The sequence below is a fragment of the Cryptomeria japonica genome, chromosome 5 (assembly GCF_030272615.1).
Source record: "Cryptomeria japonica chromosome 5, Sugi_1.0, whole genome shotgun sequence".
In the NCBI taxonomy this organism is placed as follows: Eukaryota; Viridiplantae; Streptophyta; class Pinopsida; order Cupressales; family Cupressaceae; genus Cryptomeria; species Cryptomeria japonica.
In genome coordinates this window covers 678198976-678271064 of record NC_081409.1, presented here as the reverse complement: position 1 = coordinate 678271064, position 72089 = coordinate 678198976, and positions in this window count along the sequence as shown.

The window sequence follows — 72089 nt, the reverse complement described above, 5'->3', positions numbered from 1 at the left end:
AGTCTGAGATTTAGGACAGTGGATCAGTCCTATGTGTATATGTATGGCGGTATGATGAGTCAGCCCCACCCGGGGGAGTTAGAGCGGTGGTAACAAGTATTAGATGATTTTGATGCAGTGATCTGGAGGCCCTATATTGAGTGTGAGCCCTGGGATGATGATGCAAAGGCCTTGCCTTATGTATTTATGACACGATACTTGATTGGTAGGACAACCTACAATGTGGAGAGACAGGTACCTGGCAAAGTGCTGAGGCAGTTCGGACGAAGGCAGGGATTGCCGAGTGGGTCAAGAGAGTATGCATGGGTGGTATGAGAGAGGTTCCAATGGGGGCCAGTGTTACCATATGATTAGGCTTTAGTAGAGTTTCAGACTTTATAGGTGAGACCATGGCAGATGAGGCTGGGGATTGTAGATGTAGGGGTGTCAAATGAGTATACACAATATATTACGACACATCCTATTCCATGCATACCGGATCCAGCAGAGCCAATTCCATCTTTTGACGAGGATAGGAGACAAAGACGGAGGAGGAGAGGGGGTCAAGGATTTGTAGTAGGTGGATGAGGGAGAGGTGACGGAGGAGGAGTGGGGGTCGAGGATTTGTAGTAGGTGGATGAGGGAGAGGTGAAAGAGGAGGAGGGGATGGAGGAGGAGGTGATGGGGGTGGTGAATTTGGAGGTGGTGGTGGATTTGGAGGTGGATGGTTACAGCGGAGAGGAAAAGGCGGGCAACCATTGCGACTGTCACAGGGGCCTTTGATGCAGGGAGGAGTCAAATTAGGTGGCAGGGATATGGGGGAGGGAGAGGCACCTATGGATATGAGAGAGGGAGCCACTGGAGGAGGAGAGGGAGCTACAGGTGGAGGAGGGGATGGAGGAGGAGATCTTCAGGATCAGATGATATTATTTTTGCAAACTCGACTGGAGGATATGGAGGCAGAGGTTGCAGCTAGAGATGTTTAGTTGTTTGCACGGGAGTTAGAGTTGATTGTAGTGCTACGGGAGAGAGATTAGGCAGTTGATAGGGTGATCTAGCTGTAGGAGAGAGTTTGGGCCTTAGAGGGAGAATAGGGACATGGGTCATCGACTGATTCATTGGCGAGGGAGTTATGCAGGGCAGGTGGAGAGGTTGATTATTGGCGGGGTCTATATGAGCAGGCGGTGCCATCCAGTCGGCGGGCACTGAGCTATTCACAGATGCGTTTGAAGAGATCAGAGCACTCTGAGAGGATGTAGAGCAGTGGTGGTGTGATGGGTCGTCTACGACGAGGTAGTGTAGGAGGTAGTGGGGGAGCAGGTGGTGCAACATCTGGTCAGAGTGCCATTTGAGAGAGCTGTATGTATTTTATTACATTGTCATTTTGGACTGTGACTTGGATGGCTCTTGGTAGCCGATATTTTTGACATCATTGTACTCTGATACATGTATGTTATTATGAGATGATATATGATGTGATATATGAGGAGATCCCATATTTTTGTGATGATATGCATGTTGATGATATGTATGGATTTATGCAGGATGATGATCTATGATTTAGCTTGGATGTTTTACTTGCTTAGATGTATATGTTTATGAGATGATTTCTATATACATGTTTATGATGATGATTTTATGATGTCTATAAATATGATTCTAACATGTGGATGTAGGTTAATATATGTATGATACGTTGGTTGTAATGCTTTATGTATGGAATGCCATGATGATGATGTATGCAAAATGAAATGATGCTAACTATGAAATAGATAACACTTGATGTTTATGTTGATGCAATGATGACATGCAACTGTGTTTGATATGTTGAAATGCAATGAATTGAATGGTTTATGTAAATGTGTGTAGATGGTTAAAATGAATGCAAGATGGATAAACAAATGTAAAGTACAAATGTTTATGTGATGATTTCTAAATGAATGCACGTGTAAAATGTATAAACAAATGTCGAGACAATGTTTATTGTTATGATTCTAAATGACTTAAAATATGACTAAGTGAAATGATAATGCAATTAAGGGGGGAATGAATAATTGCACCTTAATGCAATTAAAAGGATAATCAATGCGTTTTAATGAATCCTAAATCAAAGCTTTTTAAGATAAAATGAATGAGTATAAGAATATACTAGATGGATAGATGAATGCACTTAAGTAATGGATAGATAAATAAATGCGTGCAACTAAAGAAATCTATATGAATGTATTGTAGACAAACTTAAATGATGATAAATGATGATAAATGATTTTAATGATGCGAATCTAAGTACATAATAATGAATGCAACTAAATGATATTAAATGCACTTTAATGAATATTGAAAATGAATGTAATGAGCCTATATGTAAGTAAATGATAATGCACTGTATGTAAAATGCAACTAATGTAATGAAATGATGATGCCATGTGTGCATGATAGATGAATGCAAGGTTGGTGAGAATGTGCATGATGCACTGATGATGTATCAGAGAACTCCGTCGTGATTATATCTAAGACCAATTCATTTTAAAATAATTTCTCATATTCAAACTTGTTCATACTTGCATAAAAAACCATAAATATGAATAATGAATGATCAAATGGATGGGTGATATGCAACAGAATGCAATATAAACAGATGAGATGAAATGACAATCCATGGTGCTTTATTTTTCATCATTGAGCAAGGGTAGTATCAATCTTGGATGAGGTAGTAGCAACCAAGTTTGGAGCGTTGTACCTGCAAGCAAGCAACATAAATAAAGAATATGGACCCTCCATAATGATTCATGCTCATATAGTCGAGGTATACGCTATAGTCAGTAAGCCGTAGTGATCCATGATTGTATTTTGCATAAGATCACATAGCTTAGTGAACTTCCCACGTAGACACCATTAGTACATTCCCCAAAACTTCATTGGAATAATTTGCAGAAGATACACAAACAATGCTTAGGAACCATCTTGGCTACTCTAATCACTTGTGGATATCCTGGAGTAGCGTAGGAACCTGATATAAATGAATAAATAACATATCAAACTAATCAAGTACTTGATAGCTTAAACAAAATTTTCTTGTCAAAGAAAATGTTATCATGTCTTTGTTTTGGTAAGGAAGGATGCATCCTTTTTAAGATAATTTTGCGTACCTACGTTGAGTGTTTGATTGATTTGATAAGTGATCATTTGTTGTGAGTAGCTTAAAATGTTTGGTTGACATCTGTGTCGATGTGTAAGTACAATGCGTTTCCATGTTTTTGGTTGATTTTTTGATGTTTTATGATGTTTTTGGATTTTGTGAGTGTTTTTGGATGTTTTTTGGTATTTTGTGAGACAGTTTTCGAATGTTTTTGGATTTTATGAGACAGTTTCAAATGAAGATTTCAATGAATCATAAGTAATATATAATCCACTTCCATCAATAAGTTTATGGAATTGCCCCCGGTTTAGACATGACTATAAAAAGTGGGATGCAAGACGCAGGAAGTACTATCCTTGATTGCAGATCAATAATAAAGCCATGGTTTGAATGATGGATGAGTGGATGCAATGAATGTGATTGCAACAAGTTTGAAAGACAATGGAACCATAACCTTTACAAGTGGCGCTTGTTTTCCAGGTTTTCACCATCGCACTTACCCAAGGTGCCACCGGAGTGGTTGTTCACCGTTTGGATGCATGATTTTTCTTTACTATTTTGATTTATTTGTATTTTCTTTAGGACATTTATTTGAATGTTTTTGGTGTTTTTTTGGTATGTATGGAGCCTGATGCTCTGCACAGCCTATGTATGAAACCATTTGAGGTGCATGTTGTTGATCGGATCTACTAGTGATTCTCCTTCTGAAGTAGCCATTTGATATGCCCTGGACCCAAATACAACAATGATAACAAATGGACCCAGCTAGTTAGATTCAAATTTTCCCTGATGTTCTCTATTTGGTTGGTTACGAGGATTCTCTCGAAGAACAAGATCATCTACCTCAAATGTACGAGGTTTAACATGATGATTATAGCTTCTGCTCATGCGCTGCTGATAGGCCTTGAGGTGGTTGTATGCAGCTTGTCGTCTTTCATCAAGTAGCTCCAAGTCTTGAAGACATGATACTATATATGCTTCATCATCTATGAGATTATGCAAGGAAACCCGCAAAGATGGTATCTCAACCTCAATAGGTAAGATAGCTTCTGCACCATAGACCAGTGATTAGGGAGTTGCGCCTGTAGGGGTTCGAATGCTAGTTCAATATGCCCATCGTGCTGGATTCAATTGAACGTGCCAATCACGACCGACATCATTGACTGTCTTCTTGAGAATTCTCAATATGTTCTTGTTCGATGCTTCGGCCTGACCATTGCCTTGTGGGTAATAAGGAGTGGAAAAGCGATGTTGGATGTGAAACTTCTCACAGTGCTCACAGACATCTTGATTTTTGAAAGGAAGTCCATTATTTGTAATGATGGACATGGGTACACCATACCGATAGATGATGTAACTAAGGATGAATGAGGCGATCTACTTGCCGGTGACTTGGGTAAGTGGAACAACTTCGATCCACTTTGTGAAGTATTCAGTGGCAGTGATGATGAATTTGTGGCCGTTGGATGAAGATGGATGAATTTTACCCACAAGGTCAAGGCCCCATTGACAAAAGGGACATGGTGATGTGATGGATTGCAATTCCTGTGCTGGTGCATGTATCAGGTCTCCATGAACTTGGCATTTCTTGCATTTTCTGACAAAATAGTAAGAGTCTTTTTCCATGGATGACCAATAGTATCCAGCGCGCATGATATTCTTTGCTAAGGAAGGACCACTTGAGTGAGTCCCACAAATTACTTCATCTACCTCTTCCAAGGCCTTTTTTGTCTCATCCTATTCCAAACATCAAAGGAGAGTACCATTAAGACTGCGTTGGTATAGGGTTTTAGCAATGATGGTATATCGAGCGGTTTGGTGAATGAAGGTTTTGCTTTGGTTATTCGATTGGTTAGGAGGAAGTGTGTGATCACGTAGGTAGGTGTAGAACTCACCGTACCATGGGGATTTAGAACTGACAAGGTGACATATCATCTTGGATTTGGGGATATCATAAGAGGGAATCCAAAGCTGTTCTACGAAGAAATCATACCATGTTCAATTCTGTGGAAGATCTAGGAGAGATGCGATGGTAGCCATAGCATCAACAACTCAATTCTGATCTCTAGGTATTTGCTAAAAGGTGATAGTAGTAAATGATGCTTTTAAACTGTCCACCATTTTCTTGTACGACATGAGTTTATCATCCTTGGTCTGATATTCGTCTGTGACTTGTCGGATGACTAGTTGGGAGTCGCCATATACTTGTAGCTCTTTTAACTTCCATTATACAACTAGTCAGAGTCCTGTGATCAAGGCCTCATACTCAGCTATGTTGTTTGTGCATGAAAAATTTAGCCTATAAGACTTTGGGATGCTGTCACCTTGAGGTGTGATAAACAAAATGCCTGCCCCCGAGCCATGTATAGTATAGGAACCGTCAACGTATAGTTTCCATGGTTGTGCTGCTGTGATTAGGAATATCTCTTCATCTGGAAAATTGGAAACAAGAGGATGATCACCTGTGAGGGGTGCATCGACCAACTGATCTGCAATAACATGGCCCTTGATAGCCTTATGGTCCACATACTCGATGTAAAACTCACTCAGAATCATCACCCATTTGGCCAAGCGGCCTGTCAATGCTGCTTTGTTGAGTAAGTACTTTAATGGATTGATATTTGCAATGAGTTGTACTTTATGTGTTAACAGGTAGTGCCTCAGTTTAGTGGCTGCTAAGATTACTGCTAGGCAAGCTCACTCAATAGGTGTGTAATTGAGTTCATAGCCGACCAGTGTGCGAGAGATGTAGTAAACAACACACCCTTTCCCTTCTGCATTATGTTGTTCTAGTAGTACACCCAATGCCGTATTAGTTGTTGAAATATAGAGCAATAGAGGCCTAATTGGATCTAGTGGGATCAGTAACGGTGTATTCATGATATAATCTTTAAGCATATGGAATTCTTGCTGGCATCTGGCATCCCATTGAAAGTAGATGTTTTTTTGTAACAGGTGTGTAAAGGGGTGTAACTTATCTGCCAGTTGTGCAATGAATCTTCGGATGGATTGTAGCTGCCCTTGTAATATCCTTAACTGACTAATGTTCCTTGGTGGTGGCATGTCCATGATTACTTTAACCTTTGCTGGGTCGACCTCAATGCCTTTGCTTGAGACAATGTATCCTAGAAGCTTCCTTGAGGTTACTTCAAAGACACATTTCTTTGGGTTGAGTCGAACATGATATTGTTCTAGTCGATCAAAGATTTTATCTAAGATTTCTAGATGACCTTCTCTTGTTAATGATTTTGCCAATAAGTCATCAACATAATCCTCCATTATGGTATGCATCATATCATGAAATATGGTGGTCATTGCTCTTTGATAGGTTGCCCCTGCATTCTTTAGACCAAAAGGCATTACATTCCAACAGTATGTTCCCCATGGACATGTGAATGCAGTTTTATGTTGATCCTCCAGAGTGATCTTTATCTGGTTATACCCTGAAAAACCATCCATAAGAGAAAGCATGTCATAACCCGCTGTTAGGTCCACGATCATGTCAATGTTTGGTAGGGGGAAGTCATCCGTAGGACATGCCTTGTTTAGATCTCTGAAGTCAGTACAGATATAGATGCCCCCATTTGGTTTGCCAACAGGTACAATATTGGATATCCAATCTGCATAATCAATTGGTCTAATAAAATCAACATCTAGGAGTTTCTTGAGTTCTGCTTTGACTAGTACCGCAATCTGGGGGTGCATCTTGCAAAGATTTTGTTTGAATGGTTTAGCTCCTTCTGCTACGGTGAGGTGATGCATGACTAAATCAGGATCAAGACCAGGCATGTCGGTATATGACCATGCAAAGTTGATCTGACGCTTTTGGAAAAATTCGACAAACTTAGGTTGTTCCTTTGGAGTTAAAAGAGATGCCAGATGTATGTGGTGAGGAGTTTCAGGAGTCCTCATGTTGAATTCCTTTATTTCCTCGATAAGGATCGTTGATCGTTCCTGATTTGTACTAGAGGGGAGAATGTCAAACCTTTCATCCTTAGGCGCCTTAGAGAGGTTTTCACCATTAGATACACTCTTTCTTTTTACATTTTTTGGGATCAAATAGTGCCACAATGTGGTTTTCACTGGAAGATCCATGTTTTATTGTTATATTTTTGTAGCTAAAAGGTTTGGCATCCGTCCCAAAGTATGCTGCGCTATTAAGTTCAATGGCGAATCCAACTTTGTGATCCCCGCTTGGTATGTTATCTTGTAGTTCCAAAAAGTCAATGATCGCCTCATCATTTTGGGATTGGTCAAGGCATGGGGGATTAGGTTGGTTCCATTCGATGAGTTGAGGTTGGATAATGGGAAATACCTCATCGATCAGGTTAAGTTCACAAGATGTGTCAGTGAGGGTCAAGACGTTGTGGTGAAGGTCGTTGATGGTATCTCCTTGTCAGAATTAGGCGTAAGATGTGACGTAGGGTCTATGGAAGGTGTTTCCAGTTCAGGAACCCAAGAGGTTTTAATATGTGCCTCGCCGTAAACAGGGATTTCTTTGCGAGGTGGAGGGGGTGATGCATCTTCCTCATTTGAAGTATTGAGCTGGACGAAATCAAATTCCCACTGATGTGAGTCAGTCTCTGAGTCACTTTCCAATATCTGATTATTGTACCAAACCGGGATATCCTTTGAGTTAAACGCTGCTGGTGTAATTGGCTTATGTACCTTTGGAGATGGATTGGTTGGCCTGTGGGGTTTTTGTGGTGATAGGGTCTTTATAGATCCATTCTGCTAAGTCTTCATCTCTGGTCTCCTCTTCCTGACTCTTTCCAAGGATAAAAGGCATCAAAGTACATGCTAGTTTGGCTAGTGGTGTTTGAAGTAACCTTTGAGGTTTACCATGAGTTCTAGGGGAAGTGGGTAGTTGCCCAACACAAAAGAGTTGGCTTAGATTGTACTCCCCATGACCTTCCTCTGCCATTTTCATTTTTAGCTTCTCTTGCTTGGGTATAGTGGTGTTTGAATTGGAAAGAGAGTCTGCACTTACATATGATGTGGATGGGATAGCTTCTCTGTTGTTGAGAACGGTGATCTCTGGGTGATGGTTGATATTATTACAATATGCAAATGGATTTGCATCACCCAAGATTGTAATTTCTACACCGTTATGCGGGAACTTGATACACTGGTGATAGGTGGATAGAACGGCTTGCATGGAATGTATCCAAGGTCTTCCTAACAACAAATTATACGGTAGAGGAAGGTCCAGAACTTGACATATGATGTGCTTCACCACTGGGCCCACTCGGATTGGTAACACAACTGCTCCTTTTGACGAATGCTCTGCATCATCATAGGCTTTTATTGTTATCTTTTTGTGGGGGTCCACTGATTCAACTGCATATCCCAATGCTGTGACCAATTATAGTGTACATATATTTAGGCCTGCTCCATTGTTGATCAAGACTCGCTTGATCCTATGTTGGTTGATAACTCCTTCAATATGGAGTGAGGCGTTATGAGGCTGCTGGAAGGATGTATTGTCACTTTCAGAGAAAGTGAGACATGGTGATGACCTCAGACTACCAACCATAGCTTGAAATTGATCTGTGTTTAGATTGGCAGGGATTGACGCCTCTTGGAGAGCTTGATCCAAGATTGTTTTATGAGATGAGGATAGGCGCAACAACTCTAAAATGGATATAAGTGTAGGCGTTTATCCTAATTGTTCCACAAGGTTATATTGCTTTGGGATGGAGGTGGTGCCTTAAGGAACTTCTTTAATGGTGATATTGCTATGACGCGTAACAACATTGCAGGTAGAGCTTGGATCTTTGATGGTAATGGTTGCAATTTGTTCATCGACATCATATAGGTGATTCACAGTGTAATTATGAGCGGCTTGCGTATAATCATTGGTATCTATGTTTCATCCTGAAGTGGAAGGACCCCTTTGATCTGGTGATGGAAGTGGATTTTTAAACATAAGATGATCATTATTTGTGGTTTTTGGGTCATGTCCTTCAATTTCAATCTCTCCTCGGTCAATAAGATCCTGAACAAGATCTTTCAATCTATGACAATTACTTGTTTTATGCCCTTTCCCTTGATGGAATTTGCAATGTTCATTATCCCTCCACCATGGAGGTTTGACCTGAGGTTTTTAATTAGATGTTTTGGGTAAGGTTACTAGATTTGATGAGACCAATTGACGTAACACTGTTTCAATAGGTTCCCCTAAGGGAGTGTATGTACGTTTTGGTTTAAAATTATGCTGTCTTTGCCTTGGTTCCTCTTACGGTACATTGCGTCCTTGATTTGGTGGGGGAGGAACCATGTTGTTCTTAGGAGGGGGGTTTTGCCCCCGCAAATCAGACCACAAGTTGTGCACTCTTGATAGTCCTTGCATCTACAACCCCGTCATTGACGATGTTTTTTTTTTTATTCCAAAAGTTAGGTTTATCACTGTTGAAGTGCAGGCGAGGGGCATCTTTTGGTTCATTGTATATTTTGATAAGCCCCCTTTTGATGAGGGCCTGTTCACATTTTAAACCCTGTGTGATCATGTCATTAAAAGACTCTGTGCCTTTCATGTCTAAATGAAATTCCATTTCTTCGTTCAAGTTGGAAATAAGTATTTCCACTAGCTCTCTTTCAGGTAGCTAAAGGGAACGTCTGCTAGACATTTGTCGCCATCGTTGTAGGAAAGCTGAAAATAGCTCCCCTATTTTTTGCTTGGTTTTACATAGGTCTTCCATGGTGACATCACACTCTATGTTATGGGAATAATGTGCAATGAATTTCTGGACCAATTCTTCAAACATCCTAATACCGCCTGTTAGTCGGGAAAACCATTGCGTGGTTGTCCTTGCCAAACTCTAAGGAAAGAGGCACATTAGATACATGTCTTCATATGCCACTTCTAGGCAAGCGGAATGAAATTCCCTGACATGATCTCGAGGGTCTCCTTTTCCCTGATACTTTTCAAACTTAGGTGTTTCAAACCCTCATGGAAAAGGTGGTATATGTAGATTCCTATCAAAGGGATAGGGACAAATATCATTAAGTGAAAAGTGGTTTGTTTTCACACCACTATGGAGTTGTTGGGCGAGATTCTCGACTTGTTGCCTCAACATGTCAATGTCATTTGGAGGAGGAGGTGGTGGATTTCCTTGATGAAGGTTGTATCTGATGTGATTTTGACCTCTTCCATCCTCATTATGACTCTGGTGTTCTGATGCTTGCCGTAATTGTGCTATATCAAAATCAAAGGGTAGTTTGGCTCCCTCTTGGGCAAGTCTTAAAAAGTGAGCATCAACATTGTTCCTGAGGATCTCATCGAAAAGTCGATTGAAGAGGGGGTTGTGTTGTGCCCTTTCGATTGCTTCAGGAGTGGGAGTATGAGGATTTTCATCAATTGCGTTTCCTCCAAGGGCTTCTTGGAATTCATTGAGATTTTCCTCTCTTCCTCTTCGATTTCTTGTTGTCTAGTCCTTGATCTGGTTTGAGCCATCTGGTTTGAAAGTTTTTGTTGAAGTTTGATGAAAATGATGATGAGTGGATGATGAAATGAGAGATAAATGTTTGGTAAAGTGTTTAGCATATGGATCTCTAGCACTAAAGGTTTGATGTTACCGAAGTCCTTCTATGAATTGCTTGTTGTGTTTGTCGACAATGTTTGAGATAATAAGATATAGAGAGGTCTGAGATGTGTTACAGACCAAGCTATCTAGTAATAAGAGGATGCACTCATAGACTAGTTTTAACCTGTGTAGAAATGCCTCTTAGGATGAGTTTATCCTAGATGTAGAGACACTCTAAAAAGTGATGTGTTGTTTTTTATTCAAGCAATTTACTAAAAAGAACTTAGGACAAGATCTCTTTATGTTTTGATATTTTGAAATGGGTTGATGATGTATGAATGTGAGAATGGATGGAATGTTTAAACTTCAATAAAAACTCTGTGTTACAAATGAGACAAATTCTTCCTCTTCTCTTTCGGGGGTTGGTGGTTCTTCTCGAGCTATGTTATATGTGATGCAAATATTTGGAAAGAAGGTAGAATTGATTTTGCCTCCCTTGTTTTTATGATAGCTCAAAGCTCTATATTGAGTAAAAGCTCTGTGGTTTAAAGACTCTTGATCAAACTCGTTAGATTTTCCTTGAAGATATAGACGCATGTGATGTAAGAAGGCTCTATGTGAGACAAAGATTTGCCTATTGAGATAGAAAAATCTCCTTCTTTTGATGAAATCCTTTGAGCTTAATGGTCTTTGCTTCAAATTGATATGCTGATGAAGAGTCCTCTTTCTCAAAACGTGGAGGATGGTCATATAGTTTTGATACCTTTGTTTGTCACTTTGTTTTTGATTTGTTTGCCAAAAGGTTGGTTGTGAAAATTTTGTGTTGGATGAATACTTGGTTTTGAATTAGTTTTGATTTTCTTTGACAAGAAAATAGAGCAAGCACACCAACACAATAATGTTGCCTCAAAAGGCACAAATAAGTGTGGGTCTAAATCAGCCCAATCTTCGAACTTTTTGACCTTTTTACAGAAGTTTTTGAGTATGTTTTTCCAAAAAGCCTGAAGTCGGCTTAGTTTATCACTGGTCTTGACACAAAATGAAGATACTTCAAACACACTTTATCCCTAAGGTCAAATGGCTAGTTGCAATAATTTTAGCCCACATCTTGATATTTCTTCAACTTTGGTACTACATACCTTATGAATCCCATCATGGCAGGTAAGGATGTGATATACTAAGTCTTTCACGAGCATAACAAATAGATGATCCCTATGATGGGGGAGTCACCACTTTTATCAAGCCACAAGTAGCCTTTCAAAAAGCTATGTTTCTACTCAAGGAAACATGTATGGTGAGTATCTTGGGAGCAAAACCATCTGTGCTCTTGCACTAAATTTATCACAAATATCCTCAATCAATAGAATGGGTGGGTTTCTACATAAAAAGGTGTTTAGTAATTTTTGATGTTTTTGGACATAAGTTCATTCTACAGTGACTCACTTAAGAGCCTTGTAATTTGTGGTGGGGCCCATTTGTCCTTTCGGCAAGTTACACTGTAGGAACAACTATACCCAAGGCTACAACTTTCGCTCACACCTGAATTCTATAGCGGCTCGAAGGGTTTACCACACGAGGTCATTCCCAAGAGTGATGTGTCTCTTGGCATGCCTCTCTTAAAAATATAAAATTTGAGTGTTACTAACACTTTTCTCTTGCACCTAGGACCACGAAAGCCAAGGGAGAGGATAGTGTGTGTTAGAAGTAGGACCACTCGACAAACTTTGCACAAGTGTGCCAATCACAAAAAGCACTTGTTTTTTTTAACTGATTTTCATTGCAATGTGATCTAACTATTTGGAGATGTTGCTCCAACAATCATGGTGTTTTTTTTAACTTGAAAGGCAAAATGTTTTGTAAACTAGGAACTTTGAAAATCCTGGTCAATTGAATTAAAAACATGTCTTGCTTGAAGTAAAATCGTTTATGAGCTTGAAGGAAAAATGACTTGTTCTTTTTAGATTGCCCAAAATGAAATGTTGATTGTGAATTTCCTTAAGTTGATGCAAGAAATGAAAGTTGTGTTGTTGATTTTAAGCACCAAAATAAAGATTGTTCCTAACTTGCAAATAAACTTTGATGTGAAGTTTGTGGTTCTTTTTAACTTGCAAGTGGGGTTCTTTTTACAAACCAAAACTAAAGATGTGATTCTTTTTATGATCCAAAATGAAAATGTGAGGTTCAATTTTTAAGCCAAAAGAGACAATGAATTTGTTTTAATCCAACTTTGAAAACAAAGTGAAAGAAATAATTCAATGCTTTCTAATCTAACTCCTCCAATCCTGCATAAACAAATAAATAGTTAGTCAAAAATAAAAAATGAGGTATTGGTGGGCTTCTACAAGCCTAGGTTTTGATTTTCGATTACAATAAAAAAAAATTACAACTCTCTGTTACAATAGCGCCACTCTATGTAAACATAGAAGTGCTATTTAACACGAAAGTGCTACTTAATCGACAAATGCGCTAAAATAATGACAAATGTGCTATATTGGAAGCAAAAGCGCTAAAATACTCTGTCGGACAAAATAAAATTCTGTTAAACAGAGCGCATGAATGCGCTAAATTAATAACAAGAGCGCTACTTTAAATGCAAAAGTGCTAAATGATGGACAATAGAGCTATTTCCCAGATAATAACGCTATTCTGGTGAACAAAAGTGCTAAATCATGAACTTTCGCAGGCGCTAAAACGTGTTCAAAAGCGCTAAAGCGCAACCTGTGTGTCAATTTAAACAAAAAAGTTCGTAGTTTTGTAGACAAATCTTGTGTTGGATTCACAATGGGTTCACCAAATGATGCTTAGCAAAAAGGAAAGGTGGTTAGGATAAACAAACACAAAACAACAAACAGGAAACCAATTGTTAGATGTTAGTGTTAGAAATCACAAATTAAAGACTATCCTAAACATGCATACCAAGAGAAACACTATAAGCAAAATAGAGTATTTAACTAAGACAACAAATGCAACAAGGCATCTCCAAATGCCTTCCACCATGCTTGTAACTCCTCCTCCCTTGTTCCTCTCCTCTCCAAGTTTCCAAATGAGTGTAGCTCTCAACAACTTTTTGCACTATGGATGTCTTATGGAGATTTAAGATTGAAATGCATTAAACTATGCTATGCAAGTGTAAAACAAACTAAACTAAGAGATATTATGAAATGAACTAAGATTAATTTTACTCCAAAATGACAATATGAGTGATTATGCTAGAATGCTCTTTAAAATTGACTATAGATTAAATGCATACAAGATTTCAGGATCTAGATTGTGAAGAAATGAGCTCTATTTATAGGTAAAATGGAACAATGGAGGGTTGAGATTGAATAATCTCAACAAGGGTCAGGATTGAAGGGTTTTAGATCCTTGTGAGGGCTTTTAACTCAATCCCAGGATGACAAATGTCAACAAGAGATGGGTTGAGAGGAGAGGGAATAAACATTAAATGCTTGACATGACTTGAGGGTTAACTTGGGAGGTAAGGTTAATGTTGAGTTTGAAAGAATAAAGCCATTATCCAATAAATAATGTCTTTATCCAATGGATAAACTCTTGTGCAAGAGTTAGTGAGGATAACCATGGTCAAAGCAATAAATGCTTGAAAAGACACATGGGTTACATGAGGGTTGAGTTTAGAGGTAAAGTCTCTAACTATGGGAGCAAGTGGATTTAACCATAAATGGTTATGTAAGGGCCATTAATGGTCATGTAAGAGCCATTAGTGGTTTGGAAGACTTTAGAGGTTAGCTTGTTGAACACATAAATCATTAAATGCTTTTCAAAGACTTTGAAGGCTTTGAGAAGTGACTCCAAGTTGCTTAGGAATGTGACAATATTTAGGGGATGGATTAGGCTAATTAGAAATGATTAGAAAGTGGTTAGAGGGGTCTAGAAGGGGATTTAGGAGTGCAAGTGGATTTGGTGGGTGAGGGAAAATAGGATTTAAATTAAAATAAAATTAATTTATTTCAACTTGTGGTTGCAACTTGCATTTGTAGGAGAATGCAAGTGGGGGGAGGGGGGGTGGGTGGGTGTTAAATGATTTAAATAAATGTTTTTAATTTATTTATTTAAAAGAAGAAAGGGGATTAAATTAAATAAATAGGATTTATTCATTTAATTGATTGTGAATTTGGTTTAATGAATTAATTGAAATAAATTGAATAATTTATTTAATTAATAGGAGAATGTTTGAAGATGAATTAACTAAATGTTAATTTAATTAACTGATGGCTAGTGGGTTTTTAATCAAATAAATAGCAAATATTCATTTAATTAAAATGAACAGATTTATGTGACTACAGTTTCATTCTAGAGACTTCTCAATCCTTTAATGGTTTCCCTCAAGGTCTACAAACCTTTAATGGTTCCTTCTAAAGACTTCTCAAGCCTTTAATGACTTCCTTCAAGTCTTCAAGCATTTAATGCTTTAACCTCCCTTTTCTCATTTAAATAAATTAAGATTTATTTAAATAAAATCCAAAATTCACATTCACATTTAAATAAATCAATATTTATTTAAATACCTATCCAAATGCAAGTTGCACCAATAAACTAAAATAAATAAATTTTATTCCAATTAAAATCCTAAAATCCATCCCACTTGCATTCTCCTACAAAATCCACTTGCACACTAATCCTCCTTCTAGATTCTTCTAAACCCTTCTAATTAAGCCTAACCCCTTTCCTAAACATTTGCACATTCCTAAACAACAAAATTAGGAAGGAGTCACTTCTCAAAGCATTAATGGTTTTATTTTTTCAACAAGTTAACCCTCAAAGTCTTCATAAACTAGTAAAGACTTAAATCTAACTAACCCACCTTTGACCCTTGGTTAGAGACTTTCTCTCTAACTCAACCATCCATTTAACCCACAAGTCTCTTAAAGCATTCAGTGCTTTGACCATGGTTATCCTTTAACTATTGCACATTTTTTTATCCTTTGGATAAAAGGATTATCCACTAACTCAACCCTAACCAAACCCCCTAGGGTAACCATCATGTCCCTTCAGGCATTTAATGCCTCTTCTATCTCCTCTCAAGCCTTCTCATGGTGACACTTGTCAACATGCGATTGGGTTGAAAGTATCGCATGGATTGAGGATCATACAATCCTAGCCTTTGTTAAGATAATTCAATCTTAACCATCCAATTCCCTATTTCTTCTATAAATAGGACTCACTTCTTCATTGTAAGGGATCACCAAGTCTTAGTCTTAGAATTCAGATTTTTCCTCTCTTTGTCTCAATCATAAGCTTAAGCATTTATAAGCATTTTAATTATTAGCATAGCATATATCATGTTAGCATAGCATAATATCGATATCATAACATATTTAGTTTCTTAATCATAACATAATCTTCATCATAGCTAGCTCTGTTATAATCTTATAGATCTAGAATGCATTGCATATAGATCATTTTCATCACATATCACTCATTCTTGGAGTTGTCATTCTAAAGTTCAGTTGCTCAATGATCTGAGAGAAACCATGACTTGAGGAATCCTTGAAGATAGAGGACAATGAGACGTCTTGCAAGGATTGTTTATTTAACTTATGTTATCTGTTAAATCCTTTTCATATAATATTTCATTGGTATGCTTGTTATATTGCTCTTTATTGACTAATACCACATCTCAAGTATACAGTACTAACTACTCTTATGTGGATGGATGACTTACCATATCTTATGTTGAAAAGGTTATCATAGAACACTTGGTTTGGTGTTTAAAATGAAGCTAGTGATAGTTGTAGTTATTCATGTTTTATGTAACGCTAAATCATTAGCTCAATTATTATTTATGTATCTTAGATTTTGTTTAGGAGTGTTGCATAGTAGAAACATATGGGAACCCACAAGAGGAGTAAGTTTCTATGTATGTCTATCTTCCGCTTGTGCATTTGTGATGGTTAATTATATAATGAGTTTATAGATGTAATGTATCTTGTTTCAAAAAAAATTTATTTTTATGTTATTCTGTTAGTTAGTTGTTAGTCCATTGGGGTTCCTTAGAGGGGTGTTACATGAGAAATCAACACCAAACCGATAGTGGACATCCAACCAAGGGCATCATCGACAACATCTCTACACAATTGCATATCTGGTAGAACAATTGTCAACATCATCATCATGTAAGGACAAGTATCAACAACAACTATCTCCACAACACACATCTAACAAAGCAACCCTCAATCATTATCTTTTGACATAGTCCACAATCATTAGCATTAATACAATCAACCATGACTCTATAGTATGTTGGATATCAACACCAAGAGGGTGGACATCAACCATGAAACATCTATATAACACTATTTACATTAATGAAATCATACATCTATCTGATCATCTACACTTTAAATCAGTAACAACACTTAGCACCAACATGACATATTGAGTGAAATACATATTTGATGGAACAACCATCAACCATCTACATTCTATCATATCTTCAATATATCACATCATCCATTGTACATCATACTAAGTATAGACATCCACCATATCAACACCTGGTATATGAATATGCACCATCTAGTAATCATAGCATATTAGCAACATGTACTTCTATCTTTGACATATCATCAATAATAACTAGACGATCACATAAATATAACTATCATTATTTATACTGAATATTTTTTCAATGGACAAAAAATTGAATAACAATGACAAGTTCTTTATCTTTAAATAATTAGTTGGAAGCATTTACATCAAAAGGTACAATGATAAGAAACACTACAAATCAAAACATATTCTCTTTCAGAATAATTTTTTTATCATTAAATAGCAGCTAAGGGATTGCACCCATATATTAAAAGAGTAGGAAAATTTAGCCTAGCCCATGCTCGCTGAAGCCATAGAGGGAAAACCCCATCACCAAAATGAATGTTTTACATTAAAAATGGCAATAAGACATGAGAACCCATGAACAAGCTCCAACAGAATAAAACCAAAATAACATCCTTGATTATGGCCATCTCTTGGCTCCTATCACTACAAGTTTTATAAGCAACTCCAATGACAACTGATCTGCAAATGATCCATATCTCCCCCAAACAAATGTGGGGGGGGGGGGGGGGGAGAAATTGCACTCATTAAGGATTTTCCCCTAATTTACCATGATAGTGGAGTTGCATATTAAAAAAAGCTTCACTCTTCTTCCTCCTCCTTTGCATAGTTGTCCAATCACCTTTCTTGGCTCCCTTGTCCAATGCCACATCTATTAAACCTGTAGGGGAATCATTTCCCCCAAAAGGCAAGTTTCCCAAGCTCTCAACAGGCTTAGTCTTCATCTCAAGTGCAACCAAAAAAGAAAGCTCACTATCACACCTTGGTGGGGGGTGCACTACTATTTCCCTAGGGTGTGATATGCTTGGAGTAGATGGTTGGTTCCCATCTTGAGATGCTTTCTTAGAGTCCTTAGCACCTAATTTTTCTTTCAATCTTGAATATATCTTCTCAACTGAATAATGATGAGAGGCAACATCCTTCCACCAAGTGGCATTGCAATCAGTTCTTTGTTTGATGCATCAAGCAACTAAATGGTCAATGTGGACGCATCTACAACATCGAAATGGGATGCCCTCATAGTCTAAAATCTGTTTGTAGCATCTAGTTTTCATAGTGAGAGAGATCTCTGTAGAGAGTTCTTTGGTAATGTCTACATCCACCAATATGCATAATTTGACAAACCCTCATCAACCCCCAAGAATTTCCCCAACGAGTTACTGATTGCTTCAAAACAAGATTCAAACCAAATTTGCAACAAAATGTTCAAAAGTCTTACCCACATTGGAATCACAAAAAAGAATCCAATAGCTAGATTGAAGGAAGCATGCTAGGGTTTATGAATAAGTAAATTTTGGTCATGGTCCCACTCTTAATCACAAAGAATAGTGTGACAATCTTGAGAGTTGTCAAAAACTACTAAAAAAATGCCCGTGCACATGGATACATCTGAAGATCTAAGAACTCCCTTCAATATGGGTGGCCAAGTATTTGTGTTCCACTGGTGTAGCCCTGCCAAACTCAAACACCAACCTCTAAACCTTTCGATCAATCCATGCTTCGTGAAAAAAGCCACATTTTCATCTACCTCTTCCAAAATATCATCCCCCAACACCACATTAATGGGTCCTTGGTTGGCATTATCGAATGAGGCACACTTTGAAAACCCTTATTCAATTAAAGGAGGGATCCATTCCTACCCAACCATTCCATACACTCCTTTTTGCTTGTCCTAGGGATAAATGCACACCATTATCACCATACACCACATCGCCCTATCTTTTTTAGTCTATACATGGGCCAAATGGTCATCAACTGCTAAAGTCTATAACATCAACACACATCACTGGAGAGGCTTAGGGGGAAGTCGTCTATCCAAACCCTTACACTGCTTTCCAATACATAGACAACCATGAGAAACCACAGGAGAAGGGATCTCTAATCACCCATTTTGCGAGCCAAACCCTAGCTTTGGTAGTACAATATCAAAGATATTGTGATAGAGAATTCAATGAGAATACTCTTACAGAACATATTTTACCATAACAACATTTCAAAGATAAGTGTACAATATCACATTAATATAGCTATTGTTATTTATATTGAATATTTTGTTAATGATCACCAAAAAATTAAATAAATATGACAACTTTATCTTTAAATAGTTAGTTAGAAGCATTTACATAAAAAGTTATGATGATAAGAATCCTATTCCATCAAAGTTACTAACTTTCACCATATCGATTAATATATCAAAATTACTCTTGCTATTAATGCCAAGATGCATTCAACAATGGTAGCAAGGGGTGGAGTGTAATAGCTTGAGTGTGTTAATAAAAACTCGTACCTTCTATTAAATTTGACAACTATTTATATATCAAAATATTAATATTAATTATAAACATGATATTTTCAAAATAAGCACCACATAAAAACAAAGATATGACTACATCAAAATTATAACTTTTAGATAGATGTAGAAATATAAAATATATAATAGAGATCTTTTGAAAAAATAATGTACCATTTTATAACTACAATATACAACAAATATTATTTTTAATTCTTTTAATTTTTAATAATTTATTTGAATAACGATAAGAAGTTTGTAATTTAAATATAAATTAAAAAAAAAAAAAAATTAGAATAAAAAAATTGTATTAAGAAAAAATAACAATGTAGATACAATAAAATGTATTAAATATAATTAAATTAAAACACAATTATTTTAAGGTAAATAAAATAGCTCCAATTGATATCTCTCAACATTTCTTTACATAAATGTATTTAAGATATCTATACTAGCTCATTTAGAATACTACAAAGATATTTAAAGCTTTAACATGGTCATTGAAATTGATTGTTTAACATGAAGACAAAACATATATATTATATAAGCAACGAATTACAAAGTGAGTATGAGTCTTACAAAGATTCTTAGACGTGCACCAATTTCATAGAATCTTGAAAATCTAAATGGACTAAGATATACAATCGGTATAAGTAGGGGACCCATCTGAACTCTATAATCAAAATATAAGTCCTTATGATCTTGAAGATTGTTCATGTTGTGAGTATCATAAGAAATTTTATCTTTATGTTAAAAAGACTGAACCAAACGAAAAAGCTAATTAACAAAAAGAATAACAAAGATATGAAGAAAGACACTCACTCCAACAAGAAGCACCCTGCAAAAATCAAGAATCCAAAAAATGTCATCAAAATTGATATGAAGCTGATGAAAATAAAAGCTAGGGCTCATACTCTCCCATACAAACCATCTCCACATTATGTTGTGCACTTCTCATGGCTTGCTATATTCCATTATCACACATGAAATCTTTGTTTGTAATACTAGCAAGCAAAGGAGGTATTTGAAACTTTCCATTGGGTGAGCTTGGGCTCCCCTTAGATTCATTATTGGGTGACCTTTTATGCTCCCCATAGTCAAGAATAGGTTCAAGAACTTCTCCAAGACTGAGAGTACCAAAGATCACCCAATAACAAATAAGGTAATTTGAAACTTTCTCTGGGTGAACTTGGGCTCCTCTTAGATACATTATTGGGTGACCTTTTGTATTCTCCACAGTCAAGAATACAAGAACTTCTTCAAGACTAAGAGCATCAAAGATCACTCGATAGCAAAGGAGATAATTTGAAACTCTCCACTGGATGAATTTGGGCTCCCCTTAGATTTGTTATTGAATGATCTTTCGTGTTCCCCATAATAAAAGACGTTAGTATCTATCCATCCCTTACAATGCACCAATATGTAAATGATGATGTATGAAGAGACAATTTGAAACTCTCCAGTGGGTGAGCTTGGACTCCCCTTGGATTCGTTATTGGATGACCTTTTGCGCTCCCCACAATCAAGAACTCCTCTAAAAGTGAGAGCACCAAAGATCATCCGATAACGAATCTGTACCATTCACAACCTTTCTTTCCATTTCACTTCACATTCTGAGGATTTGGATTCATGTTGAAGCTTGCAGCGCATACATAGACTTCCAGTCACCAGGGTCACATAAAGCCTGCCGACAATTTTTGTGGTGTACAATCACTACAGTTTAGGTCATGATACTGTCTGCGCTGTTATACTTTTTCACAATTGTCGGCATATGGAACAAGGAAAGGTAATCGACAGGTTAGGTTTAAATAATGGTTACATCTCTCTTTGTAGGGATATTAATTATTAGTAATAGTATTCAGTGAAAATTAGACATTTTTTTAAAGGATATTTAAGTTGATTTATCTATGGTTTTGTTAGTTAAGTATTATGGAATTAGAAATTTTAAATGAAGGAAAATTTGAATGTTGAGTTTATTTTCTTTTTGGTATTTGATGTGTATATTAATATGATAATTGATATCGTTTATATGAAAGTCAAAATTAGATATTTATTTCCATAATAAAAAATAAATCAAATCAAATTAGTGTTGTGAAAGTCAAATAATATATATTGTAATCTATAGTGAAGTTTGACATTTTAAGATGTGTAAACAATTGAAAATTTGTCAATTATAATAAAATACTGCATAAAAAGATTTAAATTGATTCTAAAATTTATGTGTTATAAATGTTCACTTTCTCCTTCTAAATTGTTGAACTTGGTGTTTAGAACTCTATTTAAAAGAAATAAAATAGAAATATTAATGTTGTGAGACACAATAAAAGGCCTTAGTAGAAATCAATTAAACATTTCTTTTGGAATATGTTCTTTGAATTTTCTTTTTTCCCTTTGTTGGTTCAAGTTCATTTCATCTTCATAAATCTATTGGTTTTGTTAATTAAATTTAAGCTTAGGACATGCTCATCTTAAAATGTCTTTTGTATATTTTTTATTGGGCAAAAGTTATTTTGGAGAATGACTTTTGACGAATTTAATTTCTTTTACTTACACTCACCCTCAAACAACTTTAGGCTGTTTACTCATGGACTTCATAGACTCTAGATAGTTTACAATCTAATTCCCAATGGCTCTTACCTAGTAAAAATTATTTTGAAGTTTGCATGTGTTTGGGATAGTGAGGACTTTCACCAAGCCTCAACTTATTTTAGGTCATTTATGTGCTTGCCTCACATTTAAATTATTTACATCCTAAACATGTAAAGACATGAACCTAGCCTCAATTGGGTTTAATTTAGGTTATTGACACTATTAACCTACTTAAGCTTTAGTATGCCTAGAATTGCAAACTTAAACATTTTGATTTAACTTATTTCAAGTCATTTATTTGTTTCGCTTGATTTTAAATATTTTCATTATGGATTGTGAAGAGTTGTATTTGATTTAGATTGGTGCAATTTTAGGTTACTCGTGTTGTCCTCCTACTTGAACTCAAGTATATAGTAGATGATAAAGACTTGCACTTCAAATCAACCAATGTCATGTTATTGATGTGTTTGGTTTAGCTAGGATTTACACTGTACCTCAATCAATTTTAGGCTATTTATGATTTTATTTGAATTTTGAATCATTTACCCCTAAAGCGCAATGCATGCACTTGGTCTAGATATGAATGATTTTATGTTACTTATTCTACTAGCAAACACAATCTATTTGAGTGTACCATGTGTTGCATAAAATTTTACCTAGCCTTAAACTAATTTTAGACCATTTATGTTCTTAATCAACTTGTATCTAGCCTAAATAATTTTTTTTGTATGATTTTTAGGCTATTTATATCTTGGGATTCAAATTAGACAAGTCCTTGACTTAGACTATGACAAGTTTAATTCATTTATTCTCTCTATCTACATAAATTAGAGTATGCCTTGTACTATTAAAAAATGCTTGGCCTTAACTAAATTTAGGCCATTTATGTGCATATATAATTTATGTTGTTTAGGTTCTAATTTGGGGATGATATGACATTTTGAAACCTATTCAACAAATACATTTTGTGCATATTGTATAGTCATTGCACTCCTTGAGGTCACATCTTTTTGAGGAATTTTGTCAAATTGTTCATGTGCCTTGCCCATGCTTGCATATTTTGTGAGGGTAATTACATTTTTTATAAAAAAATCCTCTCCCTTTATGTTTTGGATGTATGTGCATACCCTTTTTCAAAGCCCATTTTGACATAGGCATAGATCATGTGGGAAAAGGTTTTGGAATTTGACCTTACACATGTCAACCACATGGGAAAATAATGGTTGTTATAAAGGGGTCTAAGTAATCACTAGTGCAAAATGCCACTTGGCTACGAGTGTCAAACAATGATGTTACTAGTGCAAGGTTTACCAAGTTAGAAGTGATTGAAATGAAGGAAAAAATGAAGGAGATGTGCTAGCCCTCACCTTGGAAAAGACAACTAGTGTCATACCTAATGACATTAGTGAAACCATCATCTCACTAGTACTCAATAATCGCCCTGTACTCTAGGATAACCAGGACTTGAGGTATAAGTGGTTATCTTGTCAGCAACTATGTTGGAGAGAGTTGAATTTTGAGTTGGAATCTCAATAGATGTGATTTTATATGTAAAAAGGGATCTACTCCAAGATTGTTAGATTATCTTCTAGGAGTGCTTGTAGCTGCCAACTATGAGTAGAGTGATGACAAACACCATTAATAACCACTAAAGAATCCTCTTTAATTTAAAAATACATAACCCACCTTAATTCACATAACTTCAGTTCATGAATAAGAGCCTGGAAGTCAACCTCTATAATACCTTGCCAAGGAACCCTAGAGGATAAGAGCTAATTACACATAAAATGCTTGATTTTTTTTTGAAGTAATTAAGTGACATTATGCATAACATATAAAGGTGTTATGCTCAACCTCAAGATAATGTCAACTAGTTGCCAATCAACTATGCACATGCAGAAGACTATGCTCTTGAAACTCCAATTGAGTTAAACCAAGTCACCTCTAAGGGTTCCATTACGTCACTACCTTAGCAACTCATCTAACTAGGCAAGAAATTTGAGACCAAACTAGGAGATGAATAAATCAATTTTCAACACCATACAAATCACATCTATTTTTATTTTAAAGCACCAATTGAAATTTTCCTATGAAAAGATCATGATACATCAAGAATTAAGAAGCAAACAAGATCATGCTTGTGGCCGATTCAAACATCGACCGAAATAAAGACACAACAATTTATTATAATATGATAGAAACTGCATTCAACTCCTCTTGAAGTGTTCATAATACATAATTCATCAATAAATACAATGCTTATCTCAAATTACATATATTACAACCTTGCAAGAAATGAAGGAGAAGACAAGTGTTAAGGAAGGGAGAAGAACTCTTCAAGTCACTCATAATCCAATTTCTTTGATCCCCAACGGTGGTTGGCAACGCCACCTGACCATGTGGAACCCTTAGGCCCACCCCATTCCACTCATGGAGATAGTCACATGGCCCAACCAATCATACAACAATGCAAGGGGACTAATAGGCTCACACAAATACCATACCGGGAGAAAGCACTCAACAAGAACATCTCAACCAATAAGAACCATAATGCAACACCAAGGTAAAAGTAGAAAGAGACACAACCTCATTGGAATCCAAATCAAATATAAGAAAGGACAAACTCAATAACAAGGTACAACAACATGTCAACAAGTATGATCCATCTCACATCCAGCTCATCAAGTATACCATAGCATCATGACTCACATACAAGACAACCACATGAATACAAATGAAACAATACCAACATGGAAGACAACATCTTCCAGGTGCTACTCATATCTACAGGGCTACCTGTACATAGAGAACAAGAGAGGGAAGTGTCATTGTGTAGCTCAAAGGGATGGCTCATGCATAACTGAACATTCTCTCATACAAACGAGAATGATAATCATGCAAGTTCCAACGTTACATGTGTGAGAATACCACTTTGAGTAAGATCCAATGCCTATATGTGTGGGCATGCCTTTCCAAATCATCCTTAGGCTCATAGTAGCGCTCAAGACATGTTTGAAGAACCAATTATCTTAATTAATGTTTAACTGGTCCCAAGTTTTATTTAATGTTATCACTTGATTAAGAAACTCCCTAAACGAGACTACCATGTGTACCACTTATGGGCTAGGGATGCGAGTGGGAGCCACTCCCATCATTGACTCTACTACCTACCCTAGGCTCAATGAAATAAAAAACATGCAACCAATGGCAGGATATCCAATTACAAAGTAAAAAATATCTCATCCAAAATGAGCCTAAGATCATCAAATGTACTCAATTACCCACAAGACCTAATAAGCATAGCATTGGACCCAAATCGATCCCAATTCATAAATACAAACATAATTCTTAATGCCTCATCATCATATCATGCTAAAACCATTAGACTACATCTTCTTCAAAGTCAATTAGGCCCCAATACCCAACATACAGGCCATACAAACCCAAATAGAGGCCACAAAAAGAACCAAGTCAAAGGAATGGTTTGTTGATCAAATGTGTAGTTCTGTGCATTAGATGCATAAATCTACACATCAGATGCACAAAACTACACATCAGATATTCAAGAGCCTATCAAATATGTAGGACTACATTGTCCGACTCTCAGAGACTCCAAAATGACCAAAAACAGAAGAGTGAATGCAAAATTTGAAGGATATCCATTTAAAATTTACTACATGACATCATGAAAATGTAATAAAAAATCACATATGCTAATCCATAAAAAATTGGCTAGCATATCCCCTTGTAAAACCTATTTTTTGCCAAAAACCAACTTGTATTTCAACAACCAATCAATAGATTGAATTCTAATGAACAAAAAAGGAATTCAATTCACTTCATAATATATCCATAGAAAAATAGAAGCTCTCAAATTGGGAAAAAAGAAAGAAGTAAGGCCACTGCCTCAAAACTTGGGAAAACCTCAATTGTAAAGAGATATCCAACACACCATAATAAGCCACAAGATCAAGATAGCTTGTAGAGCTCACCAACGTGAATCTTTTGAGCTCCTACTCACAAAATTTCACCCAAACAATATCCTAATATAAACAATGCAAATTAGCCAAGTAGGGTTTTTTAGATAAAGAGCAAGAAAATAGACAAAGTGTTTTGCAAATGAGCTCAATTACAAGAATATATGCTCACTTTTGGAGTAGCAATATAGTAACAATAAAATTAAAATTAAAACTATAAAACTAAATAAACTCCTAAATAACTCCCAAAGGTAGATTACTCAAAACTCAATAAATCAAATACATATAGATCATATTACATGACTAATCGTTAATTCAACACAGTAATATTAAAATATCATTAATATATGCCCATTAAATAAGGATAGGTCACAAATGATTATAGATGCACAAACAATCTTTATTGGTCATTCACAAATATGAATTGGGGGTAACTAGACATTACCAAAATGGTAATTGAAGGTGTAAACGCATGGAATTAAGAAAAAATGTTCAAATTAGGAAGGATGGCTAGGGACGAGGGACATAAATTAGCCAATGTGCTACCTATTGTAACCATCATCAAGGATATGGACATGCTTAGACCCGTGGAGCTAGGTGGAGTCAATGTCTTGTACTTGTAGTCACGAAAAACATTCACACATCAAGTGTACTTGCTCATGCGTATAAATATAAATAATCCAATTAACTCAAATCAACGGAAGAGGATTTTAATATCATATACATTCTCATATATTCAAATAATAAAACATCATCCCTTTCACACCTAATCATTAATTAAAACAATACAATAATATTATCACGTCTAATTGATTTGCATTAAATAATGACATCAATACTATTCCATAGCAATAATGAGCCTATAAATATTCCCCAAATAGGGTCAACATCATACATCGTTAGTAACATGATATATCATCCAATTGATATAACATTTTTTTTTGGTTGGCGATTGCTTTTGATTGAAGGTTGAACCTATGGAACCATAGAAGGAGGCCCACCCTCGAGTATCTTCTTGAGGTATTAACACCTCCTTCATTTAAACCACCATCCTATCCTCCGCTCTACTCCTCCCTTCGTTTCATCCTCTTTCGATCTCCTTTACTTCTTCACTTGCATATCCTCTGTCCTATCCTTCCTCCACACCACCACTTGCTTGCTCCATTGCTTTCCTCTTTCGATCTCCTCTACTTCTCCAATCACACCTTCCTCCACCTACCTTCACTCTTCCTAACCACCAGCCACACTCCATAACCCTTCCACATCCTCCACTTGCATCCTCCATGTCACCTCTGTACTCCTACTCTTCACCCTACCATCCTTCCTCCCTATTTTCCTCTCATCCTTCGTGCATCCTCTGTCCTCCCCTCCTTACTCCTCCTCCCATCCTCCACCAGCATCCTCCATACTCCTTACCCTCAGTCCTATGATCCTCTCTCCTTCTCCATATCCTCCTTCCTATCCTTCCTCTGCACCACCACCTGCTTGCTCCACTGCTCCACCTGCACTTGCTTTCCTCCTTACATCTGCACCATCTCCATGCTTCTCCATCCACTTGCCTCTTTCCACATCCTCCTTGCACCTGTCTCTGCTCCAACTGCCACACTCCTCTCCTATTTCTCCATCCTCCTGCCTCCTTAGAACCTTTCGAACACCTCCCTCTTGCATCGCCATGTCTCTTGCCTCACATGTTTGCGCCAAAAATGATGGGGGCATTAACACCCCTCATATTTTTTGATAGCTCGAGATCCATCTTGGACAATTAGTTAGCGGACAAACCACCTACATGGGCCATCTAAGCATGTCGAAGAGACATCCTTGCACTGAGATGGTGCGAAGATTAGAACCAAAGACCTCCGCTGAAACATAGAATTGCAACATCAGTGCAATTGATATAACATTATTACAACAAATATACTGAACTACTCCATCTAGTCTCTTAAATAAAATAAAATAACACAAAAAATGATGGAGAAGGGGATAAATAAGCAAGGCAAGATTCAATGATGATATTCAAATAAAACACATAAAAACACAAAATAACTATTTACACCTTGCAAATCTATACCTTCTCCTTCGGATTTAGCCTTTGATGAAGCCAAAGATGCACCCCTCCTTGACTTGATTGGATTGGATCCCTTGTTGAATGTGGATGTCTCTCCAAGATTGTGCACAAGATGATGAGATGGAATGGATGAGGGATTTGGCTAAGTGATGGATAAATGGAAACTTGAGTAGAGTTTGGGTGCTATGGATGATTTCTTAGACTCAATTGGACAACATAAACTTAGATAACTTGGAGATGTGAAATAAGCGGATGGAGTCCTCAATTTATAGGAGAAGAGGAGAAGAAATGTAGGGCTAGGATTGATCCAAGATGAAGGGCCGAGATTGCATGTGAGCCATACATGGCCCAAGAGGAGATGACAAGATAAGTGTGGAGACCAAGAGATATGCCATAAATGCCTCTCTTGTCTCCACATTCCTCAAGGTTCATTGGGAAGACTTCCCAATGTACCTAGGGAAGAGAAAGGAATTAAATATTCCTTGAGAGATGGGGATGTGGAATTAAAAATTCCTCAAAAAGGATAATCATAGGGATTGGAGGAATAAAGAGGAATTAAAAATTCATTGGAGGAAGAGATGTCTAGAGGAATGTGAGATTTTTGAAAATCTCACATTCACCTAGGAGAGGAGCATTTAAGGAAGGTAGTTGGATGGAAGAGACAAGGAGTTGACTTTGTGGCTAATCATGAGGATTAGCCACTAGAAACTCATTAGGAGAGGGATTAGAAAAATGCTTAGGTGAGATTAGAGCAAATGGGATTTGTAGGAGGATTTGACTAGGAGAGAGAATGAGTGGAGGGAATAAAAATTTAGAAGAATAATGATAAGTGAGATTAAGGGGGATTCTAGAAGAATTCATTAGGTGAATGATGGATTAGGAAAATGTGATTTGTAGGAACCACCTGGATCAATTAATTAATTGAGATTAGTTAATTAAAGGGGGGATTTGGAAAGAATTAATTTTAGGGATTTTAGAAGAATAAAGGTAGATTGATTTATTAAATAATCAATCAATAGACTATAGTGACAATATTAATTATATTTAATTAATATTAAGAAGGAATAGTAATTTCCTCGCATAATTAATAAATTAATTATGCGAGGAAATTAAATAAATTAACTAAAATAATTAATGTAAGTGTCTACATTTTGCCCGTCTTTTATGCAACGACAAATTTGGCGATGGGTAAAAGATGCCCCAGCGTAAAACGCGAGTGGTGTATGCCCCCTCGAGATTTTTTTTGGATTTTTTTTGTTTCGGAAAATTGTTGGAAAGTTCTTGAAAAGGAGAAGAAAGGAGAAGGGGTGACAAGCAAACGAGAAAGAAAGATAGAGGGGATTGAGAAAATAGAAGAGGAGATAGAAGGAGGGAGAATATGAAGGGAATGGGCCCACAAGAGGGTCTATATAAGCCACACAGGGCCCAATGAAGGGTCATTGCTACACATAAGCATTGGAGCATCCTAGAGCCTAGAAGAAGAGGAGAAGAGATGGATCACATTCCCACACGTGAGCATCACGCCAAGAGGATCCAACGAAATGAGAGACCCAAGGGCTATGGACCACCGGTAGGTATGAATAACCTCGTCTGTGATTTTGTAGATTTAGGCTAGAATTAGGGCTTAGATTAGGGTAAAAAGTCTAGCGAGGTGGACGCGTTGATTGTCATTTTAGCGTGCACACCTCTAGGGTAGCGCGTGCACTTGTGAATAGCACAAGCACTCGCGAGTCGAAGGGGATAACATGGGGTTCCAGGGCGAACACTTATGTTTTCAGTGGGCACTCGCGTTAGGGATAGTTAGGGTTAGGTTTAGGGATGGGAAAGGGTAGTGCAACACGGATGCTTGCGCTAGGGAAAGTTAGGGTTAGGTCAGGGAGGGAGAAGGGGCATCGCAGTGCGGGCGCTTGCGCTAGGGTAGATGAGGATTAGGTCGGGGAGGGAGAAAAAGGTAGTGCGGCACATGCGCTCGCGCTAGTTTGGTCTAGGGGTCCCATGTGGAGGTTTGTCAGCATGTGTGCCTGTAGAATGGTGCGAGTGCCATGGGTTTGGTGTGAGCGCTGAGTAAATCAACACGTGCGCTAGGAAAGAAAGGGATGGCAAAATAGGTTTAGAATTTTGGCTTGGGGTAAGGCATAAGTGTATCAGGGGATATGATAGGGCTTAAGTATATGAGATGATGAATTGGATTGTTGGATGCAGGCAAATTTGGGACCATTGGTGTCGAGGGAGCACTGGCCAACGACCATGAGACTATATCGACAGTTGTGGTCATATGAGTTGGAGATCCTAGCTATTGTAAGGTTGCATTTTATCGGTAGGTGGCCGAGGATTTGAGCCTACACTACGATGATGACAACTTTAGTGGAGAGATGGGATAGTAAGTATAACACCTTCCACCTACCTACCAGTGAGGTGACAATGACCTTACTATATGTATGGAGGATCTTGAAGATCCCCATTCACGGCGTCATCTCGGAGTACCGATTAGATGCGGTAGATTTTTATCTTCGGGAGGTTTGTGAGTATGAGGCACTATCGATGTTGGAGAGGAGAAGGATGCATTTAGGCAGGGCGATGGGTATCCGACACATTCCTCATCTAGTACTTATGATTTGCAGATTTCTGAGTGGACTAATTATACCTGATCTTGGAGGACATGGGTTGGATGGAGCAGATGTGTTTATTACATGATTCATGATTGTGTATAGTATGTTTGGGGAGCCACAATGTTGGCTCAGTTGTACCATGATATGGATCTTGTGGTGTATAGGGAGTATGTCGGCTTATCTGTAGGAGTTAAACTTCTTCATATCTGGGCTTGAGAGCATATTGCAGTTACACAACCACTAGGTATACATGATAGGCGAGCTTGACGACCATATATAGATAGGTACATGAGCCTGTTACATTATACATGGATAGGATCGATATGGTTTTGGCACCACATTTTTTATGAGTTTTTGCAGTTCACATGGCAGCCATTTTTTGGACAATGAGATATGGAGGGGAGCTTGGTAGCTGCACTAGGTTGGAGTGGAGATGTGGATTTTTGGTAGGTCTATGTATATTATGGAGTATTATGCCCCTTATAGAGTAGCGAGATAGTTCGGCCTAGTCTAGAACATAGTGGGAGACATACCATTGTATCCTCAAACGACATGAGAGGTGAAGTTTTGGGGCCCGATAGTGAGTCCATTGGAGGGTAGGACCAGTTTCCAGACGACACCATATTTGGTTTGGGATGAGGGGCTCAAGGCAGGAGAGGATTTAGGGACCACTGGAGGATATAGGAGCTGGTGGGAGGGACATTTTCCAGTGCGTCTTACCATTCGTAGAGTTTTGGAGGATGATGAGCTGCAACCAACAGTAGATGAGGTAGTTGGTGGAGAGGATGATGCACCTGGTGATAGGGTTTTGGTGGGAGTATGGAGGGGTGCTGGCAGACAATAGTAGATAGTTAGGGTGGTATGGAGGAGAGAGCCCAAGGCAGGACATGGACATGCAGGAGCACCAGCGACAGGGGAGGCAGCCGAGGGAGGGGATGGCGGGGTAGAGGAGGCCGTACCTATGGACATTCCAGAGGCATAGGTATAGAGTGTAGGGTCAGAGGATGGGGGAGGAATGTCACAGGCTGATTTTGACAAACTCCAGCAGTAGAGAGATTCCACCTGGGCAAGGATACACTCGCTTGAGGATGAGCTACATATAGAGAGAGCTAGGAGGCAGAGTCTAGAGGCAGAGGTGGAGTGGTTTCGACGGAAGATATCAGACTTGACAGAGATCCTCCATACAACGAGGACGAAGGTAGATGATCTGAGGAGGGATAGGGAGGAGTTTGAGCGGATGTTAGAGGAGTCACGATTAGGGACCGCTATTGGTGCTTTACAAGATGTTCTCCACCGACATGATGATGAGCTAGAGGAGATGTGGGGCCGTGTACAAAGGGTAGATGCAGATGCTACATGCCTATGGGGGGAGAGGGATGTGGCACGTCAGATGTTGGTCTCTGCAGAACTTGGGCAGATGTATTCTGATATGATGTAGCAGAGAGAGAGGGCAGAGAGGGCAGGTCAAGAGGTGACCTAGTATAGGGGGTTATACCATGGAGCAACGAGCAACCTCGTACACTAAGAGTGTGTGATTTCAAAGGACGCATAGTCATTGACCCACATAGAGCCAGTAGACGGTTGGATCGGTGGGATTTAGGCCACCTAGAGTAGGGGGAGCAGGAGGATCTAGGGGAGGAGGTGATGAGGAGGGGGCTAGGGAGACAGGTGGAGAGAGCTAGCTCTATTTTGGCTTGTGTGTTATATTTTGACCCTTTGGGGTGATCATTGTATTATGACATACATATTTATTTTGTTAAGCTTATATATATATGATTTTTGGTGGCGGTGATACTTGTATCTTATTATGAAGGACTCTATTAATTATTTTATGATGTGATGCATGGATGATGATTATGGATGTATTGTGCTGACCTATTTGTGATGCATGATGGATTCTTATATATCTTATGCTTATGATGCGTTACTGACATGTTCATGGATGCAAGATGGATGCATGTGCATGTGTGTATGATATGTTGTGGATGTAGGAAGAGTGATTATGTGGGTGCACATATTTTTGAGATGTTTTGATGTGCATATATGTTGTATATGAGGATGTTTAATGTATAATGGATATGATGTGAGAAAGTGAATATGTAATGTAATAATAAATGTGGATGCAATGATAAATTAGTCTAAGTGAGTAATAAATGCAATCTAAATGAGGAATGAATGATAATGTAATGCCACCTACATGGATAATACAATGTAAATGATTAATGCTATGCAATTAATGCGATCTAAATGAATGATAAAATGCGTGAATAATACAATGTAAATGCAAGATGGACAATGGATGTAATCTAAGAGAATGATTGTAATATAGATGAATAATGCCATCTAATATGAATGGATAATGCAACCTAAATGACGTATGCAAGATGGGTGTAGGATGTGATGCGATCTAAGTGGTTAATGCTTGTGAAAATGATTATTGGTAATGTAATCTAGGTGAATAGTGTAATGAAATGAATGGATAATGTAACCTAAATGAATAGATAATGCAATCTAGATGAATAATGAAATGAATGGATAATGCAATGAGTGATGTGTTTTAAATGCAGAATGTTTTTTGTGAATATGCTGACAATAGTACAATGATCTTAGATAGAAATAGAAGAATAGGGGAGGGGGGGGAATTAAAGACTCCATAATGTTATTAGAAGGTGGGGAAATAGGTATGTATGGAATGAGGGGGGGGGATTGTGCACAAAACATAGAGCCATCCTAGTTTTGATATTTCCCTAGGTAACCCACACCACTGATTATAGGAACCAGGATGCCATGAGAAACCGAAGGCGTGGAGTGACTCACAGTCAAACGGGAATTCCTTACACATGACTATGAAAGTGTTGAGGAACACTAATACAAAGTTGTGGGTACGTGCAAGGAAACCCTCAAGCACATCGATATCCCTTGTACGCGACAAGGTAAGTGTTGATAGACACTAATACCAGGTCCCTGGTTCATACAAGAGAGATCCAAAACACACCATGGCATGAAAATATGCTCTAGTATGCATCTATTGTAAACATACTCGGATATGAAAGATCCGGACAATCATAGATAGATGCAGTCGTAGGACAAAAGATGCAAGTCAAAATGAAAATCTAAGAAATCAAACAAGTCACCCATACATGACCAACTGATGTCTCTTGCCAAGAGTAGGATTAGGATGAAGGATTAAACTGCCAAGCGAGGGAAGGATTCATCCCTAGGGCAAAGGATAGGGTGGGTGGATTTGGACTAGTCAATTGACCAGATGACCTTGAAGACTAACTTGCAGACTCAAGACTTGATGAAGCTCACACAAAGACACAAGCTCAAGAAACGAGAGACAAAAGCTCAGTTTGATGGGACAATATTTATTCACGATTTAGGCGAAGACTCATCATCACACATGTCATTATTCTAGCAGGAGTGGAGGAATGTCGTGGTGGGAGAATTAGATAGTGAGGATGATGGATATGAGGTGATGGAGTGTCGACTTGATAGACGATGGATCTAGATTATTTACCTCAGTGCCTGCATGCAAGTTTTCACCAAGTTATTTTCCCATAGCGCCACAAAGTGGTTTTCACTAATGGATGAATTGATTTTTTTTAACTTTTTTTTTTTAATTTTTTAATTTTTTTTTTGACAATTGATGATCTTCTTAGGACTAGGCATAGAATCTCTTTAGGTGCATGATGTTTATTGGATCATCCAAAGGATCTGCTTCAGGAGTAACCAACTGACATGCCCCTGATCCATAATTTTCTGTGATCACATATTGTCCAAGCCAATTAGGCTCAAACTTACCTTTCTTCTCTCTTTCTTGAAGGTTTCTCTAATTTTCCATGAGGATGAGATCACCAATTTCAAATTCCCGGGTTCAGACCTTCTTGTGGTAACTCAAGTGTAGGTGATTCTGATATACCCAGAGATGGTTTAAGGCCTTGAGGCACCTTTCATCCAGTAGTTCTAGCTCTTGTAGTCTGGCAACTCTGTATTCCTCGTTTGGGAGGATATCCTGCAACAACACCCTTAGAGAGGGGATCTCGATCTAAAGCGGGAGGATGACTTTAGAGCCAAAGACAAGGGAATATAGGGTGGCGCATGTGGATGTGCAAATGGAGGTGCGGTAAGCCCATAGAGTAGGATGAAGTTTGAGGTGCCAATCACGACCAACTTCATTGACTATCTTTTTTAAGGATTTTGATTAGGGTTTTGTTATAAGCCTCAACTTGACCGTTACCTTGCGGGTAATATGGATTGGACAAGCGGTGTTGGATATCAAATTTTTGGCAGATCTCTTGAACATCTTGATTTTTGAATGGTTTGCCATTATTTGTGATGATGACTTTGGGCATTCTATATTGACAGATCAAGTAGTTCAGAATGAATTTAGAGATTTGCTTACCAGTGGTGAAGGTAAGAGGGATGACCTCCACCCACTTAGTGAAATATTTGGTGGCGGTGATAATGAATTTATGACCGTTGGAGGATGTAGGGTAGATTTTACCAATGAGATCAAGCCCCCACTGTGAGAAGGGCTAGGGTGTAATAAACGGTTGTAATTCTTGTGATGGTGCATGGATCTTATTGCCATGTTTCTGGCAAGGGATACATTTCTTCACATAATTATATGCATCTACTTCCATTGTACGCTAGTAATATCTTGTTCGCAAGATATTTTTAGCCAAAGTGAGCCCACTTGAGTGTGCCCTACAAATACCTTTATGCACTTCAAGTAGTGCCCATTCAACCTCTTGTTTGTCTAAACACCTTAGGAGGGAACCATCGAAACGCCTTATAAACAAGGTGTCTCCAAGGATAGTGTAGTTAGCACATCGACAAATGAAGGTTTTTTGTTGGGTTTTGGTAAGGTGTGGGGGAATGGTGTTGTCTCTTAAGTAAGAAAAGGTCTCTTGATACCAAGGGGATTCAGGACCAACAATTACACACACCATTTCAGATTCTGGTAAATCGTATGCCGGTATGAATAATTTCTCAACCAAGAACTCAAACTTCTGACTTTGTGCTAGCATGTGAAGGAAGGAGCCAATGGTGGCCATTGCATCTGCAACTATGTTGTTTGTTCATGGAATTTGATCAAACTTGATTGTTGTGAAATCCTGCTTAAGATCTTCAACTATACTACGATAGGGAAGAAGCTTGTCATCTTTTGTTTGATATTTGTTATTGACTTGTTTTATGACAAGTTGGGAATCACCATAGACATGTAATTCCAATATCTTCCATTGGATAGCCAAGTGTAGTCCAGTAATTAGTGCCTCATATTATGCGATGATGTTGGTACATGCAAAGGCTATCTTGTATGATTTTGGGATGCAATCTCCTTGAGGTGTGATCAACAATATTCCTGCCCCCGATCCATTTTTGGTGCAAGAACCATCGAAGTACAACTGCCATGTGGATGATGTGGTGGTAACCATTATGAATTTGTCTGGAAATTCTGTAAGGATCAGATGGTCACCTGGAAGTGGAGCGTCAGCTAGTTGGTCCGTGATTACCCGTCCCTTGATTGCTTTTCTGTCCATATATTCAATGTCAAACTTGCTTAACAACATGACCCATTTAGTAGTTCTGCCAGTAAGGGCAACTTTTGAAAAGAGATATTTGAGAGGGTCAATCTTAACAATCAGTTTTTGTTTTGTTGTTGAGCATGCAGTGTCATAGTTTTTGTGTACTAAAGACAAGTGGTAAGCACGCTCTTTCAATGGGAGTATAATTAAGCTCATACCCTACGAATTTTTGATTGATGTAGTATATAGCATGCTCCTTTCTCTAATCATCTGTTTGTGCCAATAATGCCCCAAATGCCATTGTGGTAGCAGATATGTACAAAAGAAGAGGCTTTCAAGGAGTAGGAGGCATAAGAATTGGAGGTGATGCCAGGTATTCTTTGAGTTTTTCAAAAGCCTTTTGACATAGGCAGTCCCATTTGAATTTTGTGTCTTTGTGCAACATGTGTGCAAATGGATGGCATTTATCTGCAAGCTATGAGACAAAGCGCCTAATAGATTGGAGTTTCCCTCGGAGGCTGCGCAATTGTCTAAGGGTCTTTGGGGGAGGCATTTCCATGTTAGCTTTCACCTTTGCAGGATCAAACTCGATGCCTCTGTGGGAAACAATGAAACCTAGAAGTTTTTCCGATGTGACACCAAAGACACACTTCTTAGGATTGAGGTGCAGTTTATATTTTTCCAATCTTTCAAAGATCTGCCTTAAGATAGGGATGTGCTCATGTCTTGTCTTTGATTTTCCTAGAAGATTGTCCACATAGTCCTCCATGATTTTGTGCAAGAGGTCATGGAAAATTGTTGTCATTGCGTGTTGATATGTAGCTCCAACATTATTGAGACCAAAGGGCATGGCTTGGTAACAAAAGGTGCCCCATGGTGTTGTGAATGCTGTTTTGTGTTGATCTTCCTTTGCAATCCCAATTTGATTGTATCCAAAAAATCCATCCATAAGTGATAGCATCTCATGTCCCACTGTGAGGTCTACAATCATGTCTATGTTGGGGAGCGGTAAATCATTCTTAGGGAAAACCTTGTTTAGATATAAAAAATCAGTACATATGCAGATGCCTGCAATGGGTTTGCCGACAGGTACAATGTTAGATACCCATTCATGATATTCTATTGGTTTGATTAATTCTGCATGCAACATCTTTTGAAGTTTTGCTTTGACCAGGAGTGCAATATGTGGATGCATCTTGCGTAACTTCTTCTTTACTGGTTTTGCATTTGGATGGACATCAAGATTGTGAACTACCAAGTCAGGATCTAGGCCTAACATGTCAGCATAGGACCAAGCAAAGTTGATTTGTCTCTATGAGGAAATTGATGAAGCCCTGTCTTTCTTGATCTGTTAGGGATTTGGTGATGAGCACATTCTTTGGGGTATCTTCGGTACCCATATTGATAGTATTTGTCTCCTCTATTAACAAGTTTGACCTATCTTGTGGGAGAGGACCAATGGTAGGGAGGTCAAGTCCCTCATCCTCAAGTGCCTTTTCTGGGTTTTCACTTTCAGATACACCCTTTGTTTTTACTTTTTTCTTCATCCAAAGGTGCCTCAGAGAGGTTTTCACCCAAGGAATCATGATTTTTCTTCTTATTATCTTTTTTGCGACTAAGGGAATTGACCTAACTACCAAAGTATCACTTTTCATGCAGTTGAATCCTGTGCACTCTATTGCAGTCTTCCAAATTACACATAGTAAGGAGAGTTATGAGAGCGTTATCATCAACATAGACGTCTAGAGCGGGTTTGTCTTGTTGGCCCCGGTCTATAAGTTCAGGATGGACAAGATGTAGCTCATGCAGAATGGGAGGGGTTATGAGAGTGATAGTGTTGATGTGGGTATCAAAGAAGATGTCATCTTCGTATGCAAAAAGGCATTAAGGTCCTCACACACGAAACTCGAATCCTCTAGCCTAATTGGAGACCCAAGATTGCTCAGATTGTGAAAATAGCTTCTTCCTTGGCCTCTGCATCACTCTGTCTGCACTCTGTCCTAGAGAAAGGGATAGGATAGGGGCGTGGCACCCCTATCCCACTAGGAAAGGGGCGTGCACCCTTGTCCCTGCCCTATTTTGGGGTAGGACCTTCCTAGAGTATGCATTGTGGGTTGTGTAGTGAGCGGGAAAACTCTCCCGATGTCAGCCCGTGATGAAATACAAAACCACCAAACATGTATTTAAGGGGGCATTCACTCTCTCATTCAGATAAGTGGGATAAGTTGAAGTTGGACAAGATTGGAGTGTGTATAAGTGATCAAGCATTCAAGAGCATTCTTTTCTAGCATTGAGCATTCTCATCTCTACCTTCAAGGCCTGGTGTTGCATTCAAATCAAGGATTCAACCATTGAAGAGGAGATTGATTTCAACGTTCAATTGCACACAAACATTTCTATCAACATTTCTACTACAATCTCCCTTGAGGTGATTTACAATTCAGTCTTTCATTTACATCTACTTGCAAGTACTTTCTTTCATTATTTGGTTAATTCCAAAACTGGGGTTTGACCTAAAGGCAAACTGCCAATCCCAATCCATTTTCCTCTCTTTTCTGTGTGCAGGTTGCAGGTGCACAACTGTACTTTGAAATCCAGGCTTCATTTGTAGAGGCAAAAAAACCCTTTTCGTTTCACGGATTTTTCGGAGGACTGTGTACATTCTTGCCACGGGCTGGGCAACTTTTCTTCAAATTCGCAGGGCGACTTCGTCTCAACATTTTACTACTAGATCCAGGTGTACAACTTCATCCCATATTCTGATCTCAAGTTATAATCGATTCTTTGTCACTTTTGCACTACACAATTCAATCATTTTCCTTTCCATTTCAAACAAGGAAGAGGGGATCAACTTAACATTCCCAATTCAGAATTCAATCTAACATCTTTGTGTGGAGAGATTGAATCTAGTGAATTATCATCTCTTTCTTCCTAATGTAATGGTAAAAAGTGTTTGAAGGATAATCAATAGTGAAACTCTCATCTCTCTTTGAGGGAAAGGGTAGTTTTCCTCTTGATCTATCATTCACCATTTTTTCACCATTACATTTTGGTGAACTCGACGTCTTGCATGCTTTCCTTTGAACAAAATTGCATATTTTTCATTTACAAGCTTCACATTTCTACCAACTTAGTGGTTAATTTGTTAAAAACCCTAGTTTTTAAAATTAAAATTGAACTTGTGATTTGTAAAAATTGCTTGTGGTTATCTTAGATCTAAAAATTGCTTTGTTTGTCAAATTCAATTTCCTCATTGTCTTGTTCAATTTGTAATTAAAATTTACAAAATTAAGAGGTTACTTGTTAAAACCCTAATTTTCAAAAATCATATTGAACTTGTGCAAAAATTGGATTTTGACTTAATTTTCAGATTTCTGATTGTTCTCAGATTTGTCTTCAATCCTACAATTCAATTTTTCAATTTTCCCCCTTTTTCCCAAAATTCAAATTTCAAAATTAAGTGGTTAGGTCATCAAACCCTAATTTTTAAAATTAATTGGATTTTGTGTGAATTTCAAATCAATTTCAGTTACATTCATATTTATAAACATTTTCCAAGGTATCCCTATCCATTAGGATTGACCCTTTTCAAAATTTCAATTCAATTCCTCTTTTTCTTCAAAACCCTAATAGGGTCCTATTATCACATTTGTGTCTTCATTTCGCCCATCTAGAGATCGTAAAATTCACCAATTTTTGGGGGTTAGCTTTAAAATCATTGTAATATCCATCCCTGAAAATTTTGAAAAAAGTTGGTCCGACCATGTGCATTTACGCCACGGTCCTCAACTTTTTTCCCAAAATTTCGGAAGACTGTTATGATTGTATTGAATAGCCTAAATCCGGAAGATTGGATGATTTTATCAATTTTTGAACCCTCTAGAATCAGAATACCTTCAAAATTCAACATTTCAACTTTCAAGAAATTTTTTAAAATAAAGAGGTTAATTATAGTTTGCCTTGATTTTAAAAATTCTAATTTTAAAATTAAGTGGTATTCCCTTGGCCCTTATTTTAAAATTCCAATTTCCTTTCATTTTTGGAAATTGTGTCATCCTCTTCCCCCAACAAAGTTCAAATTGTGTAATCATTATTTTCTTGAATTTTGCATTACTCAATTTTGTAAGCTTTGTTCTACAATTCAAAATTCAAAATTTCCCTCTAGTGCATGAGTTTTACCACTATTAGTCCTACCTATCCTATCCCTGTTAGACGAAGCATTAGAATTAAGGCTTCCCAAGGTTTAATTACCGAGGAGATGGAGCCTAATTTGGGTGACTTCTTTAATGAGGATCATGCTAATTCTTCTCATCCTAATCATGTGCCTATTCACCCCATTGATGGATCCCATGATGAAGAAGAAGCTTTAACTAGGGTTTCTTTAGATCAACTTTTTAGATTGGACAATCAATTTGATAGCTTTCAACAATGGATGTCCCAAGAATACCCTAATAGTGAAGCTCTTCCATTAATTGAAGGTCTTAAACGCATGCTTCAAAGTGATAAGAATGGAATTGATATATTGCGTGGCATTACACATATTGTTGATTCTAATATCATTCCTATCAAGAGTTGTGCCAAATTCCTAGGTTACTCACAACCTTCAACAGAAGGCAATCCCTCTATTCCTTTGACTAATCCTATGACTAGTATTCCTACTTTCACATCCAACATCATGGCTACTTCAACTCAAAATGTCATTCCTACAACCATAGGTCATGGGGGAAATCCCTCTTCTTCATATAATCCTCCATCGTTACCTATGTCTTCCATGAGAGTTCCTATTATTCCTCAACCAATCAGTGTGACAGAAGGGGCAATTCCTTCAACAACTTTATTCCTCCTTTAAGTGTCCCTTTTCCTACTCAATCATCACCAATACCTACTTATCATAATGTACCACCACCCTATTCTCAGTCCATGCCTTCTTTCAACAACATCACACCACCTTCTCAATCACCTATGTCTAACATCAATTCTTCCATCGAAATGACAATCAACAATCTTGCTCAAACTATGTCTTCCTTACAACAACAAATTGCTTCCATGAGTCAATCCAAGTTTAGTGTGTTCACCTTTGATGTTGGCAGCCCACTTTATCTTGATATTGTTAAATATGTGCCACCTAAACATGTGGAGATCCCTTAATTGGAACTCTATAATGGAAAAGGTGATCCTCTTACGCATGTCAAAACATCTCAAACCTTGTGTATTGATTTTGCTTATGATCAATGATTGCTTGCAAAATTGTTTACAATAACACTAAGAGTTAAGGTCTTACAATGGTATTGATCTATGCCTTCTTATTGTATGACTTCTATTCAACAACTAGAAAATGCTTTCATCCAATAATTTCAAAACAACATTGGTCCTAAAATCACTTTGACTGATTTAATGCATTGTAAACAAGGTGTTAAAGAAAAAGTGACTGATTTCATTGATAGATATAAGCATTTGTGTGCTCAAATTTCTTTTCATGTGCTTGATAATGATATTAAAAGAATTTTCATTTCTAATTTGCAAAAAGATATTAGGGAAAAGATTCTTTTTTCGAGTTTACTTGCTTTCCGCAGTTGTGCGCAATAGTCCACAATTATCAACTGGTTGTGAGTCAAATGGAGCAATCCACTCCTATGGCTCCAAGTGATAAGGGGGAGAGTGTTCAACAACCGTTTTCAAAGTTCAAACCAACAAAAAACTTCATCAAATTCAATGATCCAATAAACAACAACCATGTGAATACTACAACAGGTGTGCCTTCTATTTCTAAAATTTTCCAAAGAGAAAGACAATTTACTCCTTTGAATGAATGTTTACATAGTATTATTTCTCAATTGTTGCATAGAAATGTTATCAAAATTCCTCCTATAAAAAAAATTGATCCTTTCAAACTTGCATCTCCCTATTTTGATAACAATTCCTTTTGCCAATTTCATCGTCAACCTGGTCATGATACTGAGAAGTTTTGCATTGAAAAATAAGGTTCAAGACTTGATTGATAATAATACTATATCTGTGGCAGGTGTGAATGATAAAGGGAATAAATCAGTTGCTCCTCCTAATAAAAATCTTAATATTTTCACTGATCCCTTGCTATCTCATACCACTAATGTTATTGAGATTGTGCCTAATTCCCTCACTTATGAGGAATTCACTTATATGGCTCCAAAATTGGTTAATATGGTAGAAATACAAGATTTTCCTAAGGATCCCTATATTACATTTGACCCTAGCGAGACCATTAGAACACCTGATGACCCTTTATACACAGTTGCGAAGGTTAAGGATATCCCTTTCTGTGGTGCCTTGATTGATCCCTCTTGCATGGTTAATGTCATAACTGAAGAGTATCTTTTTACTTTACGATTGCATAAACCATTATATGATACTTCTAATATCGTTGTGAAGTTATTTGATGGCATCTCTTGTCCTACCATTGGTTCTATCACCCTTCCTATTGAGGTTCATGCTAAATCCATGGATGTTGACTTTGTTATCATACCTTCTTTTGAGAAATTCCATGTGAAGTTGGGCTATCCTTGGCTATCTTCTATGAGGGTTATTGCTTCTCCAATACACAAGTGTCTTAAATTTCCTCATACTGGAGAAATCATAACGTGAACCATAGCTTATTTTGTCCATCCGAAAGAAGCCCTAATATTCCTATTGATCTCTTTTGGCCTAAACAATTTCAATCTCTTCCATCAAGGAGCGATCCTCTTTTTCAATCTTATAAAAAATGGAAGAATGATATGATCTTATCCTTAGGTCAACCTAGATCACCAACATTTGACATTCCTATTATTCTTCAAGATGAGGTTCTTCCCCTCTCGGATAGAACTAATCTCCCTCCTACGGAAAATTGTTCACCTACTCCTATGGATGTGACTTTACCTTCTCTTAAGGAGAACAACAATATTCCTCCTAAGGTTAGACCTATACCTCCTCCTCATGATGGGTCTGGTCTCCTTCCTACACCTAATATTCCTCCTTTCTATGGCGTAGTTCCACCCCCTTCCTCTTATCGAGAGAAGAGGCCTGCTCCTCCTATTGTTCAACCAAAAATACCTCAACCTAAACCTTCCACTATCAAGGAGGGAAATGTTCCTACTTGTTCAAGTGTTCCTCCTCCTTCTCATCCTTCCAATAAGACTTGATGGAATCGTTGTGCGAGAGAACGCCATCAAAGATGCCGTGTTTGAGTTCGTGAACCTATCCCTCAAAATACTCAATCTCCTCAGACTCCAACAATTGACATGAATCCATTTTCTCCTAAGCAAGATGTTCAACCTACATCTCCAAATCCTAAGTTGCATAAAACATGTGATGGTTTTACTTCTATTCGTGTTCTTGCTCCTCTTTCTTTAAACTTTGATGTAGAAATGTTATTCATAATGGAAATACAACTCCTAATGCTTTTGATAGTGAGTATGAGTATGTTGATGTGGACAAACATTTATCCGATGAGTTTTCACAAACCCTAATCCTAGCTCCTCGAATTGAACAAAGTGACTTACAACACGAGCATAGTCCTTGTTTGGATAATGTGATAGCTCCATCTGCCATGTTCGATGTCTCTCCTCTGACATGTTGCTCAAGTTCTCGAAATAGTGATCAACAAGATCGGGAGGTGGATGTCATGCTAGAATAGCGATACTAGCACTCTCTCTCTCTCTCTCTCTCTCTCTCTCTCTCTCTCTCCTTTCTTTCTCTTTTGTGACCATTCTTCTATGTGCATCCCTATTCTTCTATTGTTCCCTTAATGTCTACTTGGGGACGATGCAAAGCATTGAGATCTTCCCTTGGTCTCTTTCATGTTGACTCAAAAGACATCCTCTCTTCCCTTTCTTCTAAGGTAGTGTCCTTCTTTGGGGAATGAAGATAATTATATGCACATACAAATATGATATACATGAGTTATCATACAACATACTGACCTCGAGGAAAGCGACACTACCTTGTGTTTTACTTTCATTATCCTTGGGTTTATTCCTTGATTGGGGGCTAAATCTTTGCGATAACGTGCTCCCTCTCTTCTCTCTCTTGGGTGTATCCTACCTTAAAGCAGTCGCTCCCGATAAGGTGTGTACGATCACTTTAACATGGGGGCATACACTCCGCTCATACTTTCCTTCTTGTGATACTTAGAATTACTTAGTGAACCTTGTTTTGCTTTGTGATCTTTAGTATCCTTGATTTCATGACTCATAGGGAAGGGAACTTTTCTACTTGCAGTCATAGTTCTCCCCTTCTCGATCTTCCCTTTTACTTTGTCAATCGAAGTCGTAAGATCCTAAGTCCACTGGGGGCTTGGCACATCTTGCCTCCTTGATGTGGTGAAAGTCTTTCAATCCTATTTCCTTGTACTTTACTGATAGTATTGGCGTACGCTTATAATCTTGCTAAAGTGGGGGCCAAATGTAGTGTCATAAAATTGTGACCCGAGCAATTTTTGAATGCATTAGGGTCCTCATGCATGAGAACTCGAATCCTCTAGCCTGATTGGAGATTGAATATTGCTCAACTTGTGAAAACAACTTCTTCCTTGGCCTCCGTATCACTCTATCCACACTCCTGTCCCTGCCCTGTTTTGAGGCAGGACCTTCCTAGAGTATGCATTGTGGGTTGTGAAGTGAGCGGGAAAACTCTCCTGATGTTGGCTCGCGACGAAATTAAAATCCACCAAATATGTATTTAAGGGGGCATTCTCTCTCTCATTCAAATAAGTTGGATAATTTTAAGTGGGACAAGATTGGAGTGTGTACAAGCTATCAAGCATTCAAGCATTCTTTTCCATCATTCCCTTCAAGGCTAGGTGTTGCATTCAAGTCAAGGATTCAACCATTGAAGAGGAGATTGATTTCAACATTCAATTCCACACAAGGATTTCTATCAACATTGCTACTACAACCTCCCTTGAGGTGATTTACAATTCAGTCTTTCATTTACATCTACTTGCAAGTACTTTATTTCATTACTTGGTTAATTCCAAAACCGGGGTTTGACCTAAAGCCAAACCCCCAATCCCAACCCATTTCCCTCTCTTTTCTATGTGTAGGTTGTAGGTGTGCAACTGTACTTTTGGATTCGGGCTTCATTTGCAGAGGCAGAAAAACCCTTTTCGTTTTGCGGATTTTTCGGAGGACCGTGTACATTCTCACCATGACTCGGGTAACTTTTCTTCAAATTCGCAGGCCGACTTTGTCTTGACATTTTACTGCCAGATCCAGGTGCACAAATTCATCCTATATTCCAATCTCAAGTTATAATCGATTCTTTGTCACTTTTGCACTACATAATTCAATCAATTTCCTTTCCATTTAAAACAAGGAAGAGGGGATCAACTTAACATTCCCAATTCATTTAGAAATCAATCTACTATCTTTGTGTGGAGAGATTGAATCTAGTGAATTATTATCTCCTTCTTCCTAATGTAATGGTGAAAAGTGTTTGAAGGATAATCAATAGTGAAACTCTCATCTCTCTTTGAGGGAAAGGGTAGTTTTCCTCTTGATCTATCATTCACCATTTTCCCACCATTACATTTCATTATGGTCTTCATCTATAGGAGTATCATTGGAAGTGAACACAAGGTGTTGCTGGGCGGCAAGGTTTCCGATGAGAGCTTGAAATTGGGCAACATTGATATTATCGGGAACACGAGACTCAAGGAGGGCTTGTTCCAAAATCTCCTTGTGGACAGGGGAAGTCTTGAGAAGTTCTAGGATGGAGATTTGCGGGGGGGTCTTACCAAGATGGCCAAGGAGGTCATATAAGTGGGTGGAAAACATGGGGGGAGGTTTTGGTGGGGGAGGGGTTCCTTGGATAGTTACTCTCCCACGACGGGTAGTTACATTACAGTCATTTTGAGAAAAGGGAGGTGTGGCACCTTAAATGATTATCTTGGAGGGATTAGGTCAACTTTCTGGTTGGGATGGAGCAGGATCACCTTGGATAGTGATCCTGGGTCTATTTTTTTTTTTGGGGGGGGGATGGTTTTCTCCTTGTATAGTTATGACATTAACATGAGTATGTGCAGGCTTGATGTGACCTACTAAGGAGTCAAAACCTGTTATGTGGTTGGTATAATAATAGTTCATAGCGTTAGATGATGAGCCTTTATCTTTATCATGTTTTGGGAAGGGTTCCTGGTACATTTTGAGTTTTTCATTGTTGTTACCAGGTTTTGAAGTTTCTACCTCAATATCACCTCTATCAATGAGATCTTGTATGTAGATTTTAAGCTTCATACACTTTCGTGTATCATGCCCATTGATACAATGATAGTCATAATACTCATTCTCATTATACCACCTAGGTTTGGGTTGATTGGGGTCAAACGGGTTAGTTATCAGGAAGACCACTGCACCTGCTTGGGCAAGCTTTTGAAATATAACTTAAATGGGCTTGGCAAGAGGAGTAAAGTCTCTTAGAGTCTTGTTATTGGATCAGGGTGGTCGCTCCTAGACTGAGACATTGTTAGGGGGGTTTTGAGATTGATTTTGATTATTGAATTGGTGATTGGTGGTGGTGGGCTTTGAAGGAGCAGCCACAGCCTGGACCTGTTTTGCATCAATCACACCATCATTGACTACGTTCTTGTTTTTGGACCAAAATCTTGGTATATCATTATGGTAACAGGAATATTTTTTACTTGATTTTTGGTAATGTTTTAAGGTTCCTTCCACTAATGAGACACGTTCAAGAGCTAGGCCCTTGGCAGTTAATTTTTGGAAATATTTGATACATTGAGATGTCAAAGGTCTTGATAGTTTGGGCACCATATTTTTTTGAAATAATTCAATTTGGTGTTTTTCTGGCATGTCCCACTAGAATTTCTTGATATGATATTTGCAAGAAGTTATTGAAAGTCTCTCCAGACCTTTGTTTCATGTTACAAAGGTCCATCATGGAAACATCATTGGCAATGTTGTAGGCATAGTGAGCTACAAACTTTTCTGCTAAGTCTGGGAAGGAGGTGATAAAACCTGAAGGTAAGAACGGGAACCATGCAAGAGAATCTCCCGTGAGGCTCTTAGGGAAGAGCCTTTAGAGGTGCAAGTTACTATAGGAGACTTATGGAAATAAGATGTGAAACTCACAAACATGGTCTCGGGGGTCCCCTTTGCCCTCATACTTCTTGAACTTAGGCATCTCAAACCCTAGTGGGTATGGTGCAATTGATATAGATGGGTCATAAGGAAAAGGACAAAATTCCTCAAACAAGTAAGGTTTCCTCTTGTTAGTCCCTTCCTTCATGTTTTTGGTAATGTTTTTCATGTCCTGGATTTCTTTAATGAGGTCTCGTTGTGGAATTTGGACATGATGAATTGTGTTTGCCCCTAGAGTTGGATGAGTCATGGAAGGTGGACCACCACCACTAATGTATTGATATGATGTGGAAGTGGGGATGTGAGATTTGATGACTGATGTCATGAGGATTTGACTGACAATTGGTTGCGACCCACAAATTTTTGTGACAGGAGGAAGTGAAGCTTGAATTAAGTTAACGACATTGTTGAGAGGAATGGAGGATTGTGGAAGAGAAACGTATGCTCGAGTAGAAGAAGATGGCATAGAAGCATGTTGGAGAGTGGACGAGATCAGATTTGATATTGGCATAGATGCTAAGAAGGAAGAAGGTGGAATGGAGACTATGGGGACATATGTCATTGGCGCTATTGATTGGGGTTGAATGATGGGCGGGGGTGCAATTGATTGAGGTTGAATAATGGGTATGACAACATGAGTAGGAGCAAGGTCTCCTTGTGGTTGTTGATCAAGAATGGATCTATCAAAATCAGGGGGGAGGCGAGCTCCATTTTCAATAAGAGTCTTTAGAAGAGCACTAGGATTATGTTAAATAAATTTCTCCATCATTTCTTGATTATAAGTCTTCTAAAATTTTTCACACTTCCAGGGAGAGTTCATCTTGATCAACCATATTAGGGTTCTCTTGTGGCTGATTTTGGGTACTAGGTTGAACACTTTGTGTAAGATCTTGTGTAGGGTCTTGATATAGGACACTAATGTGAAACATGCCATATTGTTGTTCGACCATCTTTTTCTTTTGAGATCGAGTTGTGACCATACAAGAATAGTTTTGGAAAGATTGATTAGAGGAAGAAAAAATTTGATGAAAGCACTTAGCAAGGATCTTGGATTTTGGGATTTAATTTGGATTCAATAAAATTGGATTTGATTGATTGGTAAAGTCCTTGGATTAGGACACGGGTTTGATTAAGATTGCACCTTAGTCCTTGAATGAGGATTTTAGGTGGGGGATGTTGATGAAACCACAAGCAAGGTAATGACCAAGTTGGGTTAAAATTTGGACCTTAGGATAATGACCGAAGTCTTTTTTCTACTAAGGATTGACTAATGATCCTAAGAAAAGTAAAGACGCGAGATAAGAGTCTTGATTGAATCAAAGGATGGGGAAAAGATACTTGGAGAGGATTCTTCTTCAAGCACAAAGTCAAATGATTGATTGATTAGAGATGAGGTCTAAATAAAACTTCACAAGGCATAAAACCTTAACGTGAGGTTAATTGGATTAAAAGGATGATTTGATTTAGGACGTTTGATTTGATTAAAGATGGTTGATTGGCGATCAATTGATGTGCTAAGTCCTTAGGAAAGATTGAGGATGATTAATCAAAGAGAGGTGATATTGATGATTAGAAGAGATTTGATGACTAGGCTATTCTTGGCATGAACATGACTCAATAGATGATTGGTTCAAATCGCAAGTTGTATGAAGGGATGCAACCACCCTGATTTTGATGATAGTTGGTGTTAAAAGACAAGCCTGAACCTTGATGAAGGGCACTAACTCTTAATTCATTACTAGCATCAAACTCATTGCTATGACCATGGATGTAATCATGGTAATCGTGCAAAAAGGTCCTATGTTTAAGAAAGAATTTGCGGTTGGTATACCAAAACTTCTGACGTCTAATAAGTTTTTCTTGTGTGAGCTTCTTCTTCTTGATTGGTCGGTGGATTGACTTCTTAGGATGCTTATACGACTTTGGGCTTATGAAACATGAGATGGACGGATTTTCGACGTAGTTTGGGACTTGTTTGGAAGACTTGAGTTTGTTATGACTTGGATTTTGACTAATGTTGGTTCAAATTTTTTGTGTGACTAGGACATGACTTTGAATATGATGTGGACTAGACTTGAATTTGATGATAATGACTAGGATGTTGACTAATTCTACTCTTGGCAAGAAGAAAAAGCAAACACATTGGACATTAATTCAAATAAGCGCATCAAGCATACGAAGCTACTCTAGGAAATTGGTTGAGGAGGAAAACCTTTGCTTGCTGACTCAGGCACACACCCAATAGTTAATCAAAATACGGTCATTGGGTCTCATGCAATGGATTCCCAATGTCGTATTAGCTGACTTAAAATGCTAATGGGGGCACGATATGACAAGTCTCTTGGGGGAGTTACTATCTCCCTTGCACAAAGATTATCCACCTTTCGGAGGTGAATCAGGTGGTCTCTAATCCTAGAGTTCTTAATAAGGATTTTCATTCGAAGACTACTCCTTGTAGTTGCACAAGCGTGATTGAGGCTTATAGCCCTACAAATTACCAAGAAAGATGTAGTCACTCAAGCTTGATTGAGACCTAAAGGCCCTACAAAATACCCAATATGAGAGTGAACTCTCAAATAGCTCCATCCTCCAAAACTTTAGTCTCAAGAGGCCTATTTATTATAGTGAGTCAGAATTCCCAGGTCCAATTCTACTCACTTGGGTCATTCCCCTCTCACTAATGCCTAAGAAAATTGGGAGGGTAGACTCGCTAAAGGAAAGCACATAATCAAACTAGAAAAAGTTAGAGGGTCTAGATTTTTTGTTGTCTAGATAGACAAGAGCATACTTTCCTACCTATATGCTTTTCTCAAACAAGATCAAACACTTTTTAATCCTTTTTACCCCCTAATTAAAACTAAGTGCCTAGAAAATTAAACAAGCACAAAGTTTGGTTGGATTTCCTTACGCAACCTGTAGAAAATCTGATTAGTAGTTTTTGTTTAAGCCTTGGACAATTGGGTAAATCTACAAAACTCACAAAATTATGATTAGTGAAGGCAAATCTGTAGAAACAACGCTAGCATTATTTTGTAGACACCCGTGCTAAAGCACCTGTGTAGGTGCTAAAACGCCCACGTACGCGCTAAAGGGGGCAGAAAATTAAAAATAAAAGAAATATACCTACGGTCGAGCTAATGTAAAGTTGGAGGCGCTAAAACATAAGTGTACACGCTGAAATAGGTTAGCAAAAATAAAAACAAAAAAACAACACCAAAAGACGGAAACTCGAAAAAATTTGAAAATTTGAAAATGAGTGCCAAACCACTAAAGCGCCGACGCTGAACCGAAAATTTAGAATAAAAAGATTGTAAAATTACACTAACTAATTTTTTCTTTTTCTCTTGTTTTTTTCTTTTTTTAGTGTTTTTTGCTACTAATTAAGTAATAAAACATAAAATATACCAAAACATTAAACTAAAAGCAAGTATGAAAATGCCGCTATTAGACGCGTTGTTCTAGTGGCGTTCACGCTGTTTTGGGATCCTGTAGAAAAGGCGGGTTAACAATTTAAATTATGAACCCTCGCACTAAAGCACGTGCACACGCGCTGAACCCGCAGCACCTGCACCGATTTGTAGTCGCTCGCGATGTTCCGATACCTGCGATAAAAAAGCTCACAAAAACTCCAAAAAAGGTTAAATTTTAGGTGTTGGTTGAGAAACACAACACCACAGGAGCCTAAAGATCTTCTGCAAGCTAAAACAACCTGTTACAAGGAGAAGCAATGAAGCAAAAATAATCTGAAGAACAAAGACACAAGAAAAATATGCTCAAAAGAGGAGAGCTCAATATTCACGAAAATGTGTAATGTCATAATGATACAAAGACAAGAAAAATAGCCTCTAATAGGTCAAGAAACCCTACAAGGGAAAACCTAGGCTTGCACATAATAATTAATAAAAGAATTAATTATTATGCACCTAATGTTAGCTTAAGTGTAAAAAAATAATAGGGAACTTAAATAATTAAAGAAATATTGTTTAATTAATCAATTAAATATCCAATTACTCTAACAAACCCCCTTAAGCTCGACTTAGGGAGAAGCAAAAACCTAGAACATCTACTAAAAGCATGAAAGATGGGTCTCGACAACAAGGCCTGATCAGGTACCCAAATACAATGAAATCTCTATGAAATGAAGAAAAAGGAGAAAACCTAGTGGGAAAAAACTCCTCTCCAAAAAGAGATAAAAGAACATGCTGAAAGAAGAAGAAGGAAGGAAGGCCTCATAAAGACCCCCCAAGGACAACTTCCTTCACCCCAAGCATAGAGCGCAAATGAAGATAGCGCGACGATGCAAAAGGTTTCGTGAAGATGTTTGCAACCTGTGCGACAGTGGGAATGTACTCCAGAATGAGAACTGCTTCCTGAATCAACCTGCGGATGAAATGCATGTGAAGTGCAATGTGCTTTGTCTGCTGATGCTCTACTGGGTTGGGGGAAATATGAATAGTACTCTGATTGTCACACCAAAGAATAGTGGGACTATCAGGAGGAAAACCAAACTCAGTCATCAACTGTCGAAGCCATAAGATCTCCTGACTGGTGAGCACAACAACTCGGTACTCAGCCTCTGTAGATGATAATGCATGAGCAGTCTGCTTCTTGCAAGACCATGTGATAGGACCAGAGCCAAGACATAAAACAAAGCCAGAAGTAGACTTCCGATCAGTGACATCACCAGCCCAATCTGAGTCAGTGTAGCCAACAATGTGAGGGTCCACTAATGTATAGTGAATGCCATCAGAACTAGAGCCCTGAATGTACCGCAAAATACGTTTGGTTGCTTGCCAATGACTCTCATGAGGATCATGGGAGAATCGAGAGACAAGGCCAACCGCAAAGGAAATATCAGGATGGGTGTGAGTCAGGTACAACAAACTGCCAACCAACTGCCTGTAAAGTGTAGAATCTACTGAAGGAGTGGGGCAAGTGGTGATCAAGATAACCCCTGACTGAAATGGAGTGGGAGAAGGCTTGCAATCAAGCATGCCGAAGTGCCAAAGCATGTCAAGAGCATACTTCTACTGATAAATGTAGATCCCATCAGAAGACTGAATCATCTGAAGACCAAGGAAATAGTGCAGAAGACCAAGATCTGTCATCTCAAACTGTTCCATCAAGACTCGCTGAGTATGCTGAATCATAGAGGATGAGCTGCCAGTAATGAGAAGATCATCAACATATAGCACAACAATTAGGATCTCACCCTCAAGAAGATGAATGTACACTGTGTGATAAGAGTGACTACAGGTGAACTCAGTGGAGAGCAAGAAAAAATCCATCTTCTCATACCAAGCCCGAGGGGCCTGTTTGAGACCATACAATGAACGCCAAAGTCTACAAACCAAAGAATTGTCCTTCACAAATCCCTGAGGCTATTCCATGTAGATTTCCTCTTGTAGATCCCCATGCAAGAAGGCACTCTTCACATCCATCTGAAAAACGGGCCAACCCCGAGAAGCTACAAGAGATAGTACAAAGCGAATGGAGTTCATCTTGGCGACAGGGGCAAAGGTCTCGGAGTAATAAATACCCTCAACCTGGGAGAAAACCTTCGCAACAAGACGCGCTTTGTACTTATCAATGGAACCATCGACAACATACTTGGTGTGATACAACCAATGACACCTAACCATGTTTCTGCCCTTAGGAAGAGGACATAGATCCCAAGTATGATTCCTCATCAAAGAAGAATAGTCCTCCTCCATAGAAAAATCCCACTCAGGACGACCGGTAGCCTCTGAAAACTTCTGAGGATCATCTGAAATAGCATGACTCAAAAGACTAGAACCTATAGTATGAGAACGGGTCCGACGAGTATCTGAAGGATGATCGGCCAGAGGACCTACCGCCTCAATAGTAAAGCGAGCCCACTTGGGCATCTGAGGTGGAGCAGGTGGAGGTGGGGAGGGTAGATCATCAACACCATCATCAAAATAATCCTCAAAAAGATCTTGAAGAGATGCAGTGGAAGGAGTAGGCAGAGGAGTAGACACTGGTGTTGGGGTATCCACTATGGGAAGGTGCTCATCAAACTGAACATCCTGTCAAAATAGGACCTCTCTGGAATCAGGATCAAACAACCTGTATGCCCTAACACCCTCACAGTAGCCAACAAAAATGAGTGGTCGGCTCTTCCGCTCCATGGCTTTCTGCTGAGCATCAAGAATAAAAGCCCATGCCTCACTGCCAAATACTTGAAAAAAAGAAACATCACGCTTGTGATGAGACCAAGCCTGCTCAGGAGTCATATGTTGAATAACCTTGTGAGACATCTGATTCTGAATATAATTGGCACAATTGATTGCGTTAGCCCAAAAAGATGAATCTATGGACTGGACTGAATCATACAATTCGCCATCTCCCATAAAGTTTTGTTCTTGCACTCAGCGACACCATTCTGCTAAGGGGTGTAGGGAACAATAAACTGATGTTGCAAACCATGCTCAGTGCAAAAATATCTGAAAACCTGATTCACATACTCCCCCCATTATTTGTACGTATCCACCAAATAGAACAACCTAACTACTTCTCAACAAATGTCTTGAAGATTCGAAATGAATCAAAGACATCAGACTTGTACTTAAGAAAGTGCACCCATGTGCGTTTGGAGAAGTCATCAATAAAAGTGAGCACATACTTGGCCCCAGAAAAAGGAGCGGAAAATGACATGAGATCATTGTGAATCAACTCCAAGGGTACCAAAGCATGAGGGGCTCTTCCCTTCAGAAAGGGATCTCTGTGATGCTTGCCAAGAACACAACCATGACAAACACCATCAGTGCAGGAAATCTGTGGGAGCCCAAGAACAAGTGCCTCTGTACTCATCTGCTGAAGATATCTATAATTGACATGACCCAAGCGCTCATGCCAAAGCTTACTCACTGAATTTGCATGTGTTATAAGAGACGAACCAACACCCATAGAGGGCTCAAATCCATCAAATCTGTACAGACGAGAAGCAATATCAACATTCCCAATAGAAACAACTAAATCAGAATCATGGAGGTCCCGAATAACCACATCGTGTGGTGAGAACTCAACTGTCTTACCAGAGCCAGAGTGACAAATCTAATAAATGGATAGGAGGTTTGTCGAGATGTCAGGAACAACTAGAACATCCTGCATAGTACCCCTATCCAATGAGGTAGAACCTGAACCCAAGACTGAAAGCTGAACTGAGTCACCCACTGCAATCTGTGAAGTACCACAAGATGTAAGAGAAGTAACCAACTGCTGAGTGTGAGTCATATGGTGAGAAGCACCAGAATCAAGTATCCATGTGGCCCATAGGTCGAAGCTCGAGCAGTGAGAGCATGACCTTTCCCTATGGAAGGAGAAGATGCTTGAGGTAAGGAGATGTGATGGTGCTGCATGGCTTCGTCTAAAGTCTCTAAATGTTTCCAACACCTGGAAAATGGATGTCCTTCCTTGCCACAAAAACTGCAAGTATCTCCTGATTTCTTCTTAGTCTTGGAGGAAGACTCACCAGACTGTGAAGATTTCCCATGCTTGGGAGGAAATGGTGGTTTAGATTTAGACTTAGAAGCAGGCTTGGAGGAATGCTCGCTACCTACAAAAAGCTTCTTCGACTTTGGTTTCTGCTTGTTTCTCCTTAGAGGACTGAGCAACCAATGCTTTGTTCTTGGATCCTGAAAGCATTTCCAGCTGAGAAAGATGAGATTGCTCACGAGAAAAATGCTCACAAAAGACATCAAAGGTAGGCATGTTGAAATGAGCACCCAAGCCATCCATGGTGGAGTAGAAAGAAGAGACAAAAAACTGAAAATGTCCCCGAAGCTTCAAAAGAATCAAGTGAATGCACTCTGTGTCTGTCTTGATCTTGCCACATCCCTAAAGAAAATATATGGTAGTCTTGAACTTGTTCAAGAAATCCTCAATTGTGGGAAATGAATCAGGGGACAAAGAAACCAACTCTGCCTCAATTTGCAATGCCTGGATCTCATTGACCCTCCCAAAGAGAGACTCAAACTTCAACCACATAGCCCAAGGAGTGAGCAACTCATCAAGATGAAACAAAAGACTGTCAGAGACATGCAAGGAGAGCAAACCCATGGCCTCATCCATCTTGTTCCTGTGCTAGAGAAGCTCATAAGGACACTGTAGTACAGGCTGAACCTCATCCAAACAAGACCACAAACCCCGTGCCGTGAGAAGCCTCATGATGCGGGACTTCCAGGTGTGATAGTTGTGTGAAGTCAACAACTCAACTGAAGGATTTGCCATGAAAACAAAACTTTGCACCTGCACCTGCTTGTTGGTGTTTTTTATTATGCGATCTTTCAGAATAGATAGAAGATGCATAAGGGTTTGTTTGTTTTGAGAGTTTTGGTGTTCTTGATTTATGATATAAATGATAGAAATCAAGAAAAAAACACCCCCCACAATAGATAAACCCAAACCCTAGTACATACTGATGAGAAGGAAGTAGTGCATAAGCAAAAAACTTTCAAACTGATATCTCATGTACCTAATAGGGCTAGTAGGGGCCTTGCCAGTGGGAGCTTGCAGGTGGGCCAGACTAGTAGGGCCGGTCGCTGTACGATGGCTGAACTGTTAGTGCGGGTACCCGCGCAGACCTAAAACCCAAATTTTTGAAAAAAACTTGCTTTTTCCTTTTTTTTTTGACTTTTGATTTTTTTGTTGATTTGAAAAAAAAAATCAAAATCCAGCCTGCATGCCGTAAAAAGGCAATTCTTTTTTTGAAAAATATTTTTCTCGATTTGCGTGCCAGAGCCGTACGACCTAGTTTTGGAGAAAAAATTCACCCAGATGCTCAAGAGTCAAAAATAGACAAATTTTATATGACTATAGGGATTTTTGGGCCTTCTGAGCACGATGGTGAGGTCTGTTTAGGCCCAAAGTGCTTAGAAAAAAGGCCTATCCCTAAGCACACAAAAAAATTGCATGAAACCTCAGATCTGCTTCCAATACAAAAATTCTCAAAAATAGGAACAAATAGATGCATATCTGAGCTCTGATACCATGTTGGAGTTGAGAAACACAACACCACAGGAGCCTAAAGATCTTCTGCAAGCTAAAACAATCTGTTACAAGGAGAAGCAATGAAGCAAAAATAATCTGAAGAACAAAGACACAGGAAAAATATGCTCAAAAGAGGAGAGCTCAATATTCACCAAAATATGTAATGTCATAATGATACAAAGAAAAGAAAAATGAACTCTAATAGGTCAAGAAACCCTAAAAGGGAAAACCTAGGCTTGCACATAATAATTAATAAAAGAATTAATTATTATGCACCTAATGTTAGGTTAAGTGTAAAAAGATAATAGAGAACTTAAAGAATTAAACAAATATTGTTTAATTAATCAAGTAAATACCCAATTAATTTAACATTAGGGACGTGGGTCCCATCAGGCATGCCAAAATGAAGAAGGGGGAAAATAAGCAAGGCAAGATTCAATGATAATATTTAAATAAAACACATAAAAACATAAAATGATTATTTATACCTTGCAAATATATACCTTCTCCTTCAAATTGAGCCTTTGATGAAGCCAAAGATGCGCCCCTCCTTGACTTGATTGGATTGGCTCCCTTGTTGAATGTGGATGGCTTGCCAAGATTGTGCATAGGATGATGAGATGGAATGGATGAGGGTTTTGGCTAAGTGATAGATAAATGGAAATTTGAGTAGAGTTTGGTGCTATGGATGTTTTTGTAGACTCAATTGGACAATATAAACTTAGATAACTTGGAGATGTGAAATAAAGGGATGGAGTCCTCAATTAATAGGAGAAGAGGACAATAAATGTAGGGCTAGGAATGATCCAAGATGAAGGGTCCAGATTGCATGTGAGCCCACACATGGCCCAAGAGGAGATGACAAGACAAGTGTGGAGACCAAGAGATATGCCATAAAGGCCTCTCTTGTCTCCACATTCCTCAAGGTTCATTGGGAAGACTTCCCAATGTACCTAGGAAAGAGAATGGAATAAAATATTCCTTGAGAGATGGGGATGTGGAATTAAAAACTCCTCAAAAAGGATAATCATAGGGATTGGAGGAATAAAGAGAAATTAAAAATTCCTTGGAGGAAGAGATGTCTAGAGGAATGAAAATCTCTTTTCACCTAGGAAGGAGCATTTAAGGAAGGTGGTTGGATGGAAGAGACAAGGAGTTGACTTTATGGATAATCATGAGGATTAGCCACTAGAAACTCATTAGGAGAGGGATTAGAAGAATGATTAGGTGGGATTAGGGAAAATGAGATTTGTAGGAGGATTTGACTAGGAGAGAGAATGAGTGGAAGGAATAAAAAATTAGAAGAATAATGATAAGTGAGATTAAGGGGGCTTTTACAATAATTAATTAGGTTAATGATGGATTAGGAAAAGGTGATTTGTAGGAATCATCTGGATCAATTAATTAATCGAGCTTAATTAATTAAAGGGGGGATTTGGAGAGAATTAATTTTAGGGATTTTAGAAGAATAAATGTAGATTGATTTATTAAATAAATAAATCAATAGACTATAGACAATATTAATTATATTTAATTAATATTGAGAAGGAATAATAATTTCCTCGCATAATTCATAAATTAATTATGCGAGGAAATTAAATAAATAAATTAAAATAATTAATTTAAGTGTCTACACATGATTTATTACTTTTAAATCAATAGATCTAGTTAAGATCACTTATCTCATTCTAGTCATTAATCAAATCAACATTTATATCCACATGTCACATATGGTAATTCTAAATCATGACATTAGTCCATATTGATAATCAAAGCACAATGGGTCAATGTTACACCATATTAACAATCTCAATGGATCTAGTATCCAAATCAGATACATTACACAATAGGACAATGACTCTCACAACCAGGCACAAGAAAGCAAGCACACATCTCAATGCAATAACACAATCATGATCACCATGGAGAAATCCAATACATCATCTGGTCCAACACGATAACAACACATTCATGCAGGAGCATCTAGGGTGTAATCTAGCAATCTTGCATCACACAAAAATATTGTTTATTTGTTAATAAGGGCTATTTTTGGTAAATTGGAGCTAATGGTGAAATAATCATCCCAATATATTGTGGCATTTGAGAGTTATTCATTTTTTTTTGAAATTTTCTCCAATAAAACTTCAAATACATTTTTGAGGGTCTTAGAGGCCCCGGGTTGGGTCAAAAGTTACAAATCATTATGTAGACCTTTTCGCAAGCTTTTCGACAATATATGATATTTGTAAATACAACAGTCGGATTAAAAGATATGGCCTCTAGAAGTTGTGCTACTTTAGGAGAAAAATAAAAATTCTCAAAATATCCCAATGGATGCCAAAATCTATTTTGGGCATATTCTTGGTATATTCCAATATAGGGAAATGGGATACAAAAGTGGTTGGCCTAAAAAAGGGGGAGTTACACTTTCTAGAACATTCTAGGCGGTTAAACTTCACAGTATAAAGAAGGCAAATGGGAGTTACAGGGTGTAGTGCCCACTCTGGAGCAAACTCTTGTTTCATTTTGGATTGACTTGATCAGACCTTTATTTTGTGCGATGGATATGATTTGATTTATGAGATGCATGGATATTGTTTATGACTATTACATTCTCAGTCGATGATTTTGATGATAGACATTACATGACCTTATACTATAGATGTTATTGGTTGTGCTCATGACTAGTTATGATTTCTAGATGGTTAGTAATGATATTTTGGTTATCATGTGCTTTGATAAATTTTATGGATCATACCTCATTTTGGAACGGATATACTAACCCTAGTTTGATTTACTTATGATGTAATGTTTCATGATTTATATGATCATTGTATGGATATTGTTTGACTATCTTCGTGGGGGGATCAATGTCACATCACTCCTTGCAAGCGAGATGTGTCGTTGCGATATCCCTCCACTTGCCTGTCTTGTATGTATATATATATATACACACACACATGTATCTTCGTCGTGGTTGTAGGGTTGTAGATACTGAGACATTCTTTCCTCTTGGGCAACCGGGTGCAGGCTCCCCTGGCTTTACAGATGCGAGTGTGTCTCTTCCCAATGGCAAATGTTATTTTTTTTTTGTTGGTAAGTGTTATCTTTATGGGGATAGCTCCCTATATTACTCCAAAAAGTAAATATCCAAATTGACTCTAATACTAGCCGACAAGAAAATACTAAGACCAACTAAAATAACGCCTATTACCTATTCAACCTCGACACATACATTAGATCTCAAAACTCGACACATACAAGTCCATATCTATAAAGACTCCTTACACATTCCTCAGATAGTGCAACATTTGCGAAATCAGTTCAACCAGGTTGAAAAGGGTGTTAGAAGATGCCTCTGTCAGCCACCAGTCCTCATCCTCCTTCAGCTATCTGAAAGCAGTCAAATCTCCATTCGTAACCCCATCTCTGAAGGTCGAACAAGCAGTCATGACAAAAGACTTCTTTTGTTGCTTCTCCTCCCTCCGCTCCCTATCCTCTCTCTCCTCCTCATAGTCTTCCATATTCTGAACATCGCCAACCTTCTCAACTTCTGTTTTATCTTCATCCTCATCTGTCTTTTCTTCTGATTTAGAAGACAAATAGTTATCAGGATTGAAATAAACTTTGAGAATACTCCTCTTCACTCCATTCTACATCTCACATAGTGCTGCCACCACCGCATCCCCATAGGCTTCATTAACAAAGTCACCCACAATCTCGATGCACCTCTCCTTGGATTCCGGAATGTCCACAATTGGTGCTAGTGCAACCTCATAGATGAATCCGTTGCACCAGCGCCTTTCCAAATTCAAAGAAATATCCACCATTTCTAGAATAGCTTCATAAATTTAATCCTCTATGCTGAAAAGTGTAATGCACTGATGTTCAATAGACTCTGCACAATTTTTGCATGTAATCGCTATAAAAGGAGCCATCGTAAACCTACAATGGATATGGTTTTCCCTAGCAACCTCTCTCTTCATATAGAAATCCATTGCTTTTAGAATTAGGAGGAACAATCGCAACAAACCACAATCTAGGAAATATATTTTAGATCTTCTTAATCTACTAATTCTGCTCCTACCACCTACTCAGAGTTGTCATGTCCACCTGAAAATAACCGTCAAAATATCCTAATACTACTCTTATTTTCCCATGACTAGGATGCATCGCCGACAATACTCGCAAAGTTCTGATACCTTGTCTGCAGTGCATGACTGAGAATTGCCACGACCATAATGAAAGCTAATCCTTAAGCAAGGGAGCAAGGCAAGGACACCTCATATATCTAAAAATAATTATCCTAATCCTATGCCCCACCGGGGAAGATTCATGGCATCCTTCCAGATGACATCCATTACATCTTGAGGTGCATCAACTGTTCGGAACAAGCAGTACTGGTTTTCTCCTACAACTCCCAAATTAACCAAATAGTCGGCCACTTTATTACCTTCTCTATATGTGTGAATAAGTAAAAAAACCCCAATCCGATCCAACAGATCATTTATACGAGGCAACCATTTATTTAATCTCCAATTGTGAAACATAGAATGTGTCACCCCATTGACAATGATTTGGGAGTCTCCTTCGATGATAACCTTGGAGATGTTCCCTGCAACACACATATTCAATCCTTCTTCTAAAGCTTTGATTTTTGCTTCATTGTTAGAGCATTCCCGTAGATTGCCATACACTCCACTAATCAGTTCTCCACCCTCTTTTCTAAGAACAATCCCAAAGCCATCCCTACCTGGATTGCCTTTACTAGCACCATCAAAATTAAACTTCACCCAATCCTTTGGTGGTGTAATCCACTTGATTAGATTCCTGTCTACCTATTTCTTAGAAGGAGCGCCTACTCCTCTTTCTTTCAGATACTAATTAGACTACATACATCTCTATCCTAATTGTTATATCCAAACTTCTTGCTCAATACCCTTTTACCATTGACCACTTCCTCTATGACAATCTTAATATTTGAAATAAGGTCCTCGATAGAGATCTCCACGTCCTTAAATATTCTCCTATTCTCTCCTTCCAAATATGCCATACTACTAAAGTTGGACTTGCCATCCAAAAATCCCCCCATTTCGATTTATCCATCCGAGGCCAAGATAATAAAAAGGATTTCAACCCTTCATTTCTAACAATGCTCAAATTCAGCATACCAAACAACCATTCCCAACACCTGCAAGCAAAGGGACATTTATACAACAAATGATTCATAGTCTCCTCCTCATCTTTCAATAATAAACATTTTCTAGGCCCAGCTATGCCTATAGTCTTTAGTCTGCTCCTAGTGAGTACCCTATCATTAAGGGAAATCAATAGAAAGGCTCCAGCTTTATGAAGCGTTCTATTACTCCAACATAACTTATGTGGCCAAAAGGAGTCCCTCATTCTTTGTCTTTGTATATCATACCCTAGTTTAATACTATAGTCCCCAGATTTGGTAGCACACCAAAAAAGAGTATCTTCTTCCTCAGATACCAATAACGTCCTACTCCTTAATATTTCAGCTAGTTTGGTGTATAATTCCTTACTCCCAATCTCTATTAGCTTTCACTTAACCTTATCACCCCTTGCACCTCCTCCTTCAAAACACCGATCCGCTCTATCACCTATTTTGTTTGCCACATCATTCACCCAATCCTGATCGTCAAAAAATTCCCTTATTGGCTTCCCACCATCCCATGAATCATCCCAAAAATTTGCCTTCCACCCATTCCTGACTTGCCATGATAGATGATTGGTAATAATGAATCTACTTTCCCACAAGAAATTCCACACAGCCGATGCCTTGGTTGCGTTGGCTATAGTAAAAATTCTCTCTGAGTCCTTTGAATCCAAATATTTGTTCCTCAACACTCTGCACCAGAGTTTATTAGGGTATTTGTACATCTTCCATCCTAGATTTGCACCTAATGTCAAATTCTAAAGATCCATTTTCCTTAAACCAACCCCTCCTTCCTCTTTAGTTAGGCATGTTGTCTCCCAATTACTAAGTGGGATTTTCTTAGTCTCCTTTGCCCCTTCCCAAATGAATTTCTTTAGCAAAACATCTAGCTTCTTGCTAGCCACCTAAGGCATCTTGAAACATGGCATGCTATAAATGGGAATAGCCGATAAAATTGATCTAATCATAGTAAGCCTCCTTGCTTGGGATAGCCATCTATTTTTCCATTGCACTGATTTTCCTTTGCACTTGTTGATCACATCCTCCCAAATTTGGCTTTGTCTACTACCGAAGTTGATATTGATTACCAGGTATTTAAGAGGAAAAATACCAATTTGATATTCTAATAGGCATGCTATTTTATTCTAGGATTGTCTACTCGTATTTAGAAAGAACTCCTGAGACTTCTCCTTATTCGTGATTTGCCTCGATGCCTTTTAATACTCCTCTAGTATCGTCTTGATAATACAGGCCTCCTGTATAGTGGCTTCCTCGAATAGCAGCGTATCATCTGCGAATTGTAAATGAGTAATGGGCTCCACCAAGGGGTGTACAAAGATCCCTTTCCACCTTCCAGATATACATAATCTTCTGATTTTGCTACCTAACACTTCCGCCATAAAAATAAACAGGGATGGTGACAAGGGATCTCCTTGTCTCAATCCATTAGTAGCATTAAAGAAGCCACAAACAAATCCATTCACTAAAATAGATAAACTAACAAAAGAGATAAAAAAATTGATACATTCTATCCACTTGTTGTCAAAACCCATATGCACTAGGACTTGTAATAGAAAATTCCAAACAACCTTATCATATGCTTTCGCTACATCAAGCTTGATTACCATACCTTTAATTTTTTCTTTGACCATAGAATGCAACACTCCTGAGACCAATATGATACTATCCACAATCTCCCTTCTTGGAGTAAAGACATTTTGATTATTTGCCACAATTTTAGGTAGAACCCTTTTGAGCCTCGAAGCCAAGGCTTTGGAGATGATCTTGTATATTGTGTTACATAGTGAGATGGGTCAAAAATCTGTCATCGATTCATAGTCCTTCTTCTTACGAATAAGAACAATCATGCTATGATTCAATTCCCTCACAAATCTCTTATTCTTCCTAAAATCTTCCACAATTGCCCAAATATCTTTGCCCATGAATTCCCAACAAGATTGGAATACTTTGACTGTATATCCATCAGGGCCAGGAGCTTTGGATGGATGTAAAGCAAATGTTGCCATTTTCACCTCCTCCATAGAAAAAGGAGGCATAACCATCTTATTATCTTCAGGGGAGACCCGTTTCTCCATGTTCTCAGAGATAAATGAAATGTTATCTGTCCTCAAGGTTCCATCATTGCCCAAATGCTTCATTTAGTGATCTAGGGCAGCCTGATCTATATCTTTCCCAGAAGAGCACCAACTTCCTTCCTCATTTTTTATGAAAGTGATTTTATTGAAAGTTCTTCTGGCCTTGGTAGAGGAATGAAAAAATTTGTTATTAGAATCATCTTTTGCAATACACAATTCTTTAGATTTGACTCTCCAATATAGTTCTTCTCTCTTCAAGGTTTCCAAATATTCTGTTTTCAATTTACTTTCTAGTAAATATTCCTCATCAGTCATGTCGACTAACATCACCTATTCATTTATGCTTTCCAATGCTTCTTCTACCCTTAATTTTTCTGCAGAAATATTTTTGAAGGATTCTTTATTCCAAATTTTAATGTTCTGTTTCAAAAATTTCAATTTTTTTGCGAAACAAAAACTAGGAGATCCCCCAAAATTGTTCCCTTCATCCCACCACCTTTTAAGATTGATTTTGAAATTGGGATCTCTCCACCACATGCTTAAAAACTTGAAATAGCTCCTACGAGTAGTCGTGTCTTGATCCAAATTCAAGAGAATGGGAAGATGATCCAAACCGGCTTTTGGGATTAATGGTTGTGGAGATCATATACTTCCCATTAATCCAAAAATTGCTAAAAAAAAACCTATCCAATCTTTCTAATATCTTAGCAAAAAAAATCCTCCTGTTAGTCCAGATTACAAACAAACCATTCTTTGAAACCACATCTACCACTTTGATAGAGTTGATGAAATCTCTAAAATCTTCCATTACTTTGGAACTTTTCCTAAGTCCACCCAATTTATCATCCAAATCCAAGATAGTATTAAAATCTCCGACCACAATAACTCTGTCTAGGTTAAGCCTGTTAACTTGATCAAAAATCTCCCCCCAAACTCTTTCCTTGTCCTCTGTTTTTATAGGACCATACACATTAATCGAGGGGAAATCCGCAAGTCCACCCATACTAGAAACCTGAACAATCATCCAATTAAAGTTGGAAGCAATTGGAGAAATAAAAATCGATGACAGATTCCAAAGGATACCAAGCCCCCTGGTGTTCTAGAGGCGGCTTGAAACAAACTACTCCATTTAAAACAATATTTAGAGAAGTCTTGGGCTTTAACTTCAGATAGCTTGGTCTCTTGAATCAAAACTATATCAATTGCCAACTTATCAATCGCTCTCTTGACCAAGCGTCTTTTATTAGGGGCAACAAGACCCTTGACATTCCCTTGACATTGCAAGTAAGAATCTTCATCTATTCCCAATGGAGGGGTTCCCCCCTTGGACATCTTCAAAAAATACAGAATATTGACAATACCTTTTTTTGAGGCTCTGTCCTCCCTGACTTGCCTCTTGCTCCTACGACCTCTGCATCCCTTGGATTTCCCTTATAAGACATTTGCAAATTGACTGATGCATCTAGGGTCCACATTATCTAGTTCATCTCCTCTGAATTCACCTTCTTCCGAGAATAAATCAAATTCATTCTCAGATTCTTGAGATAAAGCCTCTGCCTCCCTAGAATTAAACTCAGAGTCCTTACCCATGCCTGACTTAGGAATTTCCGAAGGTGTTGGATCTCTAGCATTGTGAAGACTATGATTATGGGCAGAGACCAAAACAAATGTCTCTTCCAAAAGAATCTCCATATGTCAGACAGAGAGGATTCTGGGCGGTTGGAATATCTTTAACTACCCAGTTTTGCTTGGGCCTCCTAGCCAACTTACTTCTCGCCCTCCTGACAAACATTTTACATTCAGAAGTAAAATTAAACTTACTTCCACATCTTTGGCAAGGATTAATTTCCTTCTCAATCTCGATATGTTGTCTCCATTTGCCTTCCGAGGTTAGAAGATAAATGAAGGATGGAATACTTTTTACCGTCGCTATCCTCAACCTAGCGTAACAATAAAGGTCCTCCTCTATAATCTTTTCATCTATTTCAAGCAATGTGCCCATCGAACGCCCAATCTTTTCCAGACTACTATCTCCCCAATATTCAATTGGTAGATTATATAATCTAATCCAAACTGTGCTATCATACACCGCCAAAGGAATGGGATCGAAATTAGAGTGCCATGGTTGAATATATAATGGATAATCTTCCACGAACTAGTTTTCTTGGTGCAATACTCTATTTCTTTTAGAACCATCTGCAAACACAGTCACAAAAAAAACTCTGGGTAAAAACTTCACCACCAAACCCAAACCCCAACGATGAGAAATCCATTCTTTTATGCAGGATCTCATCTTTTTTGGTCCCACAATTCTGTAGCTTCCTCCGTTTCACTGGAGAGATCAATCTCAAAATCTTCTTCCTGAACAACAATCCCCACAAAATCCTTACCAATATCGAGTTCTCTCCATTATTGGATATATACTATATCCAATAGTCCAGTTTAAGTTTATTATTTATATAATTAAAATAATCCATTTCAAACAATACAAAGATTAATAATCCATTGGAATTTTCTAATAATCAAACAACCCACTTCAAATATTACAAACATTAACAAAATATTGAGTGAAATACTAGTACATATAAAGACATTTAGATTTTGAAAATCTTCTCATAAAATAGTCTAGTATATACAAAGATTAATAATCTTTTTTTTCTTTTATCAAAATAGTTCAAAAAATATTGTCACAAAGATTAATTTAGATTCTAAAAATATTAATAATTTAAATTTTACTGATAAATATTCTAATCATCCGCATATAATAAATCAATCTACACCAAATGAAAATTACACCTAAATTTAAATAATTTAAATGAAAACAATTTGAAAATCCTCTAATTTAAATCAAACTAGATGTAAACTAGCCTTATTTAAGACAGAAACAAAAAATATCACTAGTGTGTAAATGAATAGCTTAAGAATATTTCACTCAAAATTTATTTAACAATAATTCATCTTATATCATGAAAGGATTTAATAAAAAAAAATCATTAAATTTAAATACTCAAAGTTATCAAATTTTAAACAACCAATTTCATGAAAAACTAAAATATGGTTATTGTAACCTAGAGTCATTTAAATAAAAATTATAAATCAAAGTTATCAAATTTTAAACAACCAATTTCATGAAAAACTAAAATATGATTATTGTAACTTAGAGTCATTTAAATAAAAATTAAAAATATAAATAACTATAAAACACAATTTTTTTATTATTTATAAAATATAAAATACATTCATACTCTATTTAAAGACCAAACATTAAAAATGTACACTAAAGTGAATATCATTCAAACTCTTTTGTACATTCAAATATATATATATTTTCACTTCAAAAGAGTAAGAATTCAAACATTATTTTTTTCCAATAGTCCAATTTAAGTTTACTATATATATATAATTAAAACAATCCATTTCAAACCATACAAAGATTAATAATCTATTGGAATTTTCTAATAATAAAACAACCCACTTCAAATCATTACAATTAACAAAATATTGAGTGAAATAATAGTACATATAAAGACTAATTTAAATTTTGAAAATCTTCTCATAAAATAGTCTAGTATATACAAAGATTAATAATCTTTTTTTTTTCTAGAAGCGTTCATGGGTTCCCCAGGGTTAATCCTACTAGTGACCGTCTAGATAGAGAGGAGGTTAAATGGTCAAAACCAGAGAAGGGGTGGGTGAAAATAAATTTTGATGGAGCATCAAAAGGCAATCCAAGGATCTCAGGAGTGGGATGTGTGGCTTGTGATGATGAAGAAAAGGTCTTGTGCAAGGGGGCTAGAAGACTTCAAGACGACACTAATAATGAGGTGGAAGTTCAGGCGGCTCTACTTGCAGTTGATTTAGCAGCTAATCTGAAGGTGTCGAAATTACATTTACAGGGTGATTCCCAAATTTTTGTCCAGGCTTTGGTTAAAGGACATACTCCGTGTTGGAAATTAAACAAATATGTAAATATAATAAATGAAAAATTGAAAATGTTCAATAATTATTGCATCTCACATGTGAAAAGAGAGGGAAACACTCTTGCAGATGAGTTGTCAAATGAAGCATGTGGCCTTGAGCCAGGGGAGGTGAGGTGGCGAAATGACAAAAATGAAACCGTTAAATGGAGTTAAGATGCATTGCTAAGTTGGTATGACATTAAATTCAAATCCCCTGTCAGAAGTTGGCTTTTTTCCTGCGCAAGTGTGAGTTAATGAGCAATTATTGCGACATGCTCTGAATTGGTGGCGATGGTGGAGAGCCATGTATTAAATGCCAATTTCACAATGCCCGCACTAATAATGAATAGACTTGGCAAGTTGGTGAAACCAATTTCAAATATGGTTTTATCAAAAATCTCTACAATTTTTTCAAAAAGCTCAGAAATGGAAGCTAATTTCACCTTGGAATCTTCCAAACTGATGTCGGCATTTCATGGCCCTGTTCCACCAAAGAAACTCGAGAAAATGTTTCTCGTTAAACACCCGCTGCTTTTAAAAGTAGTTCAGCTGGTTTTAGGAGAAGAGGTGGCTGTCATCAGTCACTGTTACAGGTGCAGAGTAGACATCTACTTGTTGCTCATGGCTTGGGGTCTAGAGCTGGGACACACGGTTGAAGAGGTGCAAAAAGTGTTGCAGAGACTAATTCCAGGGGAATATCTGTTAAATTTGGAATCCCTGCTGGAGTGGGCGGTGCCGGGATGGGGATTTAATCTTGCAGAAGGTATCCTGAAGGAAAATGGGGAGATGAGGGCGCGTCACTCGCGCATTCAGTTTCTTCGATGTCGTGAGGAAGTTAGATTGCGCTTCAAGGATGATGCGAAGAGAGGCTAGGAAGGGCTTTTAATCTTCGTCTAGATTATGGACATAGAAGATGTGATCGGCCTGGAGGGTGGCGGGAGAGCGGTGGAGAACGCGAGCTCTAGGAGGCGGACAACAAGGAGACTATTTGTAGAACTAGCTAAACAGGCGGGAGATGATGCAGATGGTGGACGGGATGGCGGGGTGGTTTCTCCAAGCCGATGAGGTGCAGCGAGTAAGGAGGCAGAAGGAAGAAGGAGGCGAGAACATGCCGGAAGAGGAGGCTCTCGCCATAATTGAGTGGCTGGTGAATCGAGTGCCTTGGTTACAAGAGCGGTACCCATAGGTGCCATTTTTCTTTGCTCTCTTTTTTCAGTTAATTTTGCAGTTGAACTTTAAACTTCAAGTTGAAATGCCTATTATGTGACAAGCAAGATGCAATAAGTTTTTTCATACTTTTAAGTGTGGGGGGTGGATGTGTGGGTGTTGGTTACTGGTTTTGAAATCCATCTTTTAGGAGGGTAGTGATGGTAGTGTCATGGATGTTTTGTTTTGGGAGCCTTTTGATAGTTCATTATCTTTCTGACTAGTATTTCACTCAAAAGATTAATGTTTTGGGACTAATCTTATGCCTTTTGATAGTTCAATATCTCAATTAAATAAAAATATATATTTTACCGATAAAAAAAAATATAATCTTATTTTCTTTTGATAAAATAGTCCACAAAATATTGTCACAAAGATTAATTCAGATTATAAAAAATATTAATAATTTAAATTTTACTGATAAATATTCTAATCATCCGCATATAATAAATCAACTACATCAAATGAAAATTACACTAATTACATAATTTAAATGAAAACAACTTGAAAATCCTCTAATTTAAATCAAACTAGATGTAAATTAGTCTTATTTAAGATTAGGTTAGGAGACTATATCAAACTTACTAAAATATTTTGATTAAAAAAATCTTAAAATAAAAGATTTTATTTTATATAAATTAAATAAATTTAATATGTCAGAAAAATATAATATGTTCTAGTAGAGGTTTAAATATCCACTTCAATAATCAAAGAAAATAAAATTAATATAATAACATTCCAAAAAAATTATAGTTACTGAATTAAATCCATATTAAATTAGAATAAAAAATCAAAACTAAAAATATAAATGTATCTAAATGTTATTTAATATTCTAAATTTTAAACAATTTTATAATAACAAAATTGAATACCTAATTCATTGCTGCAGATAACCTTACAAACCTTCCATTCCATTCCTGACCTAAGCTCATACTTTTCCAGTGTTTTAAAAACAAACCATACACTATGGGTTTTGATTGGCACATCTGTTGGATCATTCATTGTCCTAATTCTCTTTATGTTGCCTTTATGGATCAATTTTAAGAGAAATGCAAAGAGAATGTTGGGAAAGATAGCAATGACCCAGATCCCATCAGTTTCCTTTGGCAGATAGGAAATGGGCTTGCAATTTTCCTATGACAGAGATTGAGATAATTGCTCTGATGCATGCAAGGGTAAAGAGTCCTAACACAGAGAAAATTAGTTCAGTAGTTTTATAGTTGAACAAAAGGGAATAAGCCCACAATCAGGAGATGAGGGGGGGCTCAGGGAATAATCTTATGTAATAAATACATCCTCAATAATGAGTGGCATGTCTGAAGTTTCACATCTTGGAGGGGGTAATTAGTTCCCTTTGAGAGATCTTGAGATTGCTACTAGTTATTTTGTAAAGAAAATATTATAAACAAATTTTACTAACAAAATTTAAGTTAAATAATATATCTATTAAAAACTGATAAGTAAATAGATTTTACCAGGTAATAAGAAGAATTCTGCCTTTTTCTTTTTTCTTTTTTTCCGCCTCCTCTTCTCTGCCTCTTCTCATTCCTATGCTCCTGCCTCTTCTTATGTCACTATGAACAACTATGAACAAAACCTAGGCGGCTGTAGCAGATAGAGCTCGAGATAGAGCCCAGTGAAAGTTTACATACTAACAGGGGATTTTTTATTCTAACAAATATGTGGTGTTTAGCGAGAATAGAATCATATCTACGATCTAGCCAATTTAATCACTCGGTAGCTTATCTTTATTGTTCTTATCTTTATTTTCCAAACACATTTCGCTGTGGCATTCTATCAAACACTTGGCCGTCATTCTTTGTTGTTTTTATCTTTATTTTTCAAACACATTTCGTTGTGGCATTCTATCAAACACTTGGCTACCATTCTTTGTTGTTCTTATCTTTAATAGAACTGGCTGATGAATCAGATAGAGCGGTTATTGCAGCGGATAAAATCCCCAAACACAAGGGGAAATACAATAACAAAAAAGTCATTAATATTGATTGACAAAGGTTGATAAAGGTTGATGCCCTGTAAGTGTGTATTTAGAGAAAAAAAAACCCAAATCACAGTAAGTGTAAAATATAAATTCAATGCAAAACAAGACATTCAGAACATAAACCAATGATGCCACAAGACAAGAAAGCCAGCAACCATATAAGGCAGATTAATTGCTGCATGAGACACCAGGCCTATATCATTAATGGAGAAAAACAGTTTTGTGACAAATTAGGGTATGAAAGTACACACCTATAACATTAATGCATGAACACAATTGATTACACATATTTACAAAAAAAAAAAAGAGGATACTTAGAAAACAGTGAGAGATTCCACTCAAATTACAGAATCCAAAAAAAATCTAAACATAGCATATGAAATCACAGTAATAGAAAAGTCATTAATATTAGTTGACAAAGGTTGATGCCCTGTAAGTGTGTATTTAGAGAAAAAAACCCAAAAAAACCCAAATCACAGTAAGTGTAAAATATAAATTCAATGCAAAACAAGAAATTCAGAACATAAACCAATGATGCCACAAGACAAGAAAGCCAACAACCATATAAGGCAGATTAATTGCTGCATGAGACACCAGGCCTATATCATTAATGGAGAAAAACAGTTTTGTGACAAATTAGGGTATGAAAGTACACACCTATAACATTAATGCATGAACACAATTGATTACACATATTTACAAAAAAAAGAGGATACTTAGAAAACAGTGAGAGATTCCACTCAAATTACAGAATCCAAAAAAAATCTAAACATAGCATATGAAATCACAGTAATAGAGAAGTCATTAATATTAGTTGACAGAGGTTGATGCCATGTAAGTGTGTACTTAGAGAAAAAAACCTAATCAATGATGCCACAAGACAAGAAAGCCAACAACCATATAAGGCAGATAAATTGCTGCATGAGACACCAGGCCTATATCATTAATGGAGAAAAACAGTTTTGTGACAAATTAGGGTATGAAAGTACACACCTATAACATTAATGCATGAACACAATTGATTAAACATATTTACAAGAAAAAAAAAGAAGAAAAATACTTAGAAAACAGTGAGAGATTCCACTCAAATTACAGAGTCCAAAAGATTCTAAACATAGCATATGAAAGCAGTTCGCCATAGCATATGAAAGCAGTTCGCCATAATGCTTACTTATTTACAAGAAAAAATTAAAACAAAATATATACTTAAAAAACAGTGAATGAGGACTTAGCATATGAGAACAGT